This window comes from Balaenoptera physalus (assembly GCF_965194825.1).
Source record: "Balaenoptera physalus genome assembly, chromosome: 8".
Taxonomy (NCBI): Eukaryota; Metazoa; Chordata; class Mammalia; order Artiodactyla; family Balaenopteridae; genus Balaenoptera; species Balaenoptera physalus.
The window spans coordinates 98365607-98437695 of NC_138887.1; positions in this window are offsets into that span (position 1 = coordinate 98365607).

The following is a 72089-nucleotide window of genomic DNA, read 5'->3' on the forward strand; positions in this document are numbered from 1 at the left end:
GCACAAGCCTTCTTGAAAGTTAGAGACTCGAAGATTGTGTGCGTGTGTCTGTCTGTCTGTCTGTCTGTCTGCCTCTCCACTTTTGCCCTGGATTCTACAGCCACCATACAACGAATTCTGCCAACAGCCTAAGGGAGCTTGGAAGTGAATCCTTCTCCAGTTGAGCGTCCTCATGCGAGTGCAGCCGAGCTGGCACCTTGATTTCAGCCCTGTGAAACCCTGGGTAGAGAACTGAGAACCCAGATAATCCTCACCCAAAAATCTAACCTATAAAGGCTGTGAGATTATAAACAGATATTTTTTTAAGCCTCTGTTAGTGGTCATTTGTTTCACAGCATAGAAAACGTATATAAAAACTCATACTATGGTCCTAAGCGCAGGATTTCTCAACTTCAGCACTCTGAGATTTTTGGCCAGATAATTCTTTCTTGTCAGGGATTTTCCATGTAGGATGTGTAGAAGCATCTCTGGCATGTACTCATACATGCCAGTAGCACCCACCTTCCCAGTTGTGACAACCAAAAATGTCTCTAGACACTGTCAGATGTCCCCTGGAGGGGACAAAAATCACCCAGGTTCAGAACTACTGCCATAGAGGCAACAAGGAGTTGCAGGGATTGGTCCATAACAGAATCAGCATGCTCTTGTTAGGTTGTGCAACAGTCATCAAAAGCGCAACCATTAAAAGCATTTTTTTGGTATGTAAGAGATGGGTTCCCTCTATAACAAGTAAGTGTCAGGGAAATCGAAACTTTCAAAAATGTTCATGTCACTCATATCTTTCCACAAGTCTCTATGCCTCGAAAACCTACTCCCTCCCCAACGATGCCCTTACTTCAGGCTTAGAAGACTTTTGGTCTTCCTATCCTATCAGACTTTATAGAGAATTTGGGAAAATTAAAAACAATGTTGCCACAATTGACATCTTTCTTGAATCTTTTTAATGCAAATTTCATATCAAGTTTCACTAAGTTCTGAAAAGATCACACTGATCAATCAGAAGCAGCTGTTTGTCCTACTTCCAAACTTAAACAAATATCACAAACACTTTACATTTTGACATATAGCCTGAGGAGTGGATTATCTGGGAATGACCCAAGGAGAATACTCTTATGTTACCTGAACAATGAGTCACCTGCAACCTGGGGCCCACTTCTCCATGGAAGTGTTTGTACCTAATCTCTGCCTTTCTAGTGTCTAATGCCTTCCTTCTCCTTGCAGGCGGTGTTGTTCCTGAGCCCAACTTCCCATCGGTCCCAAAGTACTCCAGGTAATGGGCAGATGTCTTTCCCAGGCAACAATCTGAACAGCTGGAACTGCAAATCAGACTGCTTAGTGCCCAGTAATCCAATTATCCCGCTGCTGAAACAGTTATCTTCTAAGACGGTAAGAGTTGTAGAATACTCCCTTTTACTGTTAAAAATGAAATATGTCACTGCATATACAGCAATTTCCTTGATCCTGCATGCTTCACCATGAGGTTAATGAAAGGATTGGGAGTGAAAAAAAAAATGTACCTTCTCTTCTTATTGGACACCTGCCTTGTCCATTTTCCCTGATAAAATCCATTCTTTAGTTCATGTCATGCGTTGTGGAATTGGCCTGATGAATGACAGGTGGTGACCACAAAGGGATCTACTTTACTTAAGTAAATGTCCAAAATAAATTCCAGTACTTTTGAACCAGATAGAAACAAATAAATCCCTCTTTATTCAGATTGGAAAATATGACTTCAGTTTAACAGGTCCTCTAAGTATATATTTTCAGTAATCAAACTTTCAAGCAAACTCTTCTTACGATTTATTACTCAGTTGAAAGCTCTCCAGTGATAATATATAAAGCATTTACAAAGAAAAAAAGCATAGTATATTATACTACTATATACTATATAGATGTATATGTACTACATTATATAATACATTGCACTATGAAGATATTTTATGTAGATACCTTAATAGACTAAGCTATGGAGACATCTTTAATTTTGCTGGCATATTATTTACAAGTCAGAAATATAATTGCCTTTCTACAGTTTCTAACCTTAGCAACTTAAAAATAAGTTGTTCTTTATTCAGTGATGGAAAACAAGCTCTAATAAATGAATTGCACAGGCATTACAGATTGGAAAAAGCAAGTATGGGTTTTGCAATGTCAATTCTATTCTGTGCCTCCTTGTATAAATAGCCAGAGGCGGGCTTGAATATCTTACTTGCATTTGAAATTGACCAGTGATTTCAGATTTGTTCGTTCCCTGGTGCCACCACCAGCAGTGCTGCTACCACTACCTTTATGCATATATAAATTTAAACTCTTTAACCTAGTGGTGGAAGCAAGGGTCTCACAAACTATAGCAATGTTTCCCAAGTTAATGTATGGTTGTCTCCATTTCAAGCATGAGTTATAAATAGAGAAAAAAGGAAAAAGAGGTAAATCAGAACCACCCTGCAAAACAATTCCATAATTCCCATCTTAGCCCTTAAGCATAAGGTCTTGAAAATTCCAGTATGAAGTTCACTATCTGTTCTTTCTGTCTCTATCTATGCCAAGTATTTTCCCCATTATCTACACAAGAGTCTTATTGCTTGTATACAGCTATTACTTCACATGGTCAGTGAGTGAAGGAATGAATGAACATCGATGACAATATGTTTATGAAAGTATTTTAGGTATCTGCTATTTTTTTTTGTCTTCTCCATCTCTTGTCTTTGGGTACTGGCCTTCCTGAACAAGTACTGAAGTACTTGACTCATACCAGTCAATCAGAGAACTTTATCCTCCTGGACCAAAGTTTTGCTGTAGGAGTATGCATGTGGCTCAAGTAGAGTGAATTGGGGATCTTTTGAGGAGATTGATATAAGAGATGGGAGATAGCCTGTCTCTTTCCTTTTGAGAGGGCAAACTATAAGGGTCATGTAAAGCCTGAGTGGCTGAAGAATTAATTCCAACCGTGAGCAAAGCTCTCACTAGGGAATGAAGCCAAATAACTGAAATCAGAGGTGAAAAGGTGAGTAAGAAACAAGTGACACCATTTGATAACAGAGAGTCAATATATTTTTTTATTCTGTTTTTTTGTGGTTTTAAAAGTCATTTTGAGTTGTTTATGACATTTGGAACTGAAGGATTTCTGATTAATATAATTGTCCTGTATAATTTAGTATAAATTTCATCCCTACAAATCAGAATTGCGTTTTGGCCTAGTTCATGTTTTAAGAGATAAAGACTACAGTAGTTAGGCTCTTGGCAGGAAAAACATTTGGCATTCCCAATGGGTAAATTGAAAATAATTATTGAAGAGACTATTCATAGAGGTGTGGCAGGGTCAGAGGAACCAGTAAAATATGATGAAGCTAAAATGAAAATGTCCTAAAGTTCATAATATCTTAAAAAATCAGCATATTCTTCATATATACAAGACATATTTGGATTTTTGGCCTTTTCCTCTCACTAGTAAAAATTTTATAGAAAGAACGTAATGATAAGCTTTTTCATACATTTTTGTAGACTCTTCCTAAAATTTCAGTTGCAGTACATTGAAATATTTATTGAGAAATATTTTTCTACTCAAGAAAATGCATTTGCCAAATCTAGAAAAAAAAATGAAACAATAGTCAAAAGGTTAACCAAATTAGAATCTTTCCAACATTATTGATTTCTCTTTTCACAGTATCTGCCCAGAAGGCATATGTGAATATTTAGAACGTTTTTGTGAAGATATAGTACATATTTTTAGATAAGTTCCTTAGACAGTGAAAGAATTGCCAAATTTTCCTTAAGCCTGCTAGAAATTTCTGTTGTAGCTTACATGAGAAAAGAGCATTCCCAGGTAAATAATATTTATTTATTTTAAGGGTAGAACACAAATGGTTGAATCATTCAATAAATATCTACTTAAATTTCAAAGGCCATTCTATAAATAAAATGATTTATTTTGTCATAAGTTATATTTACAACTTGATACTAGCTTGGACTGGAAATAGTCTGTTATCCTTAGGTAACTTTTAGGGATATATATTTAGAAGCAAGAAAAACACAATTATATTACATATGTTTTCTAAACATGCAGAATATATTAGATTCACATTTTAATCACTTTAGAGGCACAACTTTTGAATTATTAGAATATTTGATTGGCTTCATTTGCTTTATTCTGTCAATTCTCTCAGTCTAATAGTAACAAAAGCTAATGAATATCCAGAGATTTAGTTCAGTGTATTGGAGCATTGCTGTTTTATAGGTGCTAGTGTGTTAACGTCAAAGTGGATTCTTCCTGCAGCCACATGTATTCCTGGTATACAGTTAGTGCTTAGTTCTATATCAGGATTAGAATTGGATAATATTAGAGTTAAGTGAACACTAGGAGTCTGTCTTATTTTAATATTTATTAAAGTGAAGTTCAGATAACTTAAGGAACCTGTTGAAGAGCACATAGCTACAAGAATAAACCCAGGACTATAAGCCAGATGTGAATTAGGAGTTTGTTTTTGGATGCTTGGTGGAGACTTTACAAAAAAAAATACTTACAGCTATTACAGTGCAGCTATTATTATTGCTTGATTCCTATCATTAGCAATAGGCTAAGACTCATTAGGTTATTGTAGTTTCTCTTGTAAATTTTATCGCTTGTGTTAGCCTCAGTATGCTGGTTTTAAGAATGTGCCATGCGTGGTGCACATCTAGGATTTCCCCAGTACTTATGATAGTGGCTTGTACTTCATAAATATTGAATAAGAAGCTATACTTTGCGTCAATGTAAGCCTTCCCCAAGCTCAGAAGTTATGGCTATAACTGTTGGGTCCATTTTTACCATAGGTCTCCTCACTAAATCACAGCTATTAAATCTCAAAATTGACTCTGCCCGGTGTCCCTTTCCCTAAACAAGGATACCATCACATGTTGGAAATAATTTATTTTGTTAAGACATTGATTACTAAGTACTTTGAACCATGATTTCCTAACTGACAGTAGTGAATATATTTTTTAATGACAGGAAAATATAGCTATGTTTATGAGACAGAAATACTTCATTCATAGTGGTTATAAAATGATATTGTATATTTCAAAATGTAAGCTGAAAATTTTTGGTCAAGTCAGTGTGGAATTCAAATTGCTAAAAATTCTGAAATGATAACTAGAATGAAACTTCAGTTTTTCTTAAAAACATTTTGGAAGTTGGAGAACTAAGTTTCCCATTAACACAGTGATATTTGTGCAGTAGGAAATTGGGTCAATAGCTTGAATTAAACTTTCTTCTTTCGTGAAAAGAGAACAGAAATTCGATTTATAGTTGTAAAATAGAGATGTACTTCCTACTTTTTGCTGGATTCTGGGGAGCAGAGGATTCCCTAGAGAAAATTCAATATGAAACTGTTTTCAGAAAAAGCTTCTCAGTCATGATGAGGAAATTGTTGAACTATCATTTAAACTGCATAGGATTAAAGATGCAAAAGCAATAACAGATATGGTAATACACGAAAAGAGTTCAGTGAGTGTTGGGGCATCAGGAAATGTTTCAAGCAAAGATAAGCCTGAAGCCGTTACTCGAGGAATAGTTATAATTTGAATTCAGTTGGTTTAAGATATCCTGGACGCAAAAATATTTACTGATGATCCTTTTAGTGGCCCTAGAACAAACATCCAATTTTTAGCTATTTTTTTGTTAAATTTGAGGATTACTTAGTCATTATCAGTAGAAAATAAATTAAGCAACACTTACTTAAGCAATAAGCAGTTAAGTATATTTTCTTTTACAATTAAACATAGCTTGAAGGATTTTGACCCGAAGCACTTCCTAAGTCCTCAAAGCGATAATATGAAAGATTAGCTTCTGAACCAGTTGTATTTAATGAACTACTCCAGCAGGTATCATTTTTTGGCTCTTACATTAAAATTAGAATGATTTTATGTCACTAAACTAGAATATGATTTTAAGAGCCCATGGAACAGGCCCAAGGACATCTACTGTGTCATCTATTTCTGTCAAGCGGGGAAATCCACCTAACTGATTTATATTGCAGCATATTTAAAAATAAAAACTGAGTGATATGACTAACTGGCTTCTGTGAGAGAAGCTAATGTAAGTCTTTAAGTAAGGATTATATTTGCTTAGAGGATTGAAACCTTGTTTATCTCTCATGGCAACACTAAGCTAAGAATTACTCAGTGATGCTTCCCAACTCCGTTTTAGGAGGTGGATAGAGTTGTGACTGATGCATTTGGTCCTCTCCATAATGTTTCTAATAAATACAGCATACTCAAAAGCAGCTGGGCCTGAGCCTGCCACTGAAGCTGGGGAATAAAGCATGGGATTCCATCATTCTTAAAAGGCAGAGTAGCTTTTTGTAAAACCCCAGAGCCCTCAACAGGGTTGCATTTCACATTCTTTTCTGTATGTACTGTTCTCACCACGAAGCAGTTCCAAACGACATTAGAACTGTGAGATTCAGGAAACCTTTGGATCCAGTAATTACCATTTCCTTCATTATATATTAATTCAGGATGGTTTCCCTTTTGTTTCTTAAGCATAAACGGTGCTGTATTTTTTTTTTTTCTGAAACAGTTGAAATATGCTTCTATTCAAGGTGATCTGCAGCTGCTTCGGCAACCCATTCATTTCTTTTCCCTTGAATAAATGCTGAAGGGCATTATTTGGGAGTGAGAAGACAGATAGGGGGTGGGTGATTTCCAAATAGTCTTCTATTCAAGAATGTCATATATTATTTCAACATATTTCTAGAAAATAGGTATTCAGTACTCCACTTTTCACATAATGTTTCTCACAAGGTCACAATAATATAATAAAACATACGTACACATACACACATTGTTCATGAGGAAAATAGAACAAAAACCCACATGATTGCAGGTCATGTTTTATCATGGTAGTTCTTCACCAAAAATAAGATTTACAATTTAAGATTTAGGCAGTCAACCAACATGCCTGATTATATAGTATAACCTGTTATTGTACCTCTGTGTGAGGTAATTGGGAAAGGATATAAAGTAAACAGGCACAATCCTTACTCTTGTGCAGGATACAATCCAGTGTGTGAGAAAGATAAGCAGACACAATCATAACACAATGAGGTGAACGCTGTAGTGGAGGCATACGGGAGAGTATAACTGGCATTCCAAGAGGTAGTGGATTGTGGTTAAACTAAACCTTGAAGAATGTGTAAGGAATCCTTTATCCAACAAGGAGGAGAGACATTTTAGATAAAGCTACCAGCACATGCACAGTTCTATAGACCTGAGAAAAAAAGGCATGCAGGTAACAGAAGGACATTCCTTTAAAAGAAATACCAAACAAGTAGATCTCAGAGGGTGAAAAGTGAGGTCACTAAGCATTGATTAAAGAATAGGAAAGACAATTATGGCTGTTTTTTCAAAAAAGAAAACCTGAAGGTTAGAATTTTAGAACGATGAAAACAAGTTTCAGTCCAGACCACAGAGATAAGTATCCGAACATTCAAGTAAGGAGTTTTCTAAACTAGAACCAGAGTAGAAACCTTGTGACAGAGATAGCTTAAATAATAAAATATTGAGGCATAAGATCTAGTAGTCTAAATTTGCTGGGCCTTTGCCTGGAATCAACCAAATAAAATGTTTTATCATTTAGAATAAATATCCACGTGCATACCTAAATTTGCTTTTGTAATTTTGTAATATATTTTTTAGAGAGGGCATCCAGATTGTATAAGCTTTAGGCCCCACAAATCCTGGATTCTCCCCTGCCTAGAGGGTAAGTCCATGAAAGTACTAAAAAAGTCATAACTAGAAGTCAGGACGTCAAAGTAACGGACTTAATTTTGGAAACTAATTAAATTATAAAGAAGAATTATTGGATCAGGTATACATGATGGACAAAACAGAGATATGTTTTTATCCTCACCTCCAAACAGGAAGTGTTTTTTTTCTCACCAATGGGGATTTAAATGCTGCCTTCCAACTACCCATCCCAGCCCCAAATTGGGGAGAAGTCTGCCACCGATCACACGACGTCTGTTCTCTGATTCCTCAGAGATGTGGTGTGCACAGGTTACAGCCAGCGCACAGGAGTTCTGAAATGTGGTTGGTCCATAACAAAATTACACAGAGCATATAGGAAGGAAGCAAAATCAATTAATAAAGTATCTATTCTACTATAAAAACTGCATAAAGAAGGGATTATTTTAGTAAAAAAAAAAAAGGTTCTGAGAAATGGAGAAATGGAAATACTAGTGCAGAATAGACCACATGAGATAATAATGATGAGAGATCCACAGGAAGGGGAATAAGATCAGATGACCCCAAAAGGTTCAGGATCCACATGCCAAGGGATTATATCAATGACACTAAACATATTTTAAAGAATATTCTCTTTTATGTCCTGAGTTTTCTATAATTCTGTTGCTTATTGGATTTAATTATTAGGATCAACTTACACAAAGCTGGGATGACCTTACCTATTGAATCTTGCATGTTAAACAAATGGGGGCACCTATCATCTAACAGGTCATAAGTATAGCATACATACAGGTAACAGGCATAGCTATATCTTCATATATGTAAACTCGGTTAATTTTCATAAAGTGTGCGCCCCTGTGTAATCAGCACCCATCTTTTGAAAAGAATATTACTGACACCCCAAAAAGTCCCCCTCTGTTCCCTTCAAGGCACTATTCCTACCTAAAGTAACTATTATCCTAACCAGTCTTTAGGATAACTTGAGAGATTAGTGTTGTCTGCTTTTGAATCATACAGTACTACTCTTTTGTATCTGATTTATTTGTTTAATTGAATATCAATATGATTTATCCCTGTTGTTGAATATGGTAGTGGTTTATTCATGTTTATTTCTATATTGAATTCCATGGTATAAGTAAATATTTAAAAATATATTAATCTTCTCCACTGTGGACTGACATTTGGGTTGTTTTCAATTTGGAGCTAGATGAAAGCTCTGCTATGAATATTCTTGCTTATGAATGTTAGTGAATATAACTAACACTTCCATTAGGTATATAGCTAGCAGTGGAATTGCTGGGTTGTAAAGTAGGCACATATTCAATTTTAGTAAATAATGCCAAACAGAATGCTTGTCAAATTTATACTCTCAGTGGCAGTGTATGGGAATTCTAGTTGCTTCATATATCTTTAATTATTGCCATTTTGGTTGTTTAGTAGTATCTCATTGTTGTGATTTTTATTCCCCTGGTAATTAATGAAGTTTAGTGCATGTCCAAATGTTTATTGGTCATTTGGATATCCTCTTTTTTGAAGGGCCTGTCATTAGTTCATTGTCCTATCGCAACATCTGTTTTCTTCTTTTTAATCTGAAGGAACTCTTTATACATTGCGGCTCAAAAACGTTGTCAGATAAAGGACAACAAATACCTTCTCCCACTTGGAGGCTTGCATTCTGCTCTCTTAGAAATACCTTTGATGAACAAATGTTCTTAATTTTAATACAGTGTACTTATGTTTCTCTGATTTTTGTGACCTTCAAACAGACCTTTTGGTTTAGGTAAAGAATATGTTGTCCTGAATGTATAATATATCAGTGAATTCTATTTAGAGAGTGACTCCTAAAAATGAAACAAGTAACTCATGGTCAAGAGAAAATGTTTTAGTTACATATGGCAAAACAAGTAGATAAGTAAACATATATTTTTAGATAATTTAAATTCTCCATAAATAACATCATTAATTTTTGTTTACTCTGAAAGGAAGAGTACACCTTGGAAACAAACTTTCTTTACCATGTATATCTCTGCATGCTCTATATTACTTTTATTTATTTGTTTTTATATTGTGTATATCTATACGTATACATATAAAAGTATATTTGTTATTTGTGAGAGGTATTTCTCTTCGATTCAATTCTGACTATATATAAAAAGATGGCAAAAATTCTAAGTGAATTTACAGTCATATTTATACTCGACTAAAACATTGAATTGGTTTATCTGTTGCTGCCTAAACGTTAACACAGAAAGAATAGAATTTTAAGAAAATTAAGTTAAATCGACAGTATTTACTCTTTGGTGTATAACGATGGAAATATCAAAATAAAAAGAAGGAGAAAGAAAGAAAGAAACAAGAAAAACAAACAAATGAGGGGGAAAGTATAGTTCTCTTGATTTGTGAGAACAGGGAAAATAGTGTTTGTACAATTATGGTAACCCCCTTTCATAGTGATATAGTTCTTTTATCATAAAACACATATTCAGCCATCTGCTTGAGGATTAGAAATATGTGCTTGAGCCACAGCTGCTGCAGTAAATGCTATTTGTGAGCTGAATTGGACTGATTGTATTGTTCTCAGATCTAAAAATTCACTTCTGGATGACACGCACCACTTTATGGACACACTGAAGCAATATTAAGTAATTACATGGCAGAATGTTATCTCCAAGTTTTTCTCCTACCATTCATAAACACGGTGCCTTCATGTTTATACCTTCAGTAATCAAGACCAATCCTGATAGAATTCTGGCTTTCATCTAATGTGAGAATTATGCTTAGATTCTCTGTTCCATCCTTATAGTGACAGATATTGGGATATGTTAATTAGCTTGATGGTGGTGATCATTTCACAGTGTATACATATATCAATTATATATATTTGTACACCTTAAATACATATAATGATATATATATTTGTACACCTTAAAGATACATAATTTTCCTGTGCCTATTGAGTGAATGATATCACTCAATAAAGCTGTTTAGAAAAAAATATTTTAAAAACTCATCAAATCCCAACATTTTCCTTGAAGCAGGTGAATGACTAAATTATCTAAGTCAGAGTTGTCATTCTCTGCTTAATGAACTCCAGGAATAAGTCCCCTCAAGCTCTCTCAGCAGAACTTCCAGGGTTTTATTTCTCTTATCATCTAATATGGCTTTTCCTAATGTTTAACTGAATTGATTCTGGATATAGTATGAAATTTCATAGTTGTAATTATATTTACATAAAATGTATTATTTTACTTGTATCCACCAATTAAGTCAGCCCATTGTATTTAAAACTTTTTACTTCCTTTAAGCTAGATAGATCTAAATACTGTGCCCTTTCCACATAATATGTGAATTCCATTCACTTGGTGATTTTCCTTTTAGTGTTTGTGAATTATCATCATTATCTTTTCTGAATTAGCCACAATATTTTTATTCATTTCTGAAACCCGTTGGTTTTCTCTAGAACTTTAAAAAACTCTCTTACACCAAGAGTTTAAAAAGTGCAATTCTAATAAAGAGAACACTACGCATACTCAATACTCCCTCTGTTATTTCCCATTGTGTGACTATGTTTTGTAGTCATCAGTGCTCAACTAATCTTTCACCATTGTTTTCATTTTCAGTAGGGGGTCAACCTTCAAACTCATCTAAATTGAATTTAACTCTTCAAAATGATAAATTTTGATAAGTGGGGTGTATATCTGAATACCAATGTTTTATTTTCAAGTTTGATGACTTTGAACAAAGATACTAAAAATGATTATGCAAGGGTCAAGGAGTCAAAGTGCTCTGTGTGTGATCTGAAATTATCCTCACCAAATCTTATGTTCTTTATCAGTGTTTTAAAAAAAAAGTTCCAAGTATTCTTCATTCCTGGATTCAAGAAGTCACACCACAACTCAGGGAGCTCTAGATAAGTTTCCCACCCACAGGCCTCTAGACATTTAAGTCATTTCCTTCCATCTGGACAATCTTCATACCTCCATGGCAAAAACCCTACACCTGCCCCTCCTCCTCTGACAAACTCAACTTCACAGCAACCAAAAATGCCTATGATGCTAAGGACTGTTGTTATACGACCTTTATCTCTGTACACCCCAAGAAGACAAGAATTCCCACTATTCCTCCCTCATTCTCTGATTCTAATCTATATAAGACTGTGTTGGAAGTGAGCAAGTAACCTTTACACCATACCCCATCATGATTCCCTACTTTATTTCTGTAAATAGCACTATCATCTTGACATGTTATATGTTTTATTTAAGTATTTGTTTTTTCTCCCTTTACTTAAATGTCAGCTCTAGAAGGGCAGAGATTCTTGTCTGTTTTATTCACTGATATATCCCAAACAACTAGTACAGTTTCAGACACTTGGTAGGTAAATGTATGCTAAATGAATATATAAATAGAAATAAATTTAAAATAATCATTTAAATATGTACAAATATATGAAAATTGTAAGTCTGAGTTACTAATTTATATTGTCAGTGCACATTATATATTCACAAATAATCAGGTCTAGACAATTTTATATTGATTTGCTTGTATTAATGTGTTACACAGCAATAGAAGACCAGTATGACTATGAAGTCCTCAAGAACTATATTATTGTATCTATCAGCCAAAAAAAAGTATGAATACATGTATGCCCAAAATATGTGAATATCAGAGTAGTTTTTACCTAAAGGAAGATATATCACAATTTATTAATAGTAATTTTTTTCCTTAGAATAAGCTGTCTCATCTTGTATTAGGAACGCTTAATCCTCCTATTAACATTGTTTGCATTCTGTTTCTTGCTAAAAAAAAAAAAATCCTGGCTTTATCACAGTCAAGAGTTCTGCCTTTTTTCTGGGAATTTTTTTCTTTTAAAATGCTTCCATAACTGGGAACATTTCTGCTTGAACCATACCAGATGATGGCACCATACCAGAGTTGTCTTAGATCCTCATATTGAAAGAGAAAGAGTAGGAGGGGGAGAGGAGATGGAGAGGGAGGGAGGAAGAGAAAAGAAGAGGAGAGGAGAGGAAAAGGAGAAAGAGGAGAAGGAAAAGGAGGAGGAAGGAGGAAGAGAAGGAAGGAGGAGGAACAGAGAGGGATTGGGGGTGATTGGAGCCAGATTATAGGAGAGGACAAAAGAGACCTGAAAAGTAAAACAAGTAAACATTGAAGAATGAGTCATGATAGAAGAAATCCAGCAATTTTTACTGAAATGAGTAGTGTGCTCCATTTATCAGAAGAACACAAAGGGAAGCCTGGATTTGCTAGAGACCTAGAAAATGAAGGAGATGGTAGAGGAGATGGATGAAGGAGAATGGAAATGAGTAGATAGAAAGTGGGAGAAATGTGGAATATAAAGCTGACTAGATGAACCGTATGTAGAGGACCACATGATTCAGTATTCAGTAGTGAATATTACTGAATGGTGTAGTGAAAAATGTAAAACAATCTGATATGTGTTTTATGAAGATTATCTGACAGCAAGGGGATGATGGCTAGGAGAATAAAAGTGGATACCAGGAGACTAGTTCTGAGGTTCTGGAGGTAAGAAGGCACATAATGACTGTAACTTAACCTTATGTGATGGTGATGGTGATTGACAGATATAAACATTTTACATAATAATTTCCCAAATAATGGTCTTATCCTGTTATGTCATGATTTTGTCTTGGTTTTATTGTTACTTTCATATGCTAAAACTCAAGAATAAACTGTTCCTAAGTTATTATATTGTAAAGTTTTTTATTTTTAAGTTTGACTTTGTTGTCAGCTTTCCAACACCAGGGTATAAAAATACTAATTCCCAATTTCCAAACAAATCTCTCTGGCAGAGTAAAAGCATAGTACCTATGCCATAAATTCAATTGTCTGCCTTTATTTTCTCAAGAAGACAGTAAAAAATATCACTTTGAATATCTTTGGAATTATTATCCATTGTCTTCATTCAGGTGAATAATAACAGTTTTAAAAGCACACAGTACATATTTTATGATAGCATTTTATAAACTTCCACAGGACAAAACTATTTTATTATTAGTTTTGTACACCCCTTCACAAATTGTAGATAGCATTATTCTCCACCTCTTTAAGTGCTACCCTTTCCTATCTTCCCTCATGTGTCAAGGAAACAACAAGAAAAACAAACTCTTGCATTCAATTCAGTGACCATTTATGTAACTGATCTCACGTGCAAGGGGATGTGATAAATTAGAAGCCCTGGTTTTTATGTGAACGATTAACTTTATTTAATCCTGGCTGAGTGTAACATACAGGCAAAGTGCCAATGTGTAAGTTTTGGGTCCGAATGTGACAAGCACTAGATTGGTGATGAAAAATGCTTTGAGATTACATAGAGAAGATACGTATTATATTTATTGTGAGGAATGTGATAAAACTTTCTGGAAGAGAGAACATTTCCATTTATCTTAAGAACCACATCAACTTGGGAAAGCCAAACTACTACATTATGAAAACAAACTGTCAATCTAAGTGGAGAGGACAATAAGAAATAAGAACGAAGGCAAAAATAAGAAAATGTTAAGAATGGAGAGAAAACTGAAAGCAGCTCAGTGGGGCTAGAAAAAGAAAATCTATGGGCTTTCATGCTACTATGATTTGAAAATATAAGATTTCCACGTATGTTAGAAACCAGATTATGCAGTGCCTTCAAACTGAGGTCAACATGTTTGGATGTTAATTTCTAGGATGTAAAATTTCCAAGTTCATTTTAATTTTACAAAAGCATCAAAACACATTTTTCAAGAAAAACGTGCAAATGACAACAGTAAAACCAAGGAAAGTGAAGTTGCCCAATTTGTTATAGAATTGGAAGAAATGGGGATAGAATCACCAGAACTAAATCTGTGATTGGGTGTAGCCATGAGGAAACAGGAGAAAGGTACAGATGAAATGGGTTTAAAGTTTTGAAACAGGCTGTAGACTGCAATTTGGAAGGGCTGACTTTGTATGCATGGTGAGTATGTATGTGAAAAGAATGAATTTAACTTCAGTTGTGTTGTGTTTGAAGTTCCTAAGTGGGGATCTTTAATTCAGGAGAGATTTCTTGAGAGAGTTATGTAAAGAAATACTTATTACCAGCTAGCACTTGGTATTGTCAATTTTGTTCATTATAGCCATTCTACTAGGTGTAGAGTGGTACTGTTATCTCCTTTTGATTTCAATTTCAATTTTCTTATTGAATAGTTAGGTTGAACATTTTTCCTGAACATATTTGTCATCTGCGTATCTTCTTTGGTGAAGTTACAATTCAAATTTTTATCCATTTTTAAAATTGGGTGGTTTGTTTTCTTATTGTTTTATTAAAGTCCAGCTTTTCTTTAGTGGATTTTGCTTTTGCACACATACATAAGAACTTTTTGTGTAACCCAAGGTCATTGAGGTTTACTCCTATGTTTTATTTAATTGTTTAATAATTTTACGTTACACCTTTAGATACATGATACATTTTGAGTTAATTTTTGTAAAGGTGTGAAGAACAAGTCAAGGTTCATTTTCAAGTGTATGTCCAGTTGTTCAAACATCATTCACTCAACACTGTTCATTGACTTTCCTTTGCCACTTTTCAAAAATCAACTGGCAATATTTGTGTGGGTCTGTTTCTAAACTCTGAATTCTTTCTCACTAATCTATGGGTCTATCTTTGCCATAAAACTGCAAAGTCTTTGTTATTGTAACTATAAAGTATTCCTTAAAATCATATAGTGTAAGCCCTCTCAACTTTGTTTTTCATTATCAACATAGTTTTGACTATTATTTGAATTTTCTTATATATTTTAGAGCAGCTTCTTCATGTTTAGAAAAAAAATACTGCTGAGATAATTTTGAGGGGATTATTTATTTATTATTTATTTATTTGGTAGTATGGTAATATATTTTAATAAAAAAATTTAGTTGCTTTCCATATATTTCTATTTTATGAAAATATTATGTATCATGAAAATTTTCTGTTCCTTAAAAATTTTTAGTAAGCCATTTGCCTTGAAGTCTTGTCCTGGAGGAAATGTTTTGGTTGCATTTCTACCCTTTTTAATTGCATTAAATCTATACATAAATTAGAGGACTTTCATCAGAACTATGCTATGTCTTCCAATTCATGAGCTTGGTATATCTTTTTTGATAGTAAATCTTTGATTCTTTTTATCTGCGTTTTGTGTTTTTAGCATACAGATATTGCATATGTTTTATTAGATTTATACATTAGTATTGCAGTATTTTTGAGATATAGTAAATGGTATGAGAGATATATTGGCTTCCAATGGTTGATTTCCCAATATACAGAAATAAAATTGATTTTTGTATGATGACTTTGCACTCTGCAACATTCTAAATGCACCTGATTTAAGGAGATTACCTGTAGAACTTAGGGATTTTCTAATTTGTTGTGAACAATCATGTTGTCTGCATATTGACAGTTTTCTTACTTTAGTTCCAATATTTCTGATTTTATTTTTCGTACCTTATTTCATTGGTTGGGACTTCTGGTATAATTCTGAATAGGAGCAATGTCTCCAATTTTATGGGGAAAGAATTCATATATTCACAATTAAGAATAATGTTAGGTCTTGGTAGACGCCATTTATCAGGCACTTCAGTGTGGCAGAGTTTTTAACATAAATTATGTTGAATTTTTTTCAACTGCATTTTTCACAATTGATGCGATGTTTTTTTTCCTGCTTTACTTTCTTACAAATGATGAATTACACTGATTTCTTTTTGAATGATAAACCATCATCTATTCATTACTGGGATAAATTCCAATTGGTCATCATGCATTTTCTTTTTGTTTGTTTAGTTGTTTAACTAGTATACATCGTAAATTCATTTTTTACTTATATGTATTTCTCTGTCCTACCATTAGAATATAAGCGTTTGAAAGCATGAATTCTATATGACTTTTTTTCAAAACCATTTTATGTACTGTATTTATATCCCAATACTTGGCAAAGATTTGGTGGTTCACATATTTCTGAGAGAAGGGAAGAAAGGATAAAAGAAAAAAGAAATAGCAAGGAAATTTGTGTTTCAGTGACAATATATCTTCAGTCAGCTATGTGATTAATATTATGTTCTCTAAATTGCATGTAAATATCACCTGCCAGAAGCCAAGTTAAAGTTCAGTCAGTTTAAGCAATTAATTAAAATTGTGATATCTAATAATACAACAATAGTTGAATATCACAGATAACCATATTCTAAGACATCCAAAAAATTATCTTAGGAAACATCTCATACCCATATTCAAGAACAATTCTCAATGTAGTAACAGTGAAAAATGGGTAAATAATGTGAGATTAATAATCTTTCTTTTCTTTCCCAATTAGAAAAAAATATATGGTAGAATGAATTAATAAAATATAATGCATTATTAATTCCTCAGTGAAGTATCATTTAACATTATTGTAAAAAAGTCTAAGTCACATCAACTGATTCACACATACATACACACATATATTACATATTTAGTGTTTGTGAATGTAACTATGAAATTCAGACTATATAAATGTTGATTATTAATCAGTTGTTAATTATTGTAAACATTATATTTTATTACTATAAATCTATCTTATTAATCTTAGGTTCGTGCTACCACTCCATTTCATGATTACATAAAACTATAAAGTGTGGAAATATTCTGACAGTGAAAAAAAAGTCCCATCTTATATAATAATCATATGTACATTGCATCCAGTTTTTCATATGATCTCCATTCCCACCTGATTAGCCTTTGTCATAAAACAAAAAACCTACTGTCTATTGTTAAAGAACAGTCTCTCCTTAATGCAAAATCACCATAATCAATTTAATGCATAAACACCAATGACATTTAATTAAATTATTTTGCATATGCTATAGAATAGAATCAACCTAATATCTTTAAAACTTTGAACACTGGATCCGTATAAGTAGGAATTTTATATGTTTGGGAACGACACAGTTAGAATTTTGTTTCTTTGGTTATAGGCTCTATTTATCTATAAGTGAAAACACTCAGTAAAAAAATGCATTAAATATTTTCTAACATTTATTTGACATAATAAATTAGTGTATAAAACCTTCAGCTGAGGGAAAGATTATCAAAATTAGAAGGGAACAGAGAAGTTACTGCCATAAAATGGGTCTGGAACTTTCTAAGTTTAACTTCATGTTAAAATTTGGTCTTACCTAGGGTGGCAGGTAGCACAAATGTTTATAATGGGGGAATAACTGGAATTGACCATCACTAGAATCTTGTGGAATTTCTTTGTGAAGTGTTAAAATTCACTTTTAAAATCCTCTCACTGCAATTTTTAGATGAAAAGTTGTGGGTGACTTTCATTTTTCCATTTGGGACCAGATGGAATGGTATGCACTTTTAAAAACCATCTGTCATGCAGCACCTTAATCTTCTTACATCAACTAGAGGAGAATAAGAACATCTGATTGTGGAGATAAAGTTAACATGACAAGATGTCAGCCAGATTCTCATATAGTGCTTCCAACATTTTGTCAAGTCACTTTGAGATCTTTTCAGTTAGCTGTGTTATAAGCTTAAGAAAACAGAGAACACAATGCCTATTTCAGAAGCTGGTAAATGTCATTGCTTTCTTGCCAGTATGTTTTTTTTTTGTTTTTTTTTAATTCATCTAATTCTCCAGAAGGTCAACCTGAGCAGAATTTTCCCTCCTTGGAAGTGACATCGCATAAATTACGTTTATTTAAGCATCACCAACTATAAAGCTTACCATAAATAATATTGTATTGATATCAAGTACAGATGTTTTCTTTGAAAAGAAACTTGGGCAAGACTAAGTATTAAAGAGGTAGACTGTGGTCATCTTTTCATCCTTTACTTATAACATTGTGTAATTTAGGGTCCCCAAAGAAAAAAGGTAGCACAACTAGAGTAATTGAGGGGACTTTAACGAAGGGACAACTTTATTTACAAAGATGAGAATAGGATTTATGAGAAAACGTCAAAGGAAACAACCCAAAGGTAGCAAGATCTGAGAGGGTTCAGCACTCCTAGTCCCAAAGATACTAAGGGAGGGATAGGCTTCCAGAATGCAGTGAGAGCTGGAGTTAAATTTTTTAAATGGGCTATTTGACCCTAAAAAGGAGCTGTGGGCTTAGGGAGAGAAAAGCAGCCACTTTCAGTTTAAGCCTATGAGGAAAGGAACTAGGGGCAAATATACTCCGACCTCCCTTTTCCCCTCTTTCTTATTTTGGCTAAAACTACACAGAAGCTATATGACATGAAGCCTAATTGATGCAAGTCAAATAAGTCAGCTTCTTGAAGCATATTAAATTATAAGAAATGGTAGAGAGTGGATTGTAGTGATAATTAGAAAATAATCTAACACAATAATCTATTGTAGGTGTCGACTAAAAAACTAATCAATTATTATTAACAAAATCTACTTTGAATGATTCTATAAATTTTATAATGCAACTCAAACCATTACTTTTCTCCAGTTGATGCTGTTTCTTTCTGTTCCTTCAATTATAGTCTCTGAAGACTGTGAACTGGGTGGAATGATCTTCCACCGCAGCAGGAAAAGTTAAATAAGTAACTCTACATAGTTTTCCCAGGGAGTGCTCACTTTTTAAATTTTGATTAAATGCCATATTTTAACACAAACATTAGGCAATATTTAATAGCTCATATGGTCACAGTTGAGAGTTATGTTTTATTCGGCAGGAATTTTTAGAACTTCAAGCCCAGGAGGCAGCATCTCAAGTAACCCTGAGAGAACTGCTCCAAGGAGGCGGGGCGGGGGTGGGGGGACCAGGTTATATAAAAGTTTTGCAATAAAGGGCAGGTAGGTCTGAATGTCAAAAGATTATTGTTAGTTAAAGAAAAACCAGATATCCCAAGTTAAGGAATTTAGTTCTTTTCTATGTATGGGAAGATGCAAGAGTCTGGGCTTACTGAAATCCCTCCTTTGATGTGCACCTCAGCTGTCTGGGGCCAGTATCCTGTGTTTTCACATCCTGAGTTTCCTCAGTGCTCGCCCGCTCACATTGGAGGGCTGCAATCGCTGATGACTGTGGTATGCTTTGTTTACTGATATGGCAGGCAATATCCCATTTATCATAGGCATTGTATTCCCTGTCACCTTTACACTCACCAAAATATTGAGGACGGAGTGTGAGGAATTATTCAATCAGTTAGTTAACAACTGAAATACAGAAAAATTTTTAATCATATGGAAATTTGCTAAGAAGAGCCATCAAAATCTCATTTTGAGGATACTGCTACTAAAAGTTTTCAATGTAACATATGTGTTCATTAGGCTTATCCTAGAACACAAATATTGGGCTCTACATTTTGATGATACAGGAGATAGAAGGCATAATACCTATCCTTAAGAAGCTTATTATCTGATTCGAGGAAAATAGCAAACATATATCAAAAATAACTAAGGATACAAGAACAGATAACAGATCAGTCTCTTTCTGTATGGCCTAGACTTTAATTATTATAAATATGAAGAGGAGAATGATATAGCAGTAGAAAAAACTTGCTGTAACATCTATATCTGTAACTGAACTTAGACTATGTAGAAAAGATAAGACATTCCAGAAAAAAAAAACTTTAAGAAACAAACATTAAATATATGTACTTAGAAAATGGAGTAGACTGAATCAAATATGTTGAGGAATTTTGGAAAAATAACATTTGTATAAGTTGTTTAGGGTCATATATCAGGGGGAAAAAAAGACAGATTTATATTTTTTTTTACTGCTACTTACCTAGAAATATTTATCTCTTGATGGCACATAGAAAAAGCCTAGTAAATATTAATGAGGAGGGACGCCAAAAGTAAATTTGCCAAAGTAGGGAAAAGTACTGTTTCCCTGACCATGGAAGATCTACACAAAAACAAAACAAATACATAACCAAACTAATGCAAATATTATTTTTTATAAGTTCCCTTCATTCCCAGGAGCTCTATATCTGAGCCTATGTCAACTATTCAAAGAAGTACTTAAGGAAAATCTTAATTAAGCAATGAACATTCATATGACTACCTCACTCGAGTATCAATCGTCAAGTCCCTCTTCTCGATAAAGTAGTAGATCAATCATGCTGTGTCAGATAGTAATTCTGTATAAATAAGAATTATTTTCTTATGTCCAGACTGACCCTGAAGCTATAGAGGTGCCCATTTATATATTAACCAAGTTTTCAATTAAAGGAGTCCACAAATCTATAATCCACGAACTTAAATATAAGATTGGCTTTCATTATTTAATTTTAATTTTCAGTGAGGTATTATCCATAAAATAAAACGTGAAAATGCTATTATCTGGCAGTTTTTGACATCAGATTAGAGATGCTGCAGCTAAGTTCAGAAAAACAAAAAAATGGTAAGGAAGAGGGAGGAGAGTTACTGATGTGGTAATTGTCAAATTCTCTCTGTTCAATCACTTTTATTTCACTTTTTTGGCCAAAAGTTGTAAATTTGAAGAAGAGTTAGAAAAGACGTATTTCTATCCTGCCTTCTCTTGAATTATTGAATATTGTTTATAATTCCATTATAATTTATATGTTAAATGTGTAACTCTTCCTTTTGCCTTTATGTTTTCAGATATTATTTTAGTGATTGCAATATATAGTCTTAATATTTCACTTTAAGACTTCATGTTCTTTTTAATGTAAAATTGATAAACTTTGCAAATGTATAGACCTTCCCCCTCTACTCTGTTCCAGATTTGTCATGTGCATTACATCTATATATGACAAAATCCATATGACAGTACTATAATTGTTGCTTCAAATAGTCCTATGCATTTTGTAAAAATTAGGAATAACATAATCTTTTATATTTATCCAGATATTTAGCATTTCCAATGCTCTTCATCTTTCTCTGGTACAAGTCCCCAAATGGTATCATTTTCCTTCAGCTTTAAGAAATTCTTTGAACTTTGAAAATGTCTTTACATTTCTGTAATTATTCTACCTATATGTTGACAAATTTTCTTTTCATGGTTTCCTTTTTTAAATTGAAGTATAGTAATTTATAGCATATTAGTTTCATGTATACAAAATAGTTATCCAATATTTTTATATATTGTACTTCATTTAAAGTTATTATATAATATTGGCTGTATTCCCTGTGCTGTACAATATATCCTTGTAGCTTATTTATTTTATACGTACTAGTTTGTACTTCTTAATTCCTACCCCTATCTTGCCCCTCCCCACTTCCCTCTCCTCTCTGGTAACCACTAGCTTGTTCTGTATCTGTGAGTCTGTTTCTTTTTTTTTGTATTCATTAATTTTTAAATTTTTTATATTCTACATGTAAGTGATAACGTACAGTATTTGTTTTCCTTTGTCTGACTTATTTTGCTAAGCAAATACCCTCTAGGTCCATCCGTGTTGTTTCTAATGGCAAAATTTCATTATTTTTATGGCTGAGAAATATTCATTTATTATTATTATTATCTATATCTATATCTATCACATCTTCTTTATCTGTTCATCTTTTGATGGACATTTAGGTTGCTTCCATATCTTGGATATTGTAAATAATGCTACTATGAACATTGGGTGCCTGGATCTTTTCAAATTAGTGTTTTCATTTTTTTCCAGATGTATACCTAGGAGTGGAATTGCTGAATCATAAGGCAGTTCAATTTTTAGTTTTTAAAAGACCCTCCATACTGTTTTCATAGTGGGTGCACCAATTTACATTCCTACCACCAGTGCACTAGGGTTTCCTTTTCTTCACATCCTCGCCAACATTTATTGTTTGTGGTCTTTTAGATGATAGTCATTCTGACAGGTGTGGGCTGGTATCTGATTGTGGTTTTGACTTGCATAACTCCGATGATTAACAATGTTGAGCTTGTGTATTCTGCTGTTTTTGAATGGAATGTCCTGTAGATATCTGTTAAGTCCAACTGGTCTAATATGTCATTTAAGACCACTCTTTCGTTTTTCATTTTCTGTCTGGATGATCTGTCCATTGATTTAAGTGGGACGTTAAAGTCTCCTACTATTATTATATTACAGTCAATGTCTCGCTTTCTGTCTGTTAATATTTGCCTTATATATTTAGGTCCTCCTATATTAGGTGCATATATGTTAATGAATGTTATATCACCTTCTTGTTTTGATCCTTTTACCACTACATAATGCCCTTTTTTGTCTTCTTTTATAAACTTTGTTTTAAAGTCTACTTTGTCTGATATGAGTATTGCTACCCAGCTTTCTTGTCATTTCCACTTACGTGAAATAGCTTTTTCCATCCCCTCACTATCAGTCTGTGTGTGTCTTCAGCTCTGAAGTGAGTCTTTTGTAAGAAGCATATAGATGGGTCTTGTTTTTTCATCCAATCAGTCACCCTATATCTTTTGATGGGAGTATTTAGTCCACTGATATTTAAATTGATTATTGATAGGTATGTACTTATTGCCATGTTGTAACTTGTTTTCTGGTTGTATTTGTGGATCTTCTCTGTTCTTTTCTTCATTTAGTTTCTTCCCTGTGGTTTGATGATTTTCTTTAGCAGTATACTTGTGTTCCTTTCTCTCTAGTTTTTGTGTATCTTTTGTAGGTTTCTGATTTGTGGTTACCATGGGTTCAAATATGTTGACGTATAACTGTATCTACTTGTTTTAAACTTATAGTCATTTAAGTTTAAACACATTCCAAAAAATCCACATTTTTTTTACTCTCCTCCACCATGTTTTGTGTTTTTGATGTCATCTATTACATCTTCATATTTATTCCTTCACTACTTATTGTAGTTATAGTTGATTTTACAATTTGTGTCCTTTAATCCTTGTGCTAGCTTATTTAAGTGGTTGATCCGTGGCCTTTACTATATAGTTGTCTTTGCTAGTGAGATTTTTCCCTTCCTATAAATTCTTCTTATAGGAGCCTTTTCTTTTCCACTTAAAGAAGACCCTTTAACACTTCTTTTTAGGATCAGTTTAATATGGATGAACTCATAGGTTCTGCTTCTCTGTGAAGTTATCTCTGCCTCAATTCTGAATGATAATCTTGCAGGACACAGGTTGTATGTTTTTCACTTTCAGCACTTTAAATATATCATGCAACTATCTTCTGGACTGCAAGTTTTCTGCAGAAAAATCAGCTGACAGTCTTAATGGGGGTTCCCTTGTATGTAACTCTTTGCTTTTCTCTTGCTGCCGTTAGCATTCTCTCTTTAACTTTTGCCATTTTAATTATGATATGTCTTGGTTTGGATCTCTTTGGGTTCATCTAGTTTGGGACTCTCTGTGATTCCTGTACCTGGATATATGTTTCCTGCTTCAGGTTTGGGAAGTTTTCAGCCATAATTTCATCAAATATATTTTTGACCCTTTCTCTTCTTTTGGGACTCCTATAATGCAAATGTTAGTGTGCTTGATATTGTCCCAGAGGTCCCTTAAAATGTTCTTATTTTTTAAGTTGTTTTTCTTTTTTTTTTTCTGTTTGGGCAGTTTATATTGCTCTGTCTCCAGTTCTCTTATGTGTTCTTCTGTATCACCTAGTCTGCTATTAATTTGTTCTAGTGTGTTTTTCATTTCAGTTATTGTATTCTTCAGCACTGACTGGTTATTTTTAATATTTTCTAGTTTCTTGTTATAATTCTCACTGTGTTCATCTATTTTTCCCTAGTTCCACTAGCATTCTTATTACTAATACTTTGAACTCTTTATGTGGTAAATTATTTATCCCTGTTTCATTAGTTGTTTTTTTTGGTGTTGTTCTTTCATTGAAACAAATTCCTCTGTGTTCTCATTTTGCTTAACTTTCTCTGTCTCTATGAAATTAGGAGAAACAGTTACCTATCTTGGTCTTGAAGGAGTGTCCTTTTGTGGAAGCATCGCTATGCAGTCTACATGTGCCCAGTGGCTTTGGTAAGAGAGCTGGATCTGAAGTGAGCATGGGACATGTCTTCCTCTGGGGTGTGCTGGCAGCTACCACCTTGGTGAGAGGTGGGGCCCGAAATGGGCGGCTAGGTCCAAAGCCAGGTGTGAGCTGGAGCTTCTCTGCTCCGTGGCCAACACTGCCCTATCAGAGATGCAGTCAGTCCCAAGGTGCTGGAGCCAAAGCCCTGAGAGTCAGGTCTGAGCTGGTTCTAGTTCCTCTATGTGTGCATTCTCCCCCACTGCCAACATCAGTACCTTCACTCATGAGGGGAGCAGTGCTGGAGCAAGAGGGGCCAGAGTGGGTGCCCAGCGCAGGCCAAGGCACACACTGGTGCAGTCCCAGCTCACCAGTCACAGCTCCAGACCACTCCCAATTTGCTGACTATGTGAATGCCAGTAATGGCTGTCCTCACCGGTTCAGATGCAGTGCTGGGTCTCAGTTGTCTCCTACCTTGTTCCTGGTTGTAAGCAAGCATGCGTGTGCTCTTCACAAGTGGAGTCTAGGTTTCTTACAGGCCTCCTGTTAGTCCCACTAGTTTTCAAACTAGCTAAAGGGAGTCATCTTCCTGGTTTTGGACACCAGGGCTAGCTTGCCCAGTATGTGATTCAAACCGCTCACTAGCCAGGGAAAATCTTTGAGCCCCTGTAATTCCCCTCCTAGGAGCACAAGTCCCAACATAGTTGCTCCTCTTCCCTTCCCACCTGACTCCACGTGGATCTTTCTTTATTGTCTTGGTTGTATAAGAGTCTTTCTGCCAGTCTCCAGTTTGTTTCCCTTGAGAATTGCTCCTCAAGTAGATGTATTTTTTTATGTATTTGTGGAGGGAGGTGAACTCAGTGTCCTCCTACTCTGCAATCTTGATCTCCTTCACTCTCTTTTCATGGTTTCTGATGAGAAATCAGTAAGGAGTGGAATTTTTGGTACCTGAGATGCAATGCGTCCTATTTCTCTGGCTGCTTTCAAATTTTTGTTTCTTTAATTTTGGTTTAATAGTTGATCATATGCTTCTAATTATGACTTTCTTCATATTTATCCTGCTTAGGTTCCCTGAAGTTCTTGAATTTGTAAGTTTACATTTTTCATCAAATTTGGGAAATTTCTGGACATTCTATTTTCAAACACTATCTTCCCTATTCTCTTTGTCCCCATTTTATTTGACTCCAGTCATATAGTCCCCATTTTATTTGACTCCAGTCATATAAATGTTAGTTTCGTGTTGCTCCACAGGTCCCAGAGGCTCTGTTCATATTTCTTTTAGTATTTTCCTCTCTATTCTTCAGATTCAATATATTCTATTGATCTAATTTCAAATTTACTGACTTTTTGTCATCTACTTTTTCTAGTTAATCTCATGAAGATACTTTTATTTAAGATATTTTATTATTCAGTTCTAGATTTTATATTTGATTATTTTAAATTTCTATTTTTTGGTACTTTCCAACTTTTTCATTCATTGATAGCATATTTTAATTTATTTTATTGACCATAGCTTTAATAGCTGCTTTAAATTCTTGCCTATTAATTCCAACATCTGGTAACCTTGGAGATAATCTTGACTTGATTGTCTCTTCTCTTCTAAATGTGTCATATTTGCCTGGATTTTCATTTGGATTGTATCCTGGACGTTGTGGGTGATATTTTTGGAAATTTTGTGTCTGTTATGCTCCCCTGAGGAGTTCTGATATTTTTTGATGTAGCAGGCAATTAATTAGGTTAGACTCAAATACCAACCTCTATCTCTAACTTCATAATCCAAATCACATTACCCTTACACAAACACAAATTACACAAATTGAATTTAACTGTGCTTCTTTGAGTCTCCCTATGCATGCATGAGTCATGGCTCAGCCAGTGACTAGGGCAAATTCATTGACAGCATATGAGTGAAAGGCTAACTGTGAGAACCAAAGGCTCTCTTTGGGAGCTTAAATAGAGTAGAAGAACAGATACAGCTGACCATCAGACAATATTTGATAGAGTCAAAAAGCTACAGAGATGCCGAAATGTGTCATCCAAGGATGATGTACTCATCTAAGGTAAAAGTGTTGTGCTAAGATCGGAACCCTGATTGAGAAAACCTGGAACCCTCAAACATGACTTGGGGATATCTAAGTGGATGCCGCTGGTTATGTGACCCCTCTTAACTAACAGTTTTCAGAAGTAGACCAGTCTTCCCTAGTAAGAGGTAATGCTTTCACCGTGTTAGGAAATGCTACGAAGCCCTCTCCCGAACAATGCAACAGATGCCCTTCAAAAGTTCCTCCTATTTCCTCTTTTGGATGCTACAGTGATAATTAGGGTTAAATCCAAGCATCTACTGGGTCTGGTAAGGGAAGAAAAGATATACATCAGAAGAGCCACAAGAATTAGCTACCAGATACTGTCAGGAATAAGGACATTATCCTTGGAGTTGGAATTGAGGACACTTGATCAAGGAGGTTGAACTATAATACTGAATAAGCAAGGATTCACTGTCTCTGGGCATTCTTTCAGGACACAGGGTGTAATAGCCTGGAAAGGACTGGAAAATGGAGCAGATTTGCTGGGTAGGGTGACTCTTAGAAGCCTGTAAACATGGTGGCCCTGCTGAAGGAAGTGTAAATGCCTGAGCTTCCTGGAATATAGTAATGGGAAGAATAAAGTGGCTGTGAGCAGTATTCATACTTAAATAGGATGAAACCAGAAAAACCAGTAGAGGATTGTTTTTTACAGGAGGGTACAGAAAATATAATTCACTAAGGCCATCTGGTATTTTCTGGTCAAAGGGGAACCAACATCATTAACAAGTTCAGTGGTAGCTCCCCTCTGTAGGCTAAGGTAGATAGTAGGAAAAATTGTAACAGAGCTAGGCTGGTTAAAGACCAGTTAACGCTTACAGAAGCAAAATAGATGGGCAGGCAGCAAAAAAGGACCTACTTAACATACAAAACTAGAAAACTGCTTAATATACAAAACCAGAATAAAAGCAAGAATGGATAATAGGATGATGAAATGGTCACCTGAGGAAAAGGTCACAATCCTTTGCTCAGTTTACAGAGAGGAGCCACTTTTACAATCACCAAAGAGGTGGCTTTATCATAGGAAAAAGGATGCTGCAATGTCACATCAAGTATATACTGTAATGAACAAAATTTTATAAGCATAGATGCAGGACAAGACTGATTACTTTCAGAAGAACAAAATCTGTCTCAACTTGGGCTCTTTCTATGCAAATAAGTGATAGGTTATAAAAGTGGGGAAAATAAAATGCTTCCTTTCAAAACTTTTCTTCTGTGACAAGATGTCTTTCATATGTGAATATAATGGGAAAATATCAGATAAGCAAGGGCTCAGAATATATAGAACTGAGTTGTATTTCCTTATAAAATGAAGTGGATACAATATTAATGAGTAATGTCTCCAGCTGAAATCCTTTTTCACTGAAAGATTTTTTTTAAGAAATCTGCAGGTTCAAAATTAAGGAAAACATTTCATTTGTGTAAATCAGTCAAGAATACATTATTAAGGAAGTTAGACCAGAATAGTTATACTTAAAGGAATACATGATTTCTGAATTTAAAACCAAGATGAACACAATAAACATGATGGATAGCTCAGAAAACCAAATTAACAAGTTAAATGGCTAATATGAGAAATTTATTCTAGAGCCCAAAGAAAAGTTTGATACAATACAATGAAAAGGGAAGTGAGTGAGATGAAGGAGAGATTGAGATCATTCACTTTATGCTTAATAGAATATTCATTAATTGTACAGAAATAGATTAGACAGGAACAGGATTTACCCTGTACTAAGCAAAATTAATAAGTTTTTAAAATGCAAATACTCAGACCTACTCTAGAGTGTTTTAAAATGTCACGTATAAACAAATCAGTTTAGGATATTCCAGTTGGGAACAATAAGTTGTTACTAATAAATGAATAAAATGCATCCTAGCTTGAGGCTCTCCTCACATTAGTAAATGTATGATGGTAGAATTGTGTTTACAAGGTCTTAATGAGAAAAAAAAGATGATGACCCAAAATTTCTGTACACAGTCACATAGCCATCACTCCTGAGGGCACCTCAATGATATCCCCATATATTTGTGACTTCAGAAATTGGAATAATACTTTATATGTTCCCCAAAACGTATTTTTTCAAATATTTGTTCTAGAACACTGAAGATAAACCAAAATAAGGAACTAAAATTATAAATTAATAAAGAAAAAGGGTTGGCAGCAGAGAAAGTAGCTAAATTTAGTGCTAATCCTGAATGAATTTAATATTGTAGATTTTATTGGCAAGACTTGTGAATATGTGAGAAAGGCAAGAGGGGTGGTAAGTAATAATATGTGAATTTTCTTATCATATCCATGTTATACAGAAAGATTACCAAAATACACCATTTTCACTTAATATCAATAAAACACTAGAGAAAGATAAATATCAAAATATGTTTAAAATTAAAATTACTTGCACAAAATATAATATTTGAACATCCAAATAACTGTAGGAAAAAAACCAGCAAGTAAACAAAAAAACTAGTAAAATACACACATAAGGTTGCCTGTATATGTATATACATACACACACTTACACATTCACATATGGAAAGAAATAAAATTTTCAGATGTCATCTCTTTGAACGGATTGGAAGTGAGAAGTGATTGAAGTGTTTTCATTATAATTTTTATATATGTACAGTATTTTTTATCTTTCGCAGAAAGATTATTTATTGCTTTTATATTTTATAAAGAAAATAAGTATGATGAAAGAAAATATTTTTACATGAACTGAGGTCTGAAATAAGGCTTCGTAGATGGATGTAATCCTATTACTCTTTCCTTGATACACCCATGTTAGCAGTTGGATGCTGAGCAGTCATGGGCAGAGCCCCCGCCTAAATCTCAATCTATAACCATGAATTTATATAGCCCTCCAGGTTAAAGGAGCTGAGACTCTCAACTCCTTTGCGTTGAATTTCAAAGTTATTAAAGTAACTTGGTTATTGGCCTAACCCAAGCCTAACAGATAATGCTGTAGGTAATAGTCAGCAAGCTCCCTATGGCAAAATTCACCAGGAAGTTAGAAGAACTGATCTGAAAGTCTGTCCTCCACACCGAGGACCAAGGATTTAGGGGGAATAATGTGGTTTCTAGTTTGCGAGGCAGCTCGTAGAGAATCTGCTATCATGGTGGAAGCTTTATATTATAAAGGTGATGACTATATGACTTAATCTAGAGCTGTAAGTGTAGGGACCTAAACAAATTTGAGCTATGGCTACACTTGGACGATTGTAAAGAGAGAAATATATGTCCCCCCTCACAACTCGACCAATCACCATGGCTGACGTGAGCTCTGCATTGTAAATATTGGCAGAGCCTGAGTCAGGTGGCTCAGCTGGAATCACATGTCTGCTGTAACTCGGGTGTTATATATAATAGCAATAACCAAGACACATAAAATATCATGTGTCAGGTCCACTTCTGAGTTCTTTAAATACAAAGTTCATTTAATTCTCTAAACAACCCTATAAGGCAGTACTATTATCTCAATTTGATAACAGAGAAAACTGAGACACAAAATGATTACAGACTTTGATCAAGTGGTGGAGCAAAGCTCTGCATTAAAGCAGCGTCATTCAAGAGTCTGTGGGTTCCATCACTACTCTATGTCAATGGCAACAAAGGTTATAGATAAGCCTCTGGGGATTGCATTACCCATGTGTAAATTATAACATCTAAACTATCCTTAATCTCTAATGTGTTGAAATTAAATTCATACCAAGATGGCAAGGTGTCCCATCAATAGACACATACAGATCCATGGATTATAATGATGACACTCACATTCCCTTTAAAAAGAAGTGCCCAAATCTATCCCTGCCACAGGGCCCTTATTTTCTTTCATTTTAGTGAGATTTAGTACCAATATAAGCCTCTCTGAAGACCCACAAGAAATGAACCTCCAGTCTAGAAAGTGACTGTCAGGAGAAGCTGATATTTTGTGCTTCAAGTAATAGCTATTTATATTAGCCTTTATTATTTTCTACTACTTTAACGGAAGCATTTCTGATGAATCAGACAAATTTGTATTTGACTTGATTACCCAATCTATGCATTAGCCTATGAAAGCAGAGATCATCCAGCAGATCCTCAGGAGTAAAATAGTAGTTTTAAAATATTCAGAAGGAATGGAGACATTTCATCCTGAGCATATATAAAGATCACACTGAATCCAGAGCTGTATTCAAATTCTGACATCTAATTTTGTTAGGTATAATTATTTTATAATAATCAACAATCACACCTTTTCTTCTGGGAAAGTAATATTCAAGATTCAATTAGTGATATAGTTCTGAAATACTAATTAGACTCATAAGTTTCAAATAAACTGATCAAACAAATTTCAAAAAGTGAAAAGAGCTATTTCAGTCCATAAGTTGTCAGGCACAGGGTAATTGATTAATGCAGATATTTACAGAAGCTACCAATTAACTGTGCATTCCAGTTCCTCAGTGAAATGTATGAAGCCTGGAAGACTTTTCAAGAAGGTTTGCTTTTCTTTTATTATATTTTTCTCCCATGTTTTCAGATAAAAATGTGTGATAGAGGGATAATAAATAAAAATTAATGCAGAAATACCCTGGAAAGTAAGTCATGGGAGAGATCTCACAGGGTATATTCAAATATAATTAGGCTTCTAGCTTTAGTTTTGTGGTGGAATTTTATGCATTATCTGAAATCCTGTTCTTGAGCAAATTGATAACGGTTTAGATGGGAATAAGTAGGTGAATTCCATTAATACTGTATTTTTCTTCCAGTTGTTTCTCTTACTTTTTGTCTGTCATGATAATGATGCATTTGTTCCTCATTTTAGGGAGGAACAAATATAAATAAAAGTCTATAAAGCTTTTATAAATAAAAGTTAAACAAAAACATTTCTGAACCTGAGGAGAATTTCCTAGTGGAATGTTTCATTGAGGAAAAGGATAATTTAATTATACAAATATTAATTGTATTCTATGTTTTACTATTTTTAGGTTTTACAAGAAAAGGTTGTCTTGATACAAAAGAAAATGGTTAAGAAAACAAACAAATTTACAAAAAACTCCAAATGACAACAAAAAAAATCAATGTTACCCAGTGTTGATTTCACACAAAAAAAATCTGATCAATGATTCGTTTTACTCTCAGCAAAGAACTCTTCTTACATAGCATGTGTCTAATGATTTTAGGCTCATCTCTTGTTTAGTTTCGCTGCATAATTATGTAGCAAAGTCAGAAGTGCTATGAGGAATTGAACTCTGCTTCCCTTGTCTGCAATACATTTTCTGTGCACTTACCCTGCTGTTTCTTGCTCTATCACATACGGTGGAAAATCGTATCTGTTTAGAACTCCTAGGATAAAAGGTCTTCTGCAATAATCCAACAATAGTAATAAGATAGAAACACCAACATGAAATGGATAAACATTTTACTGATGAATCATTGTGCATTGAAAGAGGGAGTGAATTAACACTCAACCTGTTCCATTGCTAGACATTCAAGATGAGAATTCAACATCTGGACTACAGAGACCAGATGGTTACAGTGTGAAAATTAGGCAACTTAAAATAAAGTCTTCAGAAAACTAAGAGCTCCCCAGCAGGGGGAAAATGATAAAGATTGCTAGAGCTGAAATTCATCTAAAACTATAAAGTCACAATTTTCTTTTATGGGCACAACTAGAATTATGGGTAACGTCAAGAGGCACATGAAGCACATTATATGGAGACAGTTGGGCCATTTTAATTCCTCTTTTAATAGTTTCAGTATTGATAGTAGATTACTAAACTGTAAACTCCATGAGGTTTGCAACCTTCTAAACGTAGTTTCCAGCAGAGTGTTTAGCACAAAGCAGCTTTTCAGCACATATTTGATGAACGTAAGAATGAATGAATGCATTGATGGAAGTACCTGCATTTACAGAATGTTAAGAGTACATATTGTTCACACAATTACTATGTTCATGTTACAAGAGAAGCAAACTATTAAATCTTCCCTTTGCTAGATTTAGAGAATATTTTGCTCACTCCATATTTCAGTAGAAACTTTAGATTATTTCTTCAGTTCTTCTGTATATTTATCTTCTTTTCAAAATCTATACATGTTCAAAAAATGTGTTGTCTACTTCTCAAGTTGTTCAAAGAATTCATTCCTCAGGTTGCCTATCTATTTTAGATATTTCAGTCTACAAAAATAAAATGTGAGACCTGCATTAATATCAGTGACATATTGTTCAATGTAGAGCGAAGTATAGAAGTACTGGCATGACATTCATTATTGGACTATAACAAATGAACTTATTGACCAATAAGCATCACTTGTTTACAGACTCTGCACACACACACACACACACCCATCCCCTGCTGGAATCCTCAGAGCAGGAGGACAATCCCCAGGAGTTTTGCTGCATGCAGCCTCATTGCCAAATACCAGATAATCTATAAACAAAAATTTAACTTTATCACAAACTGGCTACCTAATGAGATCTTCCTAAAAAAGCAAATTATTTTTGTATGTAAAAAGTCTTTCCTCCATAGCTTTAAACTGAGAATCCCACAATAATGGATTTACAGTAATGCTTGCACAATCTCAGGCAACATAAAACAAACTCAATGGAAAATGTAAACTTTTTCTCATTCAAATAATATTATTAAATTCTTTTTAAAAATAAATTTATTTATTTATTTATTTATTTTTGGCTGCGTTGGGTCTTCGTTGCTGTGCACGGGCTTTCTCTAGCTGTGGTGAGCGGGGGCTATTCGTTGCGGTGTGCAGGCTTCTCATTGCAGTGGCTTCTCTTATTGCGGAGCATGGTCTCTAAGCACGCAGGCTTCAGTAGTTGTGGCTCATGGGCTCTAGAGTGCAGGCTCAGTAGTTGTGGCGCACGGGCTTAGTTGCTCTGCTGCATGTGGGATCTTCCTGGACCAGGGCTCAAACCCAGGTCCCCTGGTACCACTGTGCCACCAGGGAAGTCCTAAATTCTTATTTTAAAAACACACTATTTGTCTTTTGGTGACTAACATTTCCCTTAGCATAATGTCCTCAAAGTTAATCCATGTTGTAGCATGTACAGGATTTCTTCTTTTTTCACTGAATAATATTCCACATTATATATATAACACATTTTGTTTATTCATTCATACATCAATGGACACTTGGGCTGTTTCTACCTCTTGGCTATTGTGAATAATGCTGCTATAACCATAGGTATACAAATATCTCTTCGAGGTTCTGCCACACTTAAAAATGGCTAAGATGGTAAATTTTATGTTACGTCGTTTTTACCACAGTTTAAAATTTAAAAAGATATATAGTCCACATCAAAATGTATTCTCTAACTCTGTGTATGCTTTGTTCAAAGTATTCAAAAGTCTAGTCATCGAAAAAGAAATTTATGACAATAAAAATTTGTAAGCATAAGAAGTCAAACTCATCAATGAATTTTTCTATGTACTTAAAAATATTTAACAATTAAAATCTCAGAAATATTATTTTATACTTGTTCTTGGTATTTAATTCCAGGAACTCAATATTCTAGGACTATTCATTATATTTAAAATACCAAAGTCTGTGCATTAAAATATAATGTGATAGTCAAACAGTGTTGTAGCATCTCTTGATAGGTACTATGACATGTTTGAGATAAGGACTTGAGAGAAATATTACTACTTTCTTGTTTTGTTTAGATATTTATAGATGACAACTTTTCAATGATGGAAGTGCCTAAAATTAAATAAATTCTGTTATCCAAAGTGTTATTTATGAAAAGTGAAATACCTACAGGTGGATGTAAGGTTTTATTTTCTTTTTTAAAGTTCTTTATTGAAGATTTTTTTTTTACTTGACACCATAGTAAGATTGAACCTAGATATGAGAATCAAGTTCAATTATCAATATATATAAAACTGCAAAACCTGTGGGACATTAAAGAACTTTTAATAAAAAGATGATCCATTTCCCTAAGAAATCATGTCTCTGTGGAATAAATGTAAAAATCTCATTAGGTTAAGGCCCATGGAATCTGGGTTTTTACTTTTGTTTAGCCAACCATTAAAGTATATTGTGATGGATAGCAAATCACATACAGCCCTGAGCTTCAATTTCACCTTTTGTTATCTTATTTCACTGAAAGAATAGATAATCAGAATAAGAAATCAAAAAGAATTTGAAAACTTAAAGTGTTAGAAGTTATCATTAAGGAAAATGGGACATATATGATGTCTTATCTCATGATTCATTTGATCAAATTTTCCTTGCTGAGTACGATATTCCATTAAGTAATGAGCCACTAAATTACTTAAGAGGATTGTGAGTTAATTTTTCAAAATGTCTTATGATTCTGGTACTTCTACAGTTAAGTTGGACATTAACAAATTCTAAATTAGTCAAAGGCATAAAGCAGAACTACTGGAGTTAGCATAATGCTTGAACATTATGGACCCTCAGTAAGTGTTTGCTGGACCAATATTAATTGGAAGTATGAAGCATTTATACTTGTACAGCATGCAAGTAACTGTCTTTGTGAGAACATATTTATACAGTTGTTTTGCTTTTATAGACGTAGCAGTGATGTAAAACTGTGTTCTGGAAAAAGCACAGGATTCAGTGTCATACAAACTTGTTTGAATCTATTTCTTTCCCCAAACATGTGACAGAAGCAAATGATTTACTTCTAGAATTCTCACTTACTCATCTACTAAAAGAAATAATAACATTATATTTTTTTTAAAAAAGAGAGATGTAGATGTAGTGTTATCAAAACTACAAACTGAAACCAGCCATACGTTTTTTACATCAATTGAAGAAACAATTTTATGGAGATAAAGAGGCAATGGATATATTAATTTGAATTATATTAGTGGACAAGATGTTCTCCAAAGGAGCTTTTCAGTAATACTAATAATCTGAGTTTCTGTTATGTTAGAAATTAAATTTAATATGAATGGCAAATATGTTTCAAGTAAATTTTAGCCTACTAAAAAGTCCAAAACTAGAATAGATCTTTTTCCTATTTTAAAAATAATCTTTTGGGAACCACAAAAGACCCCCAGTAGACAAAGCAATCTTGAGAAAGAAGAACAAAGCTAGAGGCGTCATGCTTTCTGATTTTAAACTATGTTACAGAGCTGTAGTAATAAAAACAGTACAATATTGGCATTAAAAACAGACACATGGAACAGAATAGCCCAGAAATACACCCACATATATATGGACAGTTAATTAATGACAAAGGAGCCAAAAATATACAATGGGGAAGGGACAGTTTCTCAAATAAATGGTGTTGGGAAAACTGAACACCCACACGCAAATGAATGAAACTGGACCACTAGCTTACATTATACCCCCAAAAATAGCTCAGAATGAATTAAAGACTTGAACGTGAGACCTGAAACCATGCAACTCCTAAAAATTGTTTCTTGTTTCTTGGTCATAACCATGTTCACTTTTTCCTCTAGCCATTTGAATATATGTAGTACATGTATATATTGATAATAGTTCTTTTAAGTGTCCTAATCTCCTAACTCCATTAAGTCTGGCATTTTTACTGTGTTTTTCCTCCTAATTATTAACCATATTTTCCCATGCATTTGCATGTGCAGTGTGATAGAGATACTCTTGAGGTAGCCCTCACAATCACCACTTTCCAGTGTTCATGCTTTTGTGTGATCTCCTCCTTGTCAGTGTGGATGAGTCCTGTGGTTTGCTTCTAACCAGTAGAATACAGCCAAGGTAACAAGATATACATGACTATTTACGTGGAATTATGTTACATAAAATGGTAGCTCTCTTGCTGAGTTCTGTCTCTTTGAGTTCTCTCTCTCTTTGAGTTGTCTCTCTCTCTCTCTGAGTTCTCTCTGTCTCTCTTTCTGTCTGTGAGGAAGCATGCAGCATGTTAGGAAGCCCCACGTGGTGAGAAACTGTGGTCAGCCTGTAGGGATTGAGCGTAACCTCCCGCCAGTTGAGAAGACAGGAAAAAACCTGAAACTATTAATATGACAACTGCAAGGAACTGAATGTTGCCAGACACCGCACAAGTGGGGCAGTGACTCCTTCTCCAGTAGAGCCTCTGGATGAGAAACTAGCCCTCACTGACACCTTGATTGCATCTCTTCAGGGGATCCAGATAAGCCAAGTCTGGACTCCTGACCCAGAGAAACAGTGAGAAGACACATGTGTTGTTTTAAGCCACTAAGTTCATGGTAATATTGTTATGCAACAGTAGATATTATAGATTTTGGAGTTGGGGGGCAAAATGGAGACAGCAACCATTTGGTGGCACACTCATGTTGTTAGTGATCTGCTGACTCACACTGTTGGTGTAAAGCAGCAGCTGGGTCTTCAATGACTTTCCTTTCCCCTTGGATATTCCTTCAGTTTCTCTGACTCCTGACTAACAGTGTGCATTCAGCTCTGGGATAAATGGTCCTGGATTGTACAAGATGCCATTTTCCTTGTCTCTAGGGTCAGAGGCAATGAGAATGGGCATGGGTGTCATTCTGATCACATGGGACTCCAGACTGTTTGTAAGCTTCCCTTTCTGTCTGCTTGCCTGCCTATGGAATTTTGGGCTCCAGCATTATGTGTAGAGACAAGCTTGAAGAAACTGCTTAGCCAGATTTCATAATTATATAATTTAATCCCTTATAAAATATATTTATTATATATAACACTATTTATATGTGAATATATAAATAAATAAATAATATATATAATAGGTTGATTTCCTACTTGTTCTACTTCTTTGGTGGAACACTGACTCACTGACTGATATACCTGGTAATTGGTGATTGAGTGCTGAACATTGTGAATCTTAAATCTGAGTGATGGATTTTGTTGTATTCCTCTAAATTGTGTTGGATTTTGCTTGGGATGCAATTAAGTTACTTGGATCAGTTGAATCCTTTCAAGGCTTGCTTTAAAATTTGTTAGAATGAGTACAGATCAGCTGTTACTGTGGACATAGTTAAGCCCCATTATTACTTTAATAACTTTCTCAAACCTTGCATGATCTATGGGTTAGGAGGTCTTTCTATTCTGGCTGATGGGAAGATAAATTCTTCCCAGCCCTGTGTGAGCTCCAGGAAATGATAATCCTACTACATCAAGTAATTTTCTCCCTGCCCTTGTGTAATTTATTTTTATATATAGCCATATTAATACTCAACTAAAACTTGAGGAGGCCCCTTTGAATATCTATGTAACTCCCTTTTTCCCAGTATTCTGCCCCCCCCAGTTCTGTCTGCATTAGGCTGCCTGAATTCTGATATTGATCTCTTCAACAGAATAAGATCTCTGGATTCTATTTGCGTTTCCCCTCCCTGCACAAGGCTTACCTCCTTTGTTTCCCTTCACTCAGAGATCACAGACCTGTCTTACCTATTGTCACACATATGAAAATCATTATTGCATACCTACTGTTCACTTTTCTAGTATTTTTTTAAATTTTATTTATTTATTTATTTTTGGCTGTGTTGGGTTTTCGTTTCTGTGCGAGGGCTTTCTCCAGTTGCGGCGAGCGGGGGCCACTCTTCATCGCGGTGCACGGGCCTCTCATTGTCGCGGCCTCTCCCGTTGCGGAGCACGGGCTCCAGACGCGCAGGCTCAGTAGTTGTGGCGCACGGGCTTAGTTGGTCCGCGGCATGTGGGATCCTCCCAGACCAGGGCTCGAACCCGTGTCCCCTGCATTGACAGGCAGACTCTCAACCACTGCGCCACCAGGAAAGCCCCCAGTTTTCTAGTATTTTAAAGCACTTGGGACAATCCAGTCTTTGTTAGTCCATCATGGTTGGAAGCAAAGTCCTACCATTGAATCTGTTATGCATTTCCTCTTCTCTTCTTTTGTACCACCATTTATTATTGTAGGTAATTAGCTCTTTGTGATGATTACTATGCTGCCTAGCCTGTTCATATTTACCTGTTCATATTTACAGATAGCTGTAAATAGATACAATCCTGATACTTTTTTTTAAATCTATGGTAAAATCTTGAAATAGAAAGCAGAGATATTTACTGTCAAGTGAAACACTGCTTATGACTGTCTATATATTTGTAATTGGCTGTTACAAACTGACATGAGCCAGTTTTTCATTTTGTAAGTGACAGGTTCTTTTGGTAAATATCAGGAGCCTTTAATGATTGGATGCAGGTGGGATCTGAATGTATTGTACTTATCTCTGCTGCTATTAGGTTGTGCATCACAATGAAAGCAAGTATATATTTTACAATTCTACCAAGAAAGCAGGGAAACACAGTTCTGCATATTGTCTGTAGTTCAAGGTGATCTCTCTTTCTTTGACCTCCAAATCACAGACTAACACCTTGAACAATATGATAATGTTTTTATATTAGGAACAACCCTGTAGTTGAACTAGATGACAAATCCTTCCATGAAGTGGAGGCATTATGGACCAATGTGGTCTAGATCCCAAGTGCTGAAATAATAGAACCCTGAGATTACCCACCAAGATACACCAGTCTGGGACCCCCTCAATCCCCACGCGTGGCAGGGTCTGGAAGCTTGGAGGCCACTAGGATCTCCCATATTCCGTCGTGGGGTACATTCTCTCTGATGCTGAGAGAGTTACAGGAAGCTGAGACTTCGGTCTCCTTGACACCAAAAAGCAGTGTGGGTCTCAGGGACCATCATGATCACTCCTGAGTGCAGAGAGGTCCCTCTGCATCCCTGGGGCAGGTACCCAGCTCTGCTGGGCCTCCACCCTTGGAAGAACGCCTAGAACCTTGTGCCAGATCCAGACCTTGTAAGGCCCTGAGGCAGTGAGAGACAGGGAGATGGAAGTTTGCCAAGGAATCTGTCCTTATTGAGAGCTGGGACTGTGAGAGCAGGAGCCCGGGCCATCCGAATTTAAGCCCTTGATGAGAAATGGGGTGGTTCCTTCCTTGTGCCTGGGCTGCGCCTCTGAACAGAAGCCTCTGCTCCTTGAGGGACACTGTCTGAGAGGATGAGTGGGAGCATGATAGCCAGCTGTTCCTGTTTGCCAGCTGCCTGCCTGCTGCAGGGATAGCACCAGCAACGTCCAGATTCTCTGCTGGGAAGGAGGCAGAATTCCAGGGCTAGGGACTTAACTCCAGTCCACAGCAACCCACCATTTTGCCCCTACAACACCCACCTGCTGGATCCCCTGGCTCCTAGGAATTGGGGCACTACAGCAACCTCTGGAGACTCAAGTCCCAACTGCTTTCACACAGCAGCGAGGTCACTGACCCCCACCAGGCCACCTCTACCAGCTCCTACTCTCAGAACTGCCAACTCCCCAGACACCCAGAAGGTCAACAGGTATTTAAATCTATAATATATCCAGTGGAGAGGTAGCCTATAAAGAAAAAAAAGGGTGTGAGTCATGTGTATAGCTCTGTCAACAAAATTGTGTCCCGAAACAATGTCCCCTGTGCCCATCATCATGGAATTGCACTGTCTTTAGCATGTGTTCAAATGCTTCAAGTTCAAGTTTTTCTCAGTCCTTTCATGGAAGGCAACTTATACTTTAACAATTCAGTAAATTAAAATGATACTATTTTATCTACTTAGATAAGGATTCCAAACATGTCTCCAGACACTGCTAAATACCCCTGGAATTGGGGACAGATGACCCCTAATTGAGAGCCACTAGAACTACATATTAAAAAAATTTTTTTAATACAAGAAGATAACCTGGAATAGCCAAACCAATCTTGAAAAATAAAAACAAAATTGGAAGACTCATACTTCCTGTTCTCAAAACTGACTGCAAAGTCTCATTAATTAAAACAGTGTGGTGGTGACATAAGGATAGACACAGACCAATGGACTGGATTGAGAATCCAGAAATAAACCCTCACAATTACAGTCAGTTGCTCTTTGACTAGAGTGCCAAGATAATTCAATGGGGAAGGAATATTCTCTTCAACAAATGTTGCTGGAACAGCTGGATTAATCACATGCAAAAGAATGAAGCTGGACCCCTGCCTCACACCACATACAAAAATTAACTCAATATGGATTAAAGACCTAAATGTAATAGCAAAACCTATAAAACTCTTAGAAGAAAACATAGCGGAAAATTATCATAAGCTTGGATTAGGTTATAGTTTTGTTTAAATTTTAATTCCTCATTTTACTTCAGAAAATAAAGATTCACTGGAAACAACTGCCTACCAGATTAACAGTACCTGTTTAGCCTTATGTTGTTTTGCACACCAAGATGACACAAAACATTCCGGGTTCGTGTCCATGCTTTTGAGGCTGGAAGCCACCCGAGATGCCTACTGCTGGTTTTTCAGCCTCAGAAAGGGAAGGATGTTGAGGCTGGTAGCAGCTGTCTCCCATGGTTTTGCCCTTTGATGCCAAGATGCAAGTAGCCATCCATTGGGCATCTTGATGCTCCTGCAGCAAATATCAGAGGGCTGAGAAGTAAGTTGCAGTGCAGAGCCACACTGCTGGAAATAGAGCAAGACTTGGGCTTGTTGTCTTCATTACAACACGAAAGCTTCACCTTCCAAGCAAAGAAAGATACGAAGTGGCACACATTCTGAGTGGCTGTTAATCACCTAATCTTACACTCAACAACAGCTTTGGAGTCCTGTGTTGCATTTCCAGATGCTAAGGGGATAGAAGATAGGACGCATCAGCTCTAATAAATTCTACAAAGGAAACTTTGTGTTTCAGGATGAATCAAAGACCCAAAAGAGCACAAACAGTGAAAACCCAAACTATCAGAGAGACTTCTTTGATACATATTTCCATTTTCAGATCACATCTGATCTCTATGTCAAAAGAAAATGATGAAAAACTCATTAACTAATTTCCTATTATTATTTCTATCCTGGGCTATCCTTAGCAAAGATTCTAATTTTTTCCAGCTTTATTGATGTATGATTGACATATAAATGTATATACTTAAGGTGTAAAAAAATGTTGTCCTGCGTCTTTCTCTCTCTCCCCTCTCCTCTCCTTGGTTTCCCATTTCATGTATGTTTGTTCATTTGAAGCTGTTCCATAGGTTTAGAGTTTCTGTTCATCTTTCTTCATTCTATTTTGTCTAAATTTGGAAACTGCCTTAGGCAGTAAGCTGAGGCAAATATGAAAATATGAGACTCACCTTTCTTGCTCCCTTTTCCTTCAGAATTCACTACTTGTTGCCCAATGACAGAAGACTATCATTTCATCATTTCACATATATTGTCCTATTTTCTATGTGTGGATGGTGAAAGGATAATTCTCACAGCAGTTAGTAATACTTAGGTCCATTTTTTTACTATGTGAATATTATACATTTGTATCCCTGTTTCTCTATTCTAAAACATGGTAGCTATATTATTTCAGTATGAATAAAAAATTGGGTTCTGCTGTATATGGATATAAGAAAAAAAACTTCTGCATTTAAAACAAATGCATAACAGTACAGTCACAGAAATAAGGATTTTCATGTGTAATTTAAGCAAATTTTTACTTTATGGAAAATTAAGGGTCTAAATATTATATAAAGGCAAAATTGGCACCTGTGAAATACTGATTTAAATTTCATTTCAGTTCTTTAAGTGAAAAACATACATAAAGAATAACGGGTGCAAATGATGTGTTTTTTCCTAATGATTTGTCATCCTGTGCCCTCATGGACTTTCCTACCATGTGATGTTACCACTCGCTCATATAACCTACCTACCGTAATAATGTGAGTAATAATTATATCCCAATGGCTTCCCTTGCAGTGCTTTCATGTGGCTAGTCTTTTATTGTTATTTCTTGCTGAGCTTTTTTTCCAGCATTTTAAATTCCCCACTGCCTTAATTTAAAGTTACTGAAGCATATAAGCAAAAATATCACTTTCTTTGAAAATAACTTTTTGAGGCTAGTAAAAACTCCAAATCTCTCACTCATTTTTTGGGAAGAAAACCCAAACTAATTCAATATTATTAGCATAAATCTTCTAATAAAAGACTTGTTCTTAGAATATACAGCAGTTTGGAGGACTACCCAGAACTTTGGAAAACTAAGCTCTGGACAGGTATTATCTTACATTGTGAATGAAATATTACTGCATAGAGCACGCTAGAATGGCTTAAAATATTTGCACAGCAAGGAGAAAAATAGTATAGGTTTTATCACCATCCAATTGAAAACCAGCTTTGGGGATTTATATACTTTTATTCTTCTTAAAAAAACAAAAATAAATATTGTCTGTAAGGACAATTCACAAGAGGCCATAAGTCCTCTTGAAGACATTCCTTTGAAAAGGACAACTTACAAAAGAATTATATTCAAGATCCAGAGATTTTTTTTCCTAAAGAGTTATTTGGTGATAATACTGGAAAATCAGACATACGTAATAATCACAATCATTCCTAAAATGTTATATTCAAACACTAGCAATATTAAAGCATTCTATCTTCATAATAGCTTCATTGAGCTATAACTCACATACTATAAAGCTCACCTTTTGAAAGTATAGAATTCAGTGTTTTTTAATGTAATCACAAATTTGTGCATCATCACTGCCATCTAAATTTAGAATATTTACCCCCCCCCCACCAAAATCCCATACCTATTAGCAGTCACACCCCACTTTTCCCTCCCCCATGGCCACTGGAAATGACTAATTTCTCTCCCTGTGGATTTTCCTATTCTGGACATTTCATATGAATGGAATCATACAGTATACGGCCTATGGTATCTGAATTCTTCCAGTCTGTCCCCATGTCACAAAACTTCAACCTCCAAAGTACTCCTCCAGTATATTCTCCAATACTACTTTTCTCTCCATTACTACTACTAAAGATTTATTCAAACTGTCATAATTTCTTATATAATTTGTTGTATTCATCTACTCAATTGTTTATTATCTGTCTTTGTTTACAGTCAGTCTTTGGTACTTCTCAATAAGCTCAGTGAGAGAGAGGGAGGGGCAGAGAGAAAGAGGAGGATGAACAGAGAGAGAATGAATGCTTGTTTTGCTTTTACTGTACCTTCATCATGTGTTACATTGAGCTACACAATAAGAGGTAATAAATAGTCACTCACGTTTTGAATACATATATGAGGGAATGAATGAACGAAAGGTTGCATGCATGACTGGAAGGCTTACACTCTGTTACCATAGTGATTTTTCTAAATGTAAATACAGCCACATCACTCTTAAGCTTAAAATCTTCTACTCCGTGACCTTAAATATGAAGCCCACATGATGTGGAATCTAAGAATATCTGTTGCATCAGTTTTTACCACTCTTCCACATACCAGTATTTAGCTTATATTCAACCCTTTGATTTTTTTTTTCTTGTCCTTCTCTGTAAACACCATTTTATCGATCTCCATGTCTTTAGGCATAATAAAGACATCTGTAGCACTTCTTTAGACATTCACTTCCTGAAGGAAGTTGAGCACATTGCTTACCTCTATCACAGGGCTATTAAGTTCTATTATGAGTTTTGGTTTAGTATTTGCCATCTCTGCTTCCCTTTAGAAGGTGAAACTTTCCAGGAAAGGATGGAGTCTTTGTATGCCCAGGGTCTTGTAGACTCCTCTGCACTCAGTAGACACACAATATATACTATTAAATTTTTTTTTTTAATTAACTAAGACAAACAACACAAAAAGTGTGCTGGTGCATTCAGGTACTTGCATAACGTTTAATTTGGGCTAGACATCATTAGATTAAAGATCTATTTTCTTCTTATTTTTTCAGGTATCCAGAAAAATTGTAGACTTAAAGTAAGAGAGCTGATACTTTGAGACTTGAGGAAGCTGGAAATTAATATTTCTGCCTTGCTATGTATTGATAAGTAAAAATTATAGGAATTTCCACAAAGGTTGGAGAAAACATGGCCACAGAATTTTCTAAAAAATGGTACTTATCGCCTATATATTTGAATATGCATATCTTACTTTAAAAGTATTAACAGTTTTAGATACATATTCAAACATTATTATCTGTATCTTACACTCAAGGAAATTGAGGCTCTGAGATGTTAATTAACTTGTCCAATTTCATACAGAGAAAATAGCAGAGTTGCCAAATTCCTCTGTATCTTTCTAGACCCAGAATAATGGAGAACCCACTATGTTAAACTTTGACGGCCTCTACAGCACAAAGAAAAGTGAGATGTCTGGAAACTTACACCAACAGTTTTATAGATGCTTTGCCTGGGAATAACTCGTGTTACTTCCACTAACAGCTTATTGACTGGAATCAACCAATCAATCAATCTAATGTGGCCACATTTAGATGCATATATATTGGTTGTAACTGTTATGTTTTCCTAAAGACCCTTTTATCATTATAAGATCTCCTTTGTCTCTAGTAACACTTTTTGTCATAAAGACTATGATATTAGAGAAGTCTGATATTGATATAGCCATACCAACCCTCTTCTGGTTACAGATTGCATGGTATATCCTTATCCATCTTATTATACTCAATCTGTATGTCTTTGAATCTAAAGTATGTCTCTGGAAGATAGTATATAGTTGTATAATGGTTTTTAATCATTCTGCCATTCCCCAGCCTTTAATTGGAGTGTTTACTCCATTTACATTTAATTACTGAAAAGATTATATTTGTGTCATCCATTTGCTATATGTTTTCTATGTGTATTATATCATTCTTTTTTCTCTTTTCCTCCTTTACTGCTTTCCTTTGTGTTAAATAGATGTTGTATAGTACATTGTGTGAAAAAAAATTAATTTTACCCAAAGAGAGATCTGGCCTCTGCCCTTGGTTCCTGGGATATAATATCTAAGCCCTTGGAATGTATGGCTTGATAATAGTGTATTTGTTTATGTGGGGACTTTGAGCCACAGAAGATAGTAACAATGTGATTTATTATGAGGATTTTGGGTCATGAAGTATCAGCTAGACCTCTGGAGGGGCTGGAGGCAAAGATTAGCCACATGTAATCAGCCACATCTACATGACAAAGCACCAATAAAAACTCTGGGCACCCAGGCTCCAGTGAGCATTCCTGGTTGGCAGTGATGCATGCATATTGTCTGCCACACATTGTTACTAGGAGTCAACGCTCTCCATGACTCTGCTGGGACAGGAAAACTGGAAGCTCCGTATTTGGAACTCTCCTAGACTCTTCCCCATGTGTCTCTTCCCTTAGTTAATTTTAATCTATATCCTTGTACTGTAATAAACTGTAGCAGTGAGTATAACTGCTTTTGGTGAGTTCTGTGAGGGCTTCTAGTGAATTATCAAGCTGAGAGTAGTGTTGTGGATCCCTGAATTTGCAACTGCTTTTAGAAGTGAGGTAGTCTTATGGCTGATTTCCTAACTTTACAGTGCCATTTTAATTCCATGTTTCCTTTACTATATTTAAAGTTACCTAATTACCTAAATGTAATCCATATGGGGATTATAATTAACATCTTAATTTAAAGCAATCTAGTTTGAATTAACAACTACTTAATTTCCATAGTATACAAAATTTTGCTCCAATATAGCTCTGCTCCCCTCTTTTATGGTATTATTGCCATACAGGTTACATCTTTATACATTATAAAACCATTAATACAGTTTTATATTTATTGCTTTATGTAGTTGTCTTCTATATCAGAGAAGAGAATTATAAATATAATGTCTATACTCTTTTTAATAGTCAACTATGTAGTTATTTTTACCAGTGCTCTTTTGATGTAGGTTTGAATCACGGTCTAGTGTTTCTTTCTTTTTTTTTTTTTAATTCAGGCTGAAGGACTCTCATTTATTATAAAAAATGTCTGCTAGTGACAGTTTCTCTCATTTGTTGTTGATCTGATAATAGCTTAATTTATTGTTCATATATTAGGAATAGTTTTGCTGGATATAGAATTCTTAGATGACAGTCTTTTTTTCCTTTAGCAGTTTGACTCTGCCATACTATGCCTCTGGTCTTCATGATTTCTGGAAGGAATTCAACTGTTTTTCTCTTTGAAGGTCCCTCATATTTGATGAGTCACTATCTCCCGTTACTTTCAAGATTCTATTTTTAGTTTTGACAGTTCAACTGTGATGCAACAAGGTGTATAATTCTTTGAGTTTATTCCAATTGGAATTTATTAAGATTTGTAGATGGGCAGATTAATTATATTCACTAAATTTGTGACTTTATTGGCCATAATTTCTTCAAATAAACTTTCTGCCTCTTTCTCTCCTCTCTTATGAGATTCCCATTGTACATAGGTGAGCATACTTGATGGTGTCTCTCAGGTCTCTGAAACTGTGTTCATTCATCTGTATCTTTTCTTATTTCTGTGTTCTGCTAGATAACCTTAATAAATATGTCTTCATGTTAGCTGATTCTTTCTTCTGCCAATTCAAATCTGCTGTTAAATTTCTCTAGTGATTTTTTTCATTACTGTTATTGTACATTTAAACTCAAGAATTTATGTATTATTCTTTTTAAAATTTTTATGTATTTATTGCTATTCTCTATTTGTTGAAGCATTATTCTCATACTCCTTTAATTTTCTAGATATGCTTTCTTTAGTTATTTGAGCATATTTATAATAGTTCACTTAAACTCTTTCTGTTATAAATTCTACATCTAGGATTCCTCAGAAACAGCTTTCTTTTTTTCCTTGTGTATAGGCCACACTCTTGTTTCTTTATGCATTTCGTGGTTTTTTTGTTGAACATTGGATATTTTAAACAATAGAATGGGGCATCCATGGAAATCATATTTTACCTAATTTGTTTGGGTTTGTGATTATTGTTGGCTGTTGTTGTCATTGAAGAGTTTATTGATGATAATTATTTGTTTAACACTTTTCCTGGACTAATTCTTTATAGCCTCTATTCTTTGTCAAGTGCAGCCACTGACATCTATGCTGATTACTTAGTGGTCAGACAGTGATTAGATAGGGATATCTTTAAATACTTTGAACCAGTAAGTCTCCCAGTCTTTGCCTGGGAGCTCTGCAGGCTGTGGGGAACGCTTTTTAATGTTCTAGTAGGAAGTGTACAACTCCAACTTAGCCTTCATCTTCTGCTTGCACAGACCCTCAAGGTCAGCCACAAGTGAAAATTTAGGCTCTTCTCAGCACTTTCCTGTACATGCACACAGCCTTGCACCTATATGTGACCTTTATAATCCCAAGACTATGTCAGAGCTTTAGCAAGCTACCTATGGAAATCTTTTTCAGTTAGTCCTTTTAAGACTTTTGGTCATACTGTTGTTAGCCCCAGTAGGTAACATATCAGCTCAGAGTGATGTTAAACCACTGCTGCTGATTGTTTTCAACAAGTGTCCTAGAGAAAGGGCAGTTCAAACACAGTTCAAACAAAGGTGTTTCTAAGTCAGATCAAGTAAAACAAAATTCTGATAATGGAACTTCTCAAGGAATTGCCAGCCATGTCAAATGGTGAGAGTTCTCTCCAAACCTATCTTGCCATTTATGGTGACTGCTAGGTTTCTGGGTTTCATAGTTACCTTACTTACAAAACTGTTGATTTTCAAGGCTACCACTGAGCTGAGAAGAAAAGTATGGGAATAGGATAAGTTAAAATGCCACAAAGTTCTTTTTTCCTTCTTTTTTTTTTTTTTTTTTAAACTGAGATTTAGCCATTCTCTGGATTGTTACAAGCTTTTGGTTAATTTTCATAGTTCTGAAAAGTATTGATTTTGATAGTTGCTGTCAGTGTTGTCATTGTTTTTGTGGAGAAATGGACTTTCAGAGGTCCTGTCTCCACCATTTAACTAACTTTGCATATAACATAATTTGAGCTAAATATGAAACATGAGCTTTACATGAAGCACTATGAATGGTGCAGACTGGGAAAAATTAAAATAACAGGAAAAATAAGAGGAAAGTCAGATTTTGAGGGCTCGTTTTAATTTTTATTGCCAATTTCAAAATGAGTGAAATTTAAAAAATGAATCAGTTTTAAGTGTGTGGGGGGGAGAGAGAGAGAAAGAGTGTGTGTGTGTGTGTGTGTGTGTGTGTGTGTGTGTGTGTGTATTTGATTCACCAGGCATTGGGCTTTGTAAAACAGTTTCTGAAGAAAAATAAAATTAATATTTTTCATGATTTCATTATCCTGAACCTTTCAGAGGTTAATGGGATGTGTTTTATAAGAACCTATTTTATGTCATGTTTGTATTATCTGCTAGTCTAATAGAAATACACAATGGCTTGTTCCCCTGTAGTCTCCCAACAGTCAGCAATGCAGTGGAATTTCAATTAGTCAAGTTGACAGTCAGCTGCAACCCCAGAGGAATGAGATCAGATAATGTAAGGACAATGTCCTTATGTTGGTTGGAAAAGCTTAATTATGAACACCAGTTATTTATTTGGTCATTGTATTATTAGTGTAGATGCTGCTTTATCAGTGAATTCTGGAAATATTATTTTCACCCCTTGGATATTTCAGTGATCTTGCCTCTCAGAGTGTGTTTCAAACAGCCCAGGATTCTATTGGAAACAAGAGAGAAAGAGAGAGCAACAGGCAAACTCTCATGCCAACAGTCCTGAGACTCTTCAGGGAGAGACATCTCCTTTCATTTCCTACATAATAACTGTGACTTTCATTTTATCACACATGGTATTTAATTTGTCTGGTGGTTCCTGCTCTAATCCAATCAGTGACTAAACTATCAACTTGATAAGACAAGGTGAAAGAGGTTAGGATAAAACCTTACATTGCTATTATTTATGAATGTTTAATTTGAGAAATCTCAAAGAGAAACTTATTTTTCTTTTTCTTTAAGGATAGGTATAGTTTATTATGGTGACTTTGATATTTTTAAAAATAATGTGTTCTTTGCCCATGTTTGATACTAAATGGAGATAAATGTTCTATCTCTGTCTAATTATATTATGTTCTCTCTACTACACCCCAAGTAATTTTGATGAATTTACATTTATCATTGTATTATCTTAAGATAGAAATACATATGTGAAAATGTAACCAAGTAATTTAGATTTATAGAGATCGATTTGCAATGGCTCTGCTTCAAGAATCCTAATATTCCTTACATGCCTAATTTAAATCAGACACATTTTTTAGATGCCATGTTTAACAGCAGTGGTGATGATAAAAATCTCGAAGTGCAAATCCAGAAATCCTTTATTTCACAATGGCTTGTTTTAGCCAGTTAAATGTAAAATGATATTGAAACGAGTAACACATGACATCTGCTAATAACAACATTTGGGAGCTTTACCTCTACCACTGTTATCATTTACCAGATTCTTGCCCATGTTCTCTTCCTATTTTTTACTTGAATTCATAGTTTGGCTATAATGAACCTAAAAATATTGATCTAGCATAACAGCTTTGAAGAATAACTTTATACTTAAAATAATTTATTTCAACAAAAAACCTGTAGTGGTACCTGAATTCACTGTTTTAGGATCCATTTAATGAAATATCTTATGATTTTTTTTTCAAACACAAATCAATACGAGCCACATTCTTATACTATCAGCTAAAGAAATTTAGTTATGAGTCAGCACAATATGTCCTTGCCTTAAGAGTACATACTACAATCCTTGAATTTGAACTCTAAACAGGACAATAATTCCTTTTGCTTTATTCACTGCATTGCTTGTGCAGTGTATATATGTATGTTTATATTTGTGTGTGTGTATATGTATTGCTAGATTTGGTGTTAGTTAAGTAATTTCCCAGACATTCTGTGATGATTTTTAAAGCTATACTTTTTCTCTAGATTAATTAGTAAATAAATTAGAGAAATATTTAAGAAATTCTAAAACTGTTACTTATTCACACACACACACACACACAAAAGAAAACAAAACAAAAACCTTAGTGAATTGGTTTGCTTGTCTCAGTGTATCTATATGAGGACTTATTTTTAATAATTATATGAAATATCTATATCATCCATAAATGATTTATATTTATATTCATAACTATATATAATGGTGACTTAATTTATAGAAAATTTTGAACCTTAAGATATTTAAGAATGTGACTAATACACCACGGATAATGTGTAAGACCAAAAACAACAACTAAAAGTCCTCAGATAATATTTTATGACAGTGTTCTGTACTGGTAATGTATTTCTCTCCACCACACCAGAGCGAGAGAAATCGCTGACACATTGCACCAAATAATCGAATAATATCATCCATGTGACTTCACAAGAAATACACATATAACTGTTTAAGATATTTATATCATTTTAATATATCTAATATTTTAATATAAAGTGCCATTTTAAAAATCACTTAAATGAATTATAAAATATACTGGATTTCAATTTGCATGATTTTCTACAAGCAGTAGAAAGATTGTCATATCTCCTTTTTAGCTTTCTCAGTTATATATACATGTTTTTTGACCAAATTTCTTTGACTGCTCCTTCAAGAAGCCATAATTAATCTTTCATGTTCTCTTGGTTCAGAGGACTATCATCCTCTATGAATTTATTTTTTTGTCTCTTAGTATCAGTTGGTTTTCTCATCTGTTGATTAAACTGAACATTTCCTCCCAGGGAAGCATGCTTATTAGTGATTTTATTTTCACTTTTCATTCTCATATTAAATCCAGTATTTCTAAGGAACTAAGTCAGTTTTCAAAACCAAATGCTTTTCTCTTACTCCCAAGAAATTGTGTAGTAACCATAGACATTTTGCCAGGACTACACAAATTATAATGGATAGTTAGTTATTTAAATTTTTTTTGATTATGGAAAAGTTCATGAACACAAAAGAAATGATAATATATATACTAATTATAAATACTAACAAAGACCCAAACACTCAGTTACCAAACAGCGAACTTGGGAAATAGAACATCTCTCATATTTTGAAGTTTTCAGGAGACACTCCAGGATACCATCAACCCTGCTAGAGATAAATAGTATCTCTAATTTTGAATTTGTTTTCCCATTACTTATATATCTCCCCACAATATAGCATCAGCTTTGTCTGTGTTTGAATTTTAAATGAATGAATGCTACTGTGTTTGGGTATGAGAGTGTATTAAATTAGTGCTTATCTTGCTATTTAACAAATTTATATTTTTTATGGAAAACAACTTCTGACAACTTTAGCATTGTTCTAAATTGATGCCAGTGTTTGGAGAAAATGTTCTCATTCATCCACACAACGATTTGCCAAAGTAGCACTTAACACTTGGTGGCATGGGACAGTTTCCCAAGTCTATAGTATAATGACATCTTGAGTCTTGCAGAATTAAATTCTTTGGAGTTATACTTTAAAACCATAAGAAAATAGTAAGTTAATTTAGGTGTAAATTGTAACCCACACTGAGGGCTGAGAGTAAGTAAGAGGTGGTGAGAAGTATTTGAGCACTGTTATGAATGAATTGGATGGTGATTCTACAATTTTTGTAATATAAATGAATTCGGTAAAATGAGTTAAATTCTGTGACAATTATCTAACCTGACCTGAAAGTTTTTATTATCATTGATTTTATTACAGCATTTAATTTAGTTTTAGTTAATTATTTATTAAATATTTTAATATTTTTGAGTGCCCGTTACCTACAAGGCCTGTGCTAGGCACTGGACATTCAAACAGGAGCCTGAGCCAAAAAAAGAGAGCTCATCATAGATCTCTCAATCTAGTATCAGAGAAGGAAATTAATCACATAGATATGTGAATAATTGTATACATATAAACCATGATTGGTTCTAAATAAAATCTGATTTGAGATAGTGATGGAGAGGAGAAAAACCATAAATTAATCTTCCTTCACTGGTAACATAAGGTATAGAAAAGTAAGGTTAGCCTCTGATTCAAAACAGCAGTTTTGTTGATCACAAAAAAAAATAACAAAACCCAAAACTCAAGCTATATATAGAATCTCAGTTATTTCCTAGGCTTCAGAAGCCAAATTACAAGAACATTCAGTAACTAGCTAAATAATCCAGCGAAAGAAAGGAAGGAAGGAAGCGGGGAAGAAAGAAGAAAAGGAAGGAAGAGGGAGGGAGGGAAGAAACCTAAACAGCTCTAGTGTCCTGGTCAAACTATAAAAGGGAATTTTTAAGTAATTTTTTTTGCAATTATTACATCACTCAAGATTATATTTGTATTCACAGCTTCACTTCTAATAAACTTCTGTCTAATAAATTTCTATTTATGTCTAAGCATTATGTAGTATGTAAAATCAAGTAGGAATCTGTAATTTGGAGATAATGATGATAATGAATAAATTATATTTAGTAAGACAATACTAATTGCAGACCTGCTAGATTCAGCAATTTCCTAGTATCAATTAAAAACTGGACTATAATATTTACATAAACTGAAAGCATAGTTTATGGACTTCTCATTCTATGATCAGCATTCCAGGAAATATCTTTTCTATTTTCCCATTATTTTCCCCCCATTGCTCAAGAAGATCCTGTTAGAATTCAACTGTAAAGCCATCTTTTTTTAAATTACTGCAGAATGATTTATACATGTACTATTTCCTTTTTAAATTACAATGGTTATGAAATCAATACAATCAGATTGTCCTCTTGCAGATTCTAATAATAATTGGTCAAATGACTTAAATATCAGAATATTACATTTCATCTACTTTCAGAAGGGTAAGACTCCATTTATTTTAGTATTCACTTATTAGATTCATGGTCAATTCTCAATTTTCTCTGTTCTATAGCAGCAGTAATTTTGCAAAGATAAAAATGAAGACAAGATTCTAAGGATTTTTAAATGTATACTTCTGAATATATTAAGCATTGATAAAATGATACATTAATTCTAGGATACAAATCAACTATCTGATTACACTGATGGTAATCAGAAGAAGAAAGTCATCTATGTACTTAACCCTTGCCCTACAAATGAAAAAGAGAGTATCTTCAAAGTATATGGGTTTATAAATTCTAGACACTCCAAAATAATAGTAAAATAATGGTAACCTGGAAAGGATAAGTGCAATCAAATAACATTTTCTAATGCTGTTCCCAGATTGCCTACAGGATTACTCTCTGAGGGATACAAAGGAAAGTATAAAAATATGGTTGACTTCACCTGTAATAGATTGTAATAGGTAGTTTCTGTCAATGAAAATAAACGGAATGGACTGAAATTAAACATATGAAAGGCAATACAGACCTGTAATTTGAATTAACATCCTTAAGAAATGCAGGAGTTAACACATATCAATTCACAACACAGGCAAAAATTGTTTAGTGTAAATGAATTCAGTAACAAGGTGGTTCTGGGAATTCTGCATTTTTCAAATAAGAATTTAGTTGACAAAAATATTTGTCAACTATCTGCGTGTGAAAGATACCAAGCCATGGACTGTAAAAAGAAAACCATCACATTCAAGTATTTTTTCCCCAAGTAGCCTATAACCTGATACATTATACATGAATAAATGAAATTTCAATCTTTGGGTTAAATATGGACAGAAAAATCAGAACATGTGAATAAAAATTTGTCAGTGTTCAAGATATTATTCCATGAAGTCAGGTAAAGTTGTCATTATAATGCATTGTTTTTATTGTCTACATATTTTCTCATTTCATAAGCACTAACTGTGTGCTATATACAAATAAAAAATAATTAGGGAAGTAAAAGAAAAATGTTATAAACATAATTGCACCATCTAACAATAAAAAAAAAAGCTTTGGAATAAAGATACTTATTTACTTCTATTACTCATTAATACAAATAATTCTGAGTTCTCCAACAGAAGCTATGTTTAAGAAAGAATGAGTATAAATAGTATAATATATGTCTGATAAACCATTCTATATATAAAAGGTTGAGAACAGAGTATATAGGGGATGTAGGAAAAGATTAATATCAAGAAATGGAAGTAAATTGCTCACACTGGTTGTTCTGTATTCAACAAAATTATTCCCCCAAATAAATAAATGATGGAATGGAAAAAAATCAGAGATGAAAAGAGAATGCAGAGATGAAGGGAATAAATTTAACTAGACAAGTTTCTAAAATGTTTATTTTACATTAAGAAAATTAGTTCAAGTTTCAGCTCTAACATGTAGAGATTGGAAGTCATCAACCACATCCTTAAAATAAAAATCTGAATGAACTGAAAATCAGTGACTTTTCTTGGATCCACTGGTGCACTGAGGTCACAAGGCAAACTACCATGCAAAAAACTGGAGAGACAGGTGCAACCAGCGAGACACAGCGTAGACCTGTTTACCTGGAGAAAACACCCCTAGAGCCATATACTAGTAGGAATGCTAGAATGGTCACTTTCATGAATTGCTGGAGATTGAGGACTACCATGAGTGAGAAACCCCTGGGGGTCTGTAGACTAAGGGGAGTTCCCACATGGCATGGGTTTTCCTTCCAGGAATTCCAACAGGTTCCCACACCGAAGAACCTAGAAAAATCTCTTCAGAGTTCTGATAGGAGCAGGGAGGGAATTAAAACATTGTTAATAGGGCCCAAGGCTTCAAGGAAATTGAATGGGAATGCTGCAGCCAGGGAAGGGAGTAGGGGTGAGGGCAAAAGTATACACTAAAGGAACACTTGTGAAAGTTATACCCTTGAGACACAGGCTCACTAACCAATTGGATTTAATCATAAAATTATTGAATGTTTCTCCCCATGCCTGACTACCACATCAGCAAGGATTTAGTATAATAATAATGGATTACAGCTAAAAGAGCTTATAAGACACTGACTGTCTCTGACAAGTAGTATTTAGGGCACAAACTCAAAAGGGAAGGCAAAAATAAGGACACTAGGCACCCATAGCTACTGAAAACATTAAGCTGAAGTCCTAGCCAGATTTAAATAAATCCTCACACCAATGGTCTATTTACCTTAATTACTATTGTCTAATAAAACATGTCTGGCTTTCAACAAAAAATTTACAAGGCAGGCAGAAAGAGAAGATAAAGCACAGTCTAAAGAGACAAAGCAAGCATCAGAATCAGACTCAGATACAACACAGGTGTTATAATTATCAGACGAAAAGTTAAAATAACTATGATTAATATGTTAAGGGTTCCAATGGAAAAAAGTCTACAGCATGCAAGAACAGATAAAATGATGTAAGCAAAGAGATGGAAATTCTAAGAAAAGAAAATGCTAGAAATCACACTGTAACAGAAAGGAAAAATGTCTTTGATGGATTCATCAACAGATTATATCCAAAGAAAGAATTGATGACCTTGATGATAGGTCAATAGAAACTTCCCAAATTGAAATGCAAAGAGAAAAAGGATGGAAAAACAAAACCCAGAAGACCAAAGAGAAAATCGTGGAAAACACACACACACAAAAAATTAGCCATGCTAATTTCATAATAAATAGAGTTCAGAGCAAGGACATTTGTAAGGAATAGAGGGCATAGCAGGATGATAAAGGAGTCAACTCTCCAAAAGACTTAACAATCTTAAGTGTGTATGTACCTAACAAAAGATTGTTAAAATATATAAGGCAAAAACTGGTAGAACAACAAGGAGAAATAGATAAATCTGCTGTTATGTTTGGAGACTTCAACACCTTTCCATCGGTAACTGATAGATTGTAAAGGCAGATGACTCATAAGGACATAGATGACTTGAACAGCACTATCAGTCAACTTAATCTATTTGACACCAAAACAATACTCCATCTAACAACAGGAGAATATCTGTTCATCTAACAACAGGAGAATATCTGTTCATCTAACAACAGGAGAATATCTGTTCTTCTCAATCGCACAAGAAACATTTCCTAAGACAGACCACATTCTAGGCTATAGAGTAAACCTTAACACATTTAAAATAATAGAAACTATACAAAGTAGGTTCTTAGGAAATATTGGAATTAAACTAGAGACCATTAACAGAAAGATAGTTTGAAAATCCCCAAATATTTGAACATTGACATCAATCAATGCAGAAGAACATTGCACAATACAACACCCACTCATGGTAAAAACTCAGCAAACTAAGAATAGATAAGAACCTCCTCAGCTTGATAAAGAACATCTGCAAAAACTCTATAGCCAACATCATACTTAATGGTGAGAAACTTGATATTCTCCCTCTCAGATTTAGATTATGAGTATATTTTGAAGGTAGAAATAGCAAGGATATCCAGATGGACAGATTATGTAATATGAGAAGCATCAAAAAAGAATTCAGGATTTTTAATTTGGGCAACTAAAAACAGAGAGTTGCTCTGTATTAAGGGAACTCTACCACTGAACCCATCAGATGGCATAAATGGAGCCTTCAATGCTTGCTTCATGTCTCAGTAGGCTCCTGTCATCTGTGTGTGGCTATGCCTTCCAATTATTCTTCCTTTTTTGATTTACCTCTTACTCTTGAGGATTCTGAAGAGATGCCAAGTAAATATTTATGCTCACTTGCCATTTTGAACTGGAAACCTAGTTGTTTTTCTTTACAATGTAATTGACTGTATTGGTAGATACACAAATATATAAACTTGTCCAATCTCATAAAATTAAATACTTGAAGTATATGCAAGTATGTATATAGTATGTAAGTTATGTTTCAAGGAAGTTTATTAAAATAATCAGGTAAAATAGACGACAGGCTTAGTAGGACAATTATTATTAGGCTCTTGCAGTAATCAGTTCATCCATATGAATAAATTTGTTTGTAAATAAGTTTGATTACTTTTTTCTAGCTTCTCAAAAAGACTAGAGTGATGGGTAAAACAGAGTTCTCTCCTTCTCTCAGAATTAATAAAGAGTTTTCTCTTTGAGATCTGCACAAGAGTGGTAACTGACAGTTTAGGTGATGAATGGTACTCATCTATCACAGTACTCAGCTTTCAAGGCTCTGCCAACATAACTCAGTAGGGAAACAACAAAAGAAGTAAACGAGTTTGTTTTATTAAAGAAACATAATCCAACATGCAGTGCTCTAACTTCAAGAGAATTGAAGAATTAACCGAGAGTGGTATGAGAACAAGTCTCAGAGGCAGGCAGGGGCCAGGCTCTGCAGGACCATGGAGGCCATGACAAAGAGTTTCGATACTACTCTAGGGGAAAAGAAAAGACAGTGGGAAAGAAAGGGTTAAGGCTTAGTGTTCATTCAAAAGATGACACTAACTGTAGTAAGGGGAATGGATGGTGGGAGACATGTGAAAGCAGGCATATCAGCTGAAGGCATATTGCCTTTAGTCGGCTACACTGGTCAGCACAGCACAGCCGATCCTGTCATAAACACCGCCACCAATGGATTGTTGCTGGGAGTATCAGTGACTCCCAGCAACAAAGGTTTATTTTTCACTCACACAGCATTTCTGTTGTGGGTTGTTGAGATTTCTGTGTACATAGACACCATCCCTGGGCTGGGATCCAGGTTGATGAAGCATGCATTCTCTGATACATTGTCAATGACTGTTTCAAAAGGGAGAAAGACAGGGTAAAGCATAATTATCTCTTAAAACTTCTAGGGAGTGGCAAGTTTCACTTCTGCTCACATTTCATTTGCTAAAGCAACCATATGATCAAACCCGACTTCAATGGAGCAGGGATGTATATTCTCCCCCAAGTTAGGGAAATTGATATTGATGAAAAGTATTATTGTCTGCCGTATCAAACAGGAGATGGTGGTGGCTTTTCTCAAGGTAATGACCATGTGATAGAAATAAGTGGAAATATTCAAGGTATATATTTGGGACTTGAGCTAACAGGACCTGATGATGAATAAGAGAGTGGAAGGAATGAGCTGACCCAAGAATGAATCTTTTGGCTTGAATACTTGTGAAGATAGTTATAGGTCCATTAACTGAGATGGGGAAGAGTGAGAGGCCAAGATTAGAGAATGAAGAAGATATGAGTTAGATTCCAGCATGTCTGTAATACATATAACTGCAAAGATCATCTTATATCTATATCTATATCTATCTCTTCAGTTCTGAGCTCATCCCTGGCTCCATACTTAATATATTTCATTAGAATATCATTAGAATATGAGATTTAAGACCATGGGACGGAATGAGATCAATGAAGAAGACAGTTCATATAAACAAGAGGGCTCGGAAAAAATGCCTGAAGCATGCACAATTTACGGGACACAGGAAGAGCAACTAGAAAAGAAAACTAAGTTGTAGCCATCAACTTAAAAGGCTGAAAGCCAAAGGAAAACCAGAGAAAAGTGTTTCAAAAATAAAGGATAAGCCCAATGAGCGAAAATGCTACTGTGAGACCCAGAAAGACAAGAACAGAAAAGAAGTTGCTGCATTTGGCAACATAGAAGGTGTTAGCAACAGTGACAAAAGCAATTTCAGTGGTTTGAAGGGAGGGGTTTGAGCTCGATAATGTGGATACGCAAGAAGTTAGAAGACATAAACAAACCCACAGGTGATATTTGAATCCATGAGATTGGATTAACTAATTCATAAAAAATATTTAGAGAGTGAGAGCAAATGGAGCAGAGTTTAGAAAGCTAAGAGGCACTAATATTTAAGAGGAAAGAAGAGGAAGATAAGGAGACAAAGAACATGAAAATAGAAGATAGAGAAAAATTAACAAAATTTAAATAATATACTATCAGAAACTGGAAGATTAGAAAGTTTCAACAGAAAGAGAACAAGCAAAAGTATCATAAGTGAAGCACAATCAGATAATAAAAGGAGCTGATTATCAATGGGAACACAACTTAGAGTAGTTGCAGTTATGAGGCAGAGTTCAACTTTGGCTGTGTCGGAGAGTAGGATTGGAGGGAGCTGTCAGCACAGATAAAAACCGGGATGAGGAGGCCAGCATGACTATCTTAATATTGCAGGGAGCTGGAATATAGGGTAGGGTGGAGGGTGGGACTATCATCAGATGCCAACATAAGTTGTTTAAGAAAAAAAGCTATGATCTGGGTAGCAACGTTAAAGATGCCAAACCATGAATCAATTTTGGAGGGACAGATACATTTGCACACAAAGATGCAAGGTTAGGGTAAGGTAACTGCCGATTCAGAGTAACTTCTTACGTTCTGAGTTTTTCTAGTATTTTTTGTCTTTCTACTGCTCAAAACTGATTCCTCCCACAGTACTCCGTTCCCTGCCTCCCTCTCCTCATCCTATAATGCATCTTTATCCTGCCTAAGGTGCATCTTATACATCTGATAGTTCACTGAATTCCATCTGGACTAGAGCATAAGATTGCAGAGGATTGGACTGTAATTGCAGATAGTAAATTGAGGCCATATTGCAAAAATCATTGAAGAAATAAACAAAAAAGTATTAATTTGAGGTATTGAGTATGTCATAGGTGGGTAGCAGGAGGATGTCTTTGGCATCTCAGAAAAGATTTAAAAGTAGAGATAACAGAGAAGGAATTAAATACTAACTATAATGAGAGAGAGGTAAAAGGCATGGATATAAGTTAAATATTAAAATTAAATTAAATTTCTAATCAGTTGAAATTGAGTGTAAATATTAACGGATAGACCCTGAAACATGTATGTGTGAGATTAGATGTAGAAAATATATGAAGAAAGAATAGGACAGTATAAATACAGAAATCCAACAATTATAATGAAAAATTATTATACACTGTGGTATAGTTTATAACCAATATAAAATGTTTTAGAATTTAACTTAAGTGGAAGGATGAGAAAAGTAGCAGAAAACTTTAAGTCCCCTCCCCATGGGTTAAAACCCAGTGCAATTTATTTACTTTATTCAAATTCACCAAATAGTTACCTAATGGGAAAGGATTATGTATTATATAAATGTCCATAAAATAAAATATAAATAATCTAATATTTCCAATTTGTAATCCAAATCTAATCTTAAATTTCAGAGAAAGTATACATTACTGGCAAGGGGTATTTTTCTGATCATAACACATACTTTAAAGACTAAATATGACAGTGCGTTTTGTTACTTCTGTCCCCTCTGGGGACATGAATGCTTTCATGATGCTAAATTCCATTTGCTAAAATTCCTTGATGTCATTGAAATTAAACTTATACCAAAACAATACTAAAGCATTCAATGAACTTCTTTTGAGTTATATGTTGCTTTTTGTTACTGAAAGTTTTGATATTGGCACCAGAGTATGTTCCAAGTTTCCTCTCTTCCTTTCCAATAGAGAGGGTAGAATTGCATCATATTACCAATTTTCTCACTTCAGCTGTTTATTATGAAAAGTAATTACTTTAAATGGTTAATTCGTGAAAAGTCAAAGACTAGAGAATAGAACCAAACAAATTAGCTTTCATGGAGATGAAACTCATGCTTGTTTCTCTCTTGGTATATTCTAACTAACTGAGCCACATAATGTAAGAACAGTCATAAATTATATAATCGAGGTTGGTCTAGGTTCAAAAAGATGAAGCATAACTATGGAAGAGTGATTGATTGAGAATAATTTTTGATCCATTTACATAAAATATCATAGAAATAATGACAATCTCATGAGTCATTGGGGTATACTATTTGAGCATACTAGGAAGACGGTAAATAGGATGTATTCTGAAACTTGGAGAACTAAATTCTATTAGACCAAAGGGCCATATAGTTCCTCAGAATGACAAATTAAACCAATTGAAATTTCTTTTATTTGATATGTATGGGAGAAAAGTAAATAGGGAAGAATAATCATACTTGTTAAATAATAATAGAATGTAAACTTTCAATATGAGATTTTATTGCCGTTTAGCAGTGAGTCAATAAATATTAGTATTTTGGGTTCTGCACCCTATTCCAGTACATGGAGGGGTTTTTCCACCAACACTATCAAGCAATGCTCAGGACACCAACTGAGTACCCTACAATTCAACTCAATTCTGACACTGTTAACCAGGAGATGGCATCAAATTCCAGAGGTAAAGGGCTCAGTCACACAAAACTGCCCTCCAATTCAGAGATCAATTGCAAGCCCAGGTTGTTAGCTGTGCTTCTGACCACCAGACTCTAGATTGGAGGTTCCCATGAGTCCCTCCTTGGGTTCAGTTAATTTGCTAGAGAGGCTCATAGAACTCAGGAAACTCACTAGATTACCAGTTTATTGCAAGGATATTAAAGGATAAAAATCAACAGCCAGATGAAGAGATACATAGAGCGAGATCACTAACAGAAGAGCTTCTGTCCTCATGGAGTTTGGGTCCCAGGACTGTAGTGCGTGAATGGTTCTGGTTCCCCAACGTGGAAACTCTTCGAACCCATCCTTTTGGAGTTTTACGGAGACTTCATTACATAGGCATGATTGATTAACTTATGGGTCATTGGTGATTGATTAAACCTCTAGCCTCCTGCTCCCCTCCTCAGAAATTAGGGGGTGGGACTGAAGGATTAGTTCTCTGGGCAACCAGCCTGAATCCTTAGGTGCTTTTCTCTTAGGTGCCAAGAGAACTAATCACCTTGTTAATATAAACCCAGTTGTGGTGGAAGGGGGCTTATTATGAATAACAAGGAACCCATTTCACCTTCATGGGTCTGAAGCATTGTCAAGAGACCAAATATTATAACTAAAGATGCTCCCATTGCTCTTATCACTCAGGAAATTCCAAAGTTTGAGGAGCTGTGAGCCAGGAACTGTGGATGAAGACCAAATATATATGAGAAATATATATTTGAGTTATCTGAATGACCAAATATTATAGTTCATATAAATCACAATATGACAATTAGTAATTAGTTGTGTTGAGTTAAGTTTTATTATAATAAATATAAGATATAGATAAATATATATGATAAATATAAATACAGATAATATATATGATGTATTTATAACGCCCCCAGTTAGACTCAGAAGTTAGATGAGATTCTTGTTAAAGCTAAACTATGTATAAGCGTTAGTCAGAACCTATCAAGTGCTTGATGCATATGACTTTCATTATACTATTTTGGTATTGCCTGAAGTCTGAGCTCATCTGATGCAACTAGGAAAAAGAAAACAGGTCAGCTGTACAGAAGGTGACTCCTGCCCATTTGTTTCAGCTCTTGTACTTTATCTAAAGTGGACCCTTAGCCTTCATTACTTTTACATACCTATAGTGTGTAAATACCCCGGAAGTATAAAACATGGCGCTAGTAATTAAGCAAAGTTTGAAATATTACTTTGATGAGACCATGGCTTGGGTGAATGGGTTCTAGTTTTTTAAATGAATTTATTTCCATATAATACAATACTTCTGTCATCGTGTCTTCCAGTGTGTTGTCCAGTGTTTCAATTGCTGCTATTTCAATGAAAAATGAGTACATTATCTGCAAAAGAATTCTCATTTTCAAAGCAAGCAAAACCTCACCTAGCTAAAACCAATCCCTTCATTTACCAGAAACTGCCAGAGAATAAACATAAAAAAGGATGGAAAGGATGATTTGATATTTTGACATCCTACTTTACTCAAGATTCAAGATGACTAAAGATCTGACAGGAAATAACAGTTTTGAAAAGTTGGATAAGGTGACAAAATTGAATCAGATGATAACATTTATAGAAAGTAGCAACTTCTGTGAATGACCATTCATCAAAATGGATTGACTAAGTTTAGTGAGCATGTCCAGGATATAAAACATTGAAATAGTAGCAAATGCGCAGAAAAAGAAAAAATTCTTACAGAGAAAATTTGGGATAATTTTTGGAAATATTTTTAATACACTATTTCTTTCAACATTTTGGGAAAGCAGTATCGGGAACAAACATCAATGTTGTGACTACTTAAAAAACAGTAATTATGGTTTTTTTTACTTGCCAGAATCTTCAGATCTTAGAAAATACATTTCATTTTACATTTTATCTGCAACTGGTGAAAGTGTAGCCATCTGTTTGAAGTTTATAAAACTATGGCTTCAGTCAATAGGTTCTTGTTATACGTGTACTGTGTGCCTAACACACACACACACACACACACACACACACACACACACACACACACACACACACATAGTAAAACCTTAGTTAAGTAGAATTTTTTATATTTCTTCCTCAATAAAAAAGATCCCATAAAATATTTTAAATTTTCTTTAGTGAGTGAGATATATGTATTGCTAAAGGGTGACTTTTCTAAACATCAACGTTTACAATTCTAGAAATGTGAATATGTAAGTTGACTTGATTAAATGGAACTGATAATGACTGATCACATTGTTTTACATTACTTCTTTCTTTCTTACAAGTCAGGAAAAAGAATAAAATTTGCTATTCCCTATCCAAATCAAGTTAAGAAATTCATGGCAGTTCTTCAAGAAATTTGTAATTTGCACAGGTCAAAAATAAAACAAAACATGGACAATAGAAAAATTATATAGAAGCAGAAATGGTTTCACAGAAAAGTGTGGAGTTGAAAATTATTCTTGGCTTTCCAGAACCTGCTGTGATAGCACCCATTTCCTTTTTCTTGATATGCTTCTCCTTTTTAATCAATAGAACTTGGATTGTTCGTATTTTATTCTAAAACTGCTTTTAGTTGACTATGATATAATGATAACAGAAGGTAAGGCTCCTTCTGAGTGTGTTTGCATTAAATAAGAATGCCTCAAAAAGATTGAAAAGCTTCTGGAACCATCACAATAAAACAACAAAATTGATGGAATGAAAGGATATGATAGAAATTCAGGTACAGAGAGTCCCGCCTATGATCACTTCATATCACACTCAAATTACATCTGCTGTTAGGACAGATTGTATTAGGAAGTACTCTTCATCAGGCTAGAAAGAATGTGATATAGTTGTTAAATGCAAGGAGAACTTAGAGAATAAATAAATCATATGTTTACAGTGTATAGGAAAAACTTAATAAATACTCAGAATATAAAGTATGTCAAGTGTATCTTCATCTCAACAAATCAAAATGTTGCCATCCTTGGGCATCTGAGATAGGGACATTCTGAGCCCCTGAGAGAGAAGTAGCTCTGATCTCAATCTGCAATTCTAGAGAGTTTGACTTCAGGCAAAGAGTACATGTGCTGCCTCTTGAGAGATTTTGAGAAACTGCAGGAGATCTTCTGTGGTTTTTAGAAGGATCTTGAAGAAATGTTTGAGTGGCTGTGAAAGACTGCAGAAATTGAAAAGTATCAAGGACTTTAACAAAAATCAACAGAAAGCAATTGAAATACTGACAGTGACAAAGAAGGAATTTTTTCAGTAATTCTGTGAATGACAAATTTCAAACCCATTAGAGGAATTTCAATGTGCAAACAGTCTGCACATCCTTGATATCAGTGGCAGGAGGCAGAGCCAACACAAAGTGTAGAGTAAACAGAGAACAAGCATATAAATGGCCTTCAGTTCCAAAGGTTCTGTTGGCCTGAGTCTGTGCCCCAAATAATTGGTGGTCTAATAAGGAAGCCATAGAAAAAGACTTGGTTCAGAGTTTACAAGAGCCATGGTAAGTAAGTTGATACCTTCCACTGTCATCTTCTGAAGCTGGTCAGCTTAGGGGCCTTATTTATTATGAATTTTTTTTAGCATTGAGCTGTATGTCTCTAGGTGAAGTCAGGTCTCCACATGTCATCCCTGTCTTGGCCAGGATGATGTTAAGGAATTAAGGTGAAAAGAATGTGACCTGGAGGCTCATTATAGAACAAGAGGCACAGGACAATGGACAAGTAGTAGAACTTCATTACATATAAGATACTGGCCAACAAGGTAACAAAGGCTGTGTTCATGAATTTCAAGAATAAGAAGGAGAAGAGAAAGAGAAGAGGATGAGTATTAGAGGAGGAGGAGGAGAGGGAGAGGGGGAGGAAGGGAAAAAGAAGGAGGAGGTAAGATTTGAGCTGTCAAAGGAAGAGTTATAAGCATGAGCTAAGCAGAGACACTGGACGAAGCACTGTGTATGTGGGGAAGGCATAATGATTTCTTTAACTGTGAAAGGCAACACAAATTGGGGAGCAGGGCAAAGGTTTTGGTCTCCATGCCATTAATAAAGCTATTCTTTATGATTTCCTGATTAGGAAGTAGTATGTATGATAAGTGGAAGGAAGAGTCATGGGATAATAGCTTCTCAGTGTGAATTGGGAACTTAGAGGTCAACAAGTTTCACCTCCTGTTAGATGCCATGTACCTATCAGAGAGTAATCATGCAGCTTAGTTATTGGAATGAAGAAAATTCTGTGATTTATTGATATTAATTTCTTAATGATTAAATTTAAAAAATGATTAATTCCAACAAAGAAGACTCCTCCTTTATGAAAGCCTCAAGTTGCGTAATTTAGAAATATCATGGTAAGATGAGAAATATTTGACCAAGTTCTGTGTCTGTCTAAATAACCAAGACCTTGTTCACTACTCATTAGGTTGATATTTTATGAATTATCGTCATAGAAAATTCACATATCACAACTCCAACCTAAGTAATCGTTCAGAGAAACCACAACTCAACATAACATATGACTTAAAGGTGCTTTGGAAAGGATACATTGCTCACTAGGCTGGAGGTGTGATTCTGCAATGTAGACTAAAGGAGAATACTGAGGCTGAACAAATCATGCAGCAATGACACAAAAATAAAACAGATTAGTTCTCAATATCGTTTAGAGTACCACTGGAATGGAATTTAAATTCTGCTGTCAGAATTTAAACCTGTAAAGTTCTTTTGTAAAAAGAACATAATCGTGAACTTAATACCACTAAATATCTGTTAAAACTTAGCTGAAAGAAGCTGTTTGGGGGACAGTTTTCTGAAGGATACTTACTACAAGCATTCTGCTAGATTCTTATCACCACTAGATTGGCAAAACACACAAGGTCAGATGCTGTACCTCAGCATTGTTTGATTAGCCCCAACTTTCTGCACCCCATCCCATTACACCGTAGCCAGACACACACAGTGGAGGGCATGCACCCCCCCCCCACACACACACACACACACTCACATCCACATGCTACATGCACTGAATTGCTTTGTGCTTTGGTATGAGAACATGGAAGACTATATTAAGGGTGAGAGTGAATCTTGCTGCTAGAATTACTGTGAAATATCTGCTTTGACTGAAGGTATTTTCTTTATGAAGATTCTTGGGAGAAGTTTCTTTATCATCTTAGTTTCATCAATACTGGTATCTTTTCCAATTAATTCTGAGACTTTTCTCTTTTGGGCACTGTGAATTATATGTAACTGATCACCTTTGTCTTTTAGCATTGGCTAAAAGAAAGCATCAGGTTTATTAGGGTTCTGTTGCTAGCAACTGTAAAGCTGTCATAGTATGCATTCTGGTTCCATGTGATATCTCAGCCCATGTTTGTTCCCTATGTCCTTTTCATCTACTTCCAATGTTTGGCATTTTGCTTCATTTTATCTATATTTTATTTACATTAAACACTAATGTAAATCCACTTTTATCAAAAAGATTTTTCATCTAAAATGAGAGACAGAAAGCAGGCAACTTTTCCAAAAGCAAATTTTTGTTACTTGAGGCTGGAGGTTGGGACTAATATGCAATATCCAATATATAGCAGTATCAATAGAAAAGACTTTTAAAAAGCAATGTATAAAAGTCATTATGGAAAGTATATTCAATTGAGAGCTTTCCATTCTTTCATAAAAAAACTAGCTACTTAGAGAAGAACTTCAGTCAACAAAGCACTCTTGAAATCTGATTTTTACTCAATATAATTAAATTAGAAGTACGCCTATAGACTTTCTTATACCATACACAAAAATAAACACAAAATGGATTAAAGACTTAAATGTAAGACCTGAAACCAATAAGCTTTGAGAAGAAAACATAGGTAGTATGCTCTTTGACATTGGTCTTAGCAATATTTTTTGGATATATCTCCTCAGGCAAGGGAAACACAAGCAAAAATAAATGAGACTACAGCAGACTAAAAAGTTTTGCACGGCAAAAGAAACCATCAACAAAACGAAAAGGCGACCTACTGAATGGAGAAGATATTTGCAAATGATATGTTTGATAAGGTTAATATCCAAAACATATAGAGAACTCAAACAACTCAATATCAACATCTTATCCAAGAATGTTCATAGCAGCCTTATTCATAGCCATAAACTGAATATTCATCAACAGGAGAATAACGTGTCCTTGAAATGGAACACTACTCATCAATATATAAAGGAACAAGCTACTAATAAGTTCAGCCACAAGGATGAATCTTACGAACTTCATGCTTAGTAAAAGGAACTACACACAAACTGTATAATATATAATTCTATTTACATGAATTTCAATAACAAGTAGAACTAATCTATGTTGATAGAAATCAGAAAAATGGTTCCCTGAGGTAGGAGAGACTGTGGGTTTTCAAAGGAACACAGGCAAACTTCTGGGGTTAAATTAATATTTTTAAATCTTAATTGGGGTGTGGTTATATGAGTGTATGTTTTTATCAAAATTCATAAGAACATTCATTTAATGTCTGTGTTTCACTGTCATTTATATATTTTTTTTAAAAATAAGGCAACTTTTAAGATTCACTTCATTTAGTTTAGGTAACTTCTAGAAACCAACAATAGTATGCAATTTATAGTATGAAATACAAGCTGTAAGGAGAGCTAGAGCAGCACCTCTGCATGTAATGATACTGTAACAAACACTGAATAATTACTTCAAAGTTTCTGCATGGCTCAGGACAGCCGGGAAATAGCATCTCCTGACAGGGTACACAGATGTACGGTAATCAGAGGCAGGATAGCTCATTTCAAACATAGACCCGGAAAGTAAACTTAAATTTTTTCTCAACTGAAAAAGCTTTTTAAAGGACTATGAAGAGGAGAAGTAAAGCTATTATCAGCTATACATTAAACAAAAACTTTTTTTCAGAAGACACATAAACCTTTCGGGTTTTCAGCTAACTTATGGTTAGTAATAATCACCTCCAAATATTGTTGATCTTATTACTTTAACAAATATTCATTAACTCACCCGCAATAAATGTTTATCTAGTTAATATAGATGGATAAAATTCTGCACTGAATCATGAAGAATTACACAGTTATAAGATGGTTTAATTGAGGGGAGAAATAGTACTCTATATTTTATTTTGTTTGGGACTATTCTAATTCTATTTATCAACTTCTGAAAGTGGATAAACTTTCTAGAGTGCCCATACCTAGTTTCTTTACAGTATTATAGTGTTTAGACCCCACTTCCTTTTTGTAAATGGAATAAGAGGCATTGGAGCTTAGATTTCAAAGGGGCAAAGTCATTTCTGATACCTGAGGTCTGCTTATTATTACCCCCCTATTTAGTCTCTTATGTTTTCCTATTATTTGCTTTTCTTCTTTTACTCTTAGAAAAAAAGCTGATTTTCTGATTAACTGATTTCTCTTAACAATTTTCATTTCATATGTGAAGTACTAAGGAATAAGTTCCCTAAGACACTTGCTATTTATTCCATGTCTGTCTGGCCAACACAAACGGTAATCTTTAGTACGTAGTGATAATTTTAAAAGATTATTAAAGGCATGCATATATGAATGACTTCAAATGAGCAAATTAATAAATAAATAAAAGTTTAAATTGTACACAGTCATTTCTTTTTTGTGGAATAGTTTTTATTTATCTGAGAAAATTAAAATCTTTTATTTTTATTTGCAGTCTAAATTAACTAGTTTTTCTTATTTTTAGTAAAAGTGGGGAAAAACTAATTAACGGCATTGAAGCAAAATCCAGAATCATTTACTTATTCATTCAGTAAATATTTACTGAGAGCTTAGTATATGTAAAGTGCCATTCTATATGCCTAGGATATATTGGAGAACAATATGGATAAATATTTCTACCATTATGGATCTCACAGATGAGGAAATCAGCAAAAAAGTAGCCCCAACTTCTGTATCTTCTATTGGCCACATCTAAAGTAAGATACAATGAAAAGTGAAAGTGAACATGCTGAATTGATGCAAGATATTTTGTAAAATAAAATTAAATACTGCACCTACAAGATAGGGAAATAAACAGATGCTTACAGAAATTTATAAACAATAAGGATTAAAACAAATAGAAAGTTTAGCTTAATCAGCAATATCCTTAACAAAAAATACATTATTACACATTTTAATTCATATGTATTGCAGCTTTTCTCTTCTGATGGAGTAAAGTAACCATCTACTAATTAGAGCTGTTGACTAAAAGTGAGAGTGGAATAAAAGAAAAAAAACTACAGAAATTTGTCATTAGATCTTAGATTTGACTGATACAAATCCAAGTGCTCATATCATAATCTAATTTATATTAGTCATGATCTAAAGAAAATTTTAGTATCATGCATGTTTAAAATGGTCTTATCTTTAATATATAGTAATGTGTTAATTATCTTTAAATATTGCTAAGTTATTTAGACTTCTAAGTTTACAATAATCCTGTTTTATGTCCACAGTCAAAATATCTAGGAGGAAATAAAAACAATGATAGTGATATCTCTTCATGGAGAAACTGTCAACTGAACTTGACTCATTATGTAATACTAATAAATAATAATGGTATTATGCATGTGTCAATGAAATGAGCATCTATATGTTTAACACAGATTGTCCTATATCCCCAATTTCTTATACCCCCCCAAGAGTTTGACCTGATTTTTATTCCTTATGTCAGCTTGCATTACTGGTCCTTCTCACCAACTGTAATGCCTGAAAAGGAAAGTCTAGAACGTATGTTCTAGTACCTGTTATAGGAAATCTCATTCATTGCTGATAGAAACACAAAATTGTACAGCTACTTTGGAAGACAGTTTTGCAATTTCTTCTAAAGTTAAACATAGATTTACCATGCAATACAGCAATTGTTTTCCAAAGTATTTACCCAGCTGATTTGAAAACCTATGTCCAAACAAAAACCTGCTCGAGAATGTTTATATCAGCTTTATTCATAATCAACAAAAAACAAAAGAAACCAAGATGTCTACGATAGGTCAATATATAAACAAACCATGGTATATCCACAGGATAACATACTATGAATTTACAAGGTATGAATTCAAGCAAAAATTAGGGAAGAATGTAAAATGCATTTTACTAAGTGAAAGAAACCAAACCCCAAAAGCTACATACTGTATAATTCCATTCATATCACATTTGGAAAAGGCAGAAATATAGGGATGGAAAACAGATCAGTGGTTCCTAAGTGATAGGGTAAGGGAAATTGTTTGACAAGGGGAAGCACAGGGAAACTGTTTGACAAGGGGAAGCACAGGGAACATTTTAGGGTCGTGGAACTAATCTACATTGTACTATTGTGGTAGATACTCAAAATTCTGCATTTATCAAAATCCATAAAACTTTACAGCACAAAGATTGAAACTTAATGTATACATTAAAGAGGTTAGAAGGTCCTAGGGTGACATGCAGTTTGTGATGAAATAATATAGCTGTATTACATCAGTGTGACCACCTCACTGAGGGGGTGGGAGAAAAGTGTGCTGACCTAACAAACTTTGGAAAATGGTGTTTTGACTGGAAACTGAAAACCTAAAGATAAAAGGAACTTCATATAAACAATACAAGCTATTTAGCAAAGTTGTTTCCCATGGGTGTAAGGGCTCACCATTCTAATACCATTATATATATTATATATGCCATTGAACAATTAAATATAAGGATGGCAGAGGGTAAGAGGCATGTTTCTTTCTATTGGAGTGGGAGGTTACCGGTAAGCAAAGGGAATGACCTATGTGGTAATGGATTAGAGTTGGAAACATCAGTATGAACTCAGCTTTCTGCTTAATATAGATACAGATGTTAACATACAGAAAAGTGTATGCATATATATGTATTAGTATACACCCATATAGTTGCATTCTGTCAGCTGAAAGGATCTAGAAGTAACTATACCACTAGCAATGAACATACTTAGAATCCAGATTGTGGCTAATATCGTTCTCAAAAAAAAAAGAATCAGCACTCCTTGGAGAAGAAAATAATATGAACATGGAGCTTCTAGTGTCAGAAAATAAGGAATTCCTTAAAAAAAAAACCAAAAAAGTATAATGAGGGGGCTATGTCAAAGAGACACAGGAACCAACTGAAAGAGCTCCCAGTGGCTAAAGATGGAACAGTTTGAGCAACAAAACAAAGCAGTACTGGATTATAACCCAAAGTATAAAATAAACATCTATGAGTTCATGCTGACATAAATAAATGACTGAATAAATAAATGGGGAGAAGAGGCAACTCTAAGGAGAATTCCAAACAATTTATGTAGTCTGACCTCAAGAAGGAGGAGCGTAACTCCCCACCCCTTAACTTCCCTCCAAGAGTACAGTAGGGAAAGAGGGAGAAAAAAGTAACTTTACAGTGAAGAAAGGTGGCAGTCACTCCTTCAGCCAGATGATCAAGGTTAACGTCAACAGTGGTGAGTCATGTTGATGTATCTACCCTTGATATGATGTGATGGAAATGGCACTTTACCTCTGTGCTCTTCCTCCCAAGAAAATATAACCTCAGTTTAATAAAACAAAAACAACAACAACAACAAAACCTCCAACAAATCCCAATTAAGGAACATTCTATAATGTAGTTGACAGTACTCCTGGAAACTGCCAAGGTCATCAAAAAAGGGAGAGTCTGAGAAACTGACACAGCTAAGGGAAGCCTAAGGACACATGACAACTAAATGTAACGTATACTGGATGGGATCCTGGAACATAAAAAGAATTCGGTGAAAATTCTTAGAAAA